General features: G+C 37.8%; 3 protein-coding genes across 4 annotated transcripts in view; 2 read left to right on the forward strand and 1 right to left on the reverse strand.

Annotated features, from left to right (window-relative positions):
* The window catches only part of LOC121314930 (V-type proton ATPase subunit C 1-A), a 31,437-nt gene extending 31,341 nt beyond the window's left edge, over positions 1-96 (reverse strand). The window contains exon 1 of the mRNA XM_041248699.1: positions 1-96. This exon is cut by the window's left edge and continues 72 nt beyond it. The gene's annotated coding sequence lies outside the window, so the exon portion shown is untranslated.
* Positions 97-14,367: 14,271 nt separating this feature from the next.
* Positions 14,368-26,599, forward strand: LOC121314931 (antizyme inhibitor 1-like). Its single transcript, XM_041248700.1, has 12 exons — positions 14,368-14,556; positions 17,166-17,300; positions 19,734-19,928; positions 20,271-20,444; positions 21,315-21,487; positions 22,446-22,580; positions 23,115-23,196; positions 23,563-23,637; positions 23,921-24,077; positions 24,166-24,284; positions 24,394-24,608; positions 24,996-26,599. Exons 3-12 carry the CDS (start codon positions 19,827-19,829, stop codon positions 25,105-25,107), a joined length of 1,344 nt encoding a protein of 447 aa, XP_041104634.1. The 5' UTR covers positions 14,368-14,556; positions 17,166-17,300; positions 19,734-19,826; the 3' UTR covers positions 25,108-26,599.
* Positions 26,600-32,080: 5,481 nt separating this feature from the next.
* LOC121314932 (Krueppel-like factor 10) lies at positions 32,081-36,730 on the forward strand. 2 transcript variants are annotated; one of them, XM_041248702.1, is made up of 4 exons: positions 32,081-32,267; positions 33,681-33,924; positions 34,100-35,012; positions 35,774-36,730. In XM_041248702.1, the coding sequence occupies exons 2-4, from the start codon at positions 33,697-33,699 to the stop codon at positions 36,025-36,027; spliced, it is 1,395 nt and encodes a 464-aa protein (XP_041104636.1). In that variant the 5' UTR covers positions 32,081-32,267; positions 33,681-33,696; the 3' UTR covers positions 36,028-36,730. The 2 variants fall into 2 exon arrangements, with proteins under 2 accessions (XP_041104636.1, XP_041104635.1); XM_041248701.1 differs by having other exon boundaries at positions 32,082-32,267; positions 33,688-33,924.
* Positions 36,731-59,825: the final 23,095 nt, after the last annotated feature.

Raw genomic sequence — 59,825 nt, forward strand, 5'->3', positions numbered from 1 at the left:
CATTTCTTTATCAGATTTTCATTTCGGAGATCTATCGAGACAGCATCACAGTCAGTCAGCTGAGCAACTCAGAAGAACCAGTCCTGCGCACAACCGACTGCGCACAGACAGGGGAATAATATGGAGGGTAAAGGAGGCTGTCATCTGACGTTTTACTAGCGACACCGCACGGAGTGGAGGAGGGCTAGCGTCTCGTATGCGACACGCATTGGCTTACTCCACTATCCTGTACAAAAAGTTAAATACTGCACCAGCATGGCCCGTCGACCAGATGCATTATATGATACAGCCCTTATATTCCGAGGATACCTATTAATGTCGTATCCCACTCAATATTGAGTTATACACTAAAATATAAACATTTTTGGTGTGAGTTTAATATTAGCTTTATTTATTAGTTGGAACACTAGTTTCTGCCCCATTTAAACCAACTTGTTCCCATGTTGTCAAGATTCAGTATTTACTCAAAATATTATATAACAGGAAAAACAAATATGTGTATTTATTTAGTTTCCAACATCAGCAGTTGGAAACAAAGCATAAAATGCACATTGTTTTATTATTAAGAACGTTATCCTTGACGTGTGCCGTGTTTGCAACCAAAAGGACACAAAAGATAACTTTTTAAAAGATTATAATGACGGTTAAATGGAACATGAGACTCTTATGTTCCATATATTATATTATATGAATAAAGAATGAGGAGATTTCACCTACACTCATCCCACCAACAGGGGACAGAATCCTCAGTGGTTGTATGTCACACAGCACTGCCCCTTATATATATATATATATATATATATATATATATATATATATATATATATATATATATATATATATACATATTCTCCATTTTTTCCTCATTATCATGCTGGTCAATGACTCTAAATCAATCACAGAGCTGCAACTAATTTTAAAGGGTATTTTTTAAACCAGGGTCTGGCAATGTCACTGCTCCACATGGACAGTGTGTACGCAGACAGTAAGGCCCCCACCAGCAGAAGATTTAGTAGGTTTCCTGCTGATTTCTAATTTTGGTATTGTGACCTGCTTCTTGACTTGGGCCATCTATAGATTTGAGTTGTAGGCAAATGCCACAGAAAGAACATATTTTCAAAGATCAATGTGTCTGGAACTCATTGTTTAGAACACAATGCTGGGACACACTGGAGCCAGCCCAGGTCAGACACAAGGGTGGACAACCCACAACTGGCCCCTGTCCAGTGCCGGACGCACACTTGGGCACATGCTTGCAAATAATGAGTTGTGAGTGATCATCCAAAGGCAACCATGTAAACAACATTATGGAAGTTCAGATAAACATGTATACTGATTTCCTCCATATCACAGTTATAAAAACACAAATACACATTTCACATTCAGCAATTTTTTTTTGTTTGTTTGTTTGTTTGTTTGTTTTTTTAATGGGTCATTTTATCTCATAGTCTGTGCAATATTCAATAAAATGGTATGAAGCTGCTCTATGCACTGCTTATTACTGAAAATATATTTAAAAAGTAATTCACTGCAAGGCAATAATACCTGGGAAGTTGATAAAGTGGGTAATATGTTTCAAGAACTACATTCATTATAGAGTCACTGGGCTATTCTGGCATGGAAAGTGTAAGGCTTTTAAAGACACTGAAGATGGCATTAGTGGACTAACAAGGTAACAACCAAGTCTTTTAAAATCTGTTTCTTAACTATAATTATCAAAACAAGTTTCTTGCCAGTCCGTTGTCACTCTTCTGAAGTTAATGTAGTTTTGTGGACTTTCTTTAACCCTGGTGAAATTCATCTAACCTGCCACTGTACGTGTATTTGGATCCTATCTGAAACTTGAAAACAGAAGAATAGTAAGGGACTTGGAAGAAAGTGAGATGATGTTTTCTGATACCTAGATCTGTAGCCCTTTAGCTCAAGAAGAAAATGGAGTGATGAATAGAATTTGCAAGGAATCATTTTTAGGATCTAAGCAAAAGATTCTGTTTTTTTTTTTTGTTTGTTTTTTTTTTGTTTTGTTTTGTTTTTTTTTATGTTACTGTATTGATAATATCGGAGATCAAATTTTAACCAGTCCTGAAAATTGCTTGAATTTTTCACCTAATGCTAAAATTAACTGACTAATCTTGAATTAACATTCTTGTAACCTTAACTGTCAAATGCTTTACAATTACTCTACACTGTGTGTAATCAAAGATGACAGCCATCTCCTAGTCACTGGGTGTGTCACAGGAGTCAGATAACTGAGACATGCTTTGCCCTTGTTTGAATATTTATTTTATTCTGGACACTAGCACAGCACCCATCAATGTCCACAGCTCTGTCAACCACTCAGGATTCAAACCTTGATTCACCAACAACACCGCAAAATGGTGGCGGGCCAGCTTTTATAACCTTAGATTCTTATGCAAATCAAGGGCTAGAGCTCAGGAGCATCCCATTGGTCCTCAGCCGCACACTAGGACCAATGGGAACAGACAAACAACAGCCAATGAGGTCAGACTGACAACAACAAATAGCTACAATACTTGTGACCTCCTTTAGGGTTATTTGTTATTGTTTCGGCCGTTTTGTTGTGATTTAAATGTATTTTATTTGTGCTATTGGTTTGGCAGGGAAGGTTTAATTGCCTCCCCTGCCAAAGAAATACACGTGTAGAATGCATCTGAGCTAGACTGAATGAAGGGTTAAAGGGAGAAGTCAATGTTGGTGATAGTGATATTGATAGTGATAGTATGTGGGGTAGGGTTATTGAAGACGGTAAATGTTAATGGGAGTACTATTGTGCCATGTTTCTGAAACCGCGCTGTGTCTAACCTGTTTCACTACACCACTGCTGTTTCACTAGACCGGGAGCTGACGCTCACAGCCAGCACCACACCCGCACCGCAGCTCAGTACATGTCTGTACTTTACCCAAGTATGTGCACCGTGATAGTGTACGTATTTGTCCTGCCCTGTTTTTATGTTTGTTTGGCTATCGCGCCTTTTTGTTTTTTCCAGTGTTTCCCGTCTTTAGCGTGTTTTGTTTAGCCGACATGTTACACATTGCTGTGTACAGGGAGGACAATGTTGATGTTATTGTACTGTATAGTTATAAATAAACCAGCGCTTCTCTGCCTCCGAGTCTCTTCCTGATTACAACAACCTTGCCAGTGACGTCATTAAATGCGTATTAGTCCAGTGTAATTTACGCATAATTAGTTAAGCATGAAAACACCTTTTAATTTTACAAGTGAGTATTCTAATTGAAGGTCTCCTAAGCGGACCAAGTTGTTTCTTTCACAGTTTTGTTTAAGGTATGGGAAAGATTAAGCCTGAAGTTGGAGGTCAAGGTGTCACATGTTGCGCCTATGCATGTAAAGCGATTATCAAACATCGGTACTTTTTATACCTAAGTTGTCAACTGTTGTTGCTGCCTTAATTATATAGAGTAGTGTTGTGTTTTGATAACATGGTCAATGTCATATCTGCTGTAAAACATCATCACAGGGAGTAAACATTAACTGTAAATTCAGCATCTGTTTATAACTGTGATTCAGTCATGTGAGCCACAATGAATGTGTTGCTGCTTAATACAGGTGACTGCTTATCCAAGGTGACTCTCTAACTTCCTTTATTTAAAAAGAAAACATAAATAAATAACACCTGGATTTTACAGGCTGGTAACAACCAGTGACATCTTTATTTAGGTGGCTGTAGAGACAGGTTTTGCTATATGTTGCTATTATAACTAATGGATGTCCTAGTACAGGTTAATAAGGATAACTCAAAACAGTAAGCCAGTCTGATATACTGTACTAACGTGTATCTATGTCAGTTGTATTGATTCTTCAGTAAGACACATACACTTTGTGGTGATCCTAGGGTCGCTTTTCTATAAAGTTACCAAGTGCTGAAAGACTTAAAGCTGTGCTTAGTAGCATATTTTATATGATATAGTAGTCAATGGTCTGTTATCTGACAAACATTGACATCATCAGGTTTTAAACATACTCTGTTGAGCCAATTTTTTTATATGTTTTAAAGAATATGTTAATAGGTATTTATATAATTTACACAATTTATTACTGAACATATTGAAGATTTTACTTGAATTGTAATCCATTCAAAACCATGTTTTGAACCAATGCCATACAATTACACCATATTATAAAATACTGAGAAATCTAAGTTCACTGTGAAATTAATATTAAATATGACAGTCTACCTTAAACAGTAATATTGTATATTATAGTCTGCAGTCAAGAAGTAGGGACAGCATTGATGGGCTGACACTGGATATATTTACTATTGTGTCTTCCAGGAATATTTAATACTGCGAAGTATCTGCAAAGGCATGAACTTTCTTTGAAAGCAGGGTCAGTTCGTAGCCCTCTATTTACTCTTTTTCTATTTACTGTTTACAAATGTTTCATATGATTGCAAATTTCTCATTGCTGAAAATCGAGAAGGTTGTTGTAATTTTATTAAGCCAGTACTATTCAGCACTATCATAATGCATACTTTCTGCAACATCTCTGACGTGCGCCCTCCTCCTGCCAATCAGAGTAGTGCTTACATCTCACCAGAACGGTTAGGTAAGGCAGCGATCGTGATTCATTGTAGCTGTTTAAAAAAAAAAAAAAGCAAAGCCAAGCCAAAAACATGTAGAAACCATAACTCTGTTTGAACGTGACTATAGAACTGGGAAATATCATTTGGGTCAAGATGGGTCCAGTTTTTATTAATTTGATCCCCAAGCACATATTGTGCATTATCAAATTGCTTTACCTGAAAGACAACTAACATTGCATCATATTCTTTAAAAGGAGCTTTGAATTACATGTTATGTGTGTTTCTTTTTACACACACGCGGTGTCTATAGAAAGCCTACACCCCCTTGAACTTTTTTTCACATTTTGTTGCATCAGTGCCTCAGAGTTTCATGCATTTAAATGAGGATTTTTTTCCACTCATCTACACACTATACTCCACACTGTTAACGGGAAAAATGTTTTTATTGAGAAAAAAATTATATATTAAAAATATAAAACAGAAAGTTCATAATTGGATAAGTCTCGACCCCCCTGAGTTAATATTTGGTGGAAGCACCTTTGGCAACAATTATAACTGTGAGTCTGTTGTGATAGGTCTCCACCAACTTTGCCCACCTAGATCTGGCAATATTTGACCATTCTTTACAAAACTGTTCAAGCTCTGTCAAGTTCCTTGGGAAGCGTTAATGGACAGCAATCTTCAAGTGATGCCACAAATTTTCGAATGTATTTAGGTCGGGGCTGTGACTGGGCCACTCAAGGACATTTACCTTTTTGTATCTTAGCCACTCCAGTGTAGATTTGGCTGTGTGCTTTGGGTCGTTGTCATGCTGAAAGGTGAACTTCCGTCCCAGTTTCAGCTTTCTTGTAGAGGGCAGCAGGTTTTCCTCAAGGACTTCTCTGTACTTTGGGCCATTCATTTTACATTATATCCTGACAAGTGCCCCAGTCCTTGCCGATGAGAAACATCCCCATAACATGATGCTGCCGCCACCATGCTTCACAGTAGGGATGGTGTTCTTTGGGTGATGCGCTGTGTTGGGTTTGCACCAAACATAACAGTTTGCATTCAGGCCAAAAAGTTCAATTTTAGTTTCGTCAGACCACAAAAATTTTTGCCACATGGCTACAGAATCTCTTTTTTTATTTTTTTTTGCATACTTCAAACGAAATTCAAGGTGGGCTTTGCAGTTATTGAGTAATAACTTCGTTCTTGCCACCCTACCATACAGGCCAGATTTGTGGAGTGCTTGGGATATTGTTGTCACATGCACACTTTGACCTATTGGAACTAAAAGCTGTAGCTCTTGTATCATGTGAATCAGTCTCCTTCTTGCTCGGTCATCCAGTTTGGAGGGACGGCCTGATCTAGGCAGGGTCTTGGTGGTGCCATACACCTTCCACTTCTTAATAATCGTCTTGACCGTGCTCCACAAGGCCTATTTGGTGCTCATGGTTGAGTCTTTGCTTTGAAATGCACTACCCAGGAGGGGAACTGCTGAATTTATCATGTGAATCACTACAGTTTAACATAGGTGGAGTCCACTTAACTTGGTGTGTGATTTTGAAGGTGAATTGTTACACCTGAGCTAATTTATGATTGTTATTACAAGTTGGATTGGCACTTATCCAACTAAGCTATTTCAGTTTTTATTTTTAATTAATTTTCTACAAATTTCTAGAATATATTTTTCACTTGGAAGTTGTGGGGTACGATGTGTAGATAAATTTTAATAAAAATTTTAATGCATTTTAATTCCAGGCTATAGCAACAAAAGGTGAACATTTTGAAAGGGGTTGTAAACTTTCTATAGGCAGTGTATATAAATGTTATTTTATTTATTTATTTACATACCAATATAACTGAGGTACTGTTCTTAAGTTACATCTGCCTGCCATACACATTTGTAGCTAAATGGCACAGCAGGCAAAAAAAGTGGTGAACACACTCCACCAGAGTGTAGTAAATGTACCCCTAAATTACATAAGTACAGTATAACATACACAGTATTATGATTTCCAAATATTTCTGATCACAAGGTTGGTGATCCTTTTTGGCAAGAAGTCCTGTTAAGAATTTCAATAATGACTTATGCTGGTTTATTGTGGTCTCAAATCTAGTACTGGTATTGGTTTTCAAATGGTCAGGCTGGTTCATGAGAACCGAATGGTGGACGAAGAGCTGACTATGTGAGTTCAAATAAAGTCCTTTACTTTAAACTTTGTCAAATGGCTCTTACATGAATCCAATTGCTGTAAACATGTGCTAATATCCAAAAAGAAGAAAACAAAATAAAATAAATGTGTTTTTAAAATTCTTAACCAGTAAAAACATTTTAGAGAACGTCTTGTCAGTATCCTATATTAGCTCATTTAGCACTGAGCAACAGTTGTTCCTGGGTAGTGCTGACATTAGTTTGTGTGTTTATATTCTGTAGCAGCAGTTGTTCCTGGGTAGTGCTGACATTAGTTTGTATGTTTATATTCTGTAATTGGTGTAAATTTGATGAAGGGGATTTTACACTTATAATCCTGCATCGTTTTTAAAGAGTGCTGTGAATAAAGTTTTATAAAGAAGAAGAAAAAAAAAAAACACTGTCCATTTCCATTGGTTAATGCAGAGCAGAAAATCGGGAATGCTAAATTTGGTTCCTAAAACATAGGACTCAAAAAAAACATAAACCAGATAAAACAAATTAACAAAATTGTCCCACTGTGTCTTTATTGAAGAACCTCTTAGTGGGAGTCTCCCCCACCCCAGCACACAACAAACCTTACATAACCAGCCAGAGCTGTAACAACAGATTGCACAACCATACTTCAATACAGTCAACACAGAAAGAGAAATATCAACACATTTCCATCTAATAATGGATTTTCCTTAAAAAAAAAAAAAAAAAAGCCTACCATAAAAGTGAGTATGGCTTTAAACAAACAATTGCCTTATTTGATGACTTGCCAATAGAATGATGTAACTGGTAATACTGTCAGTTAAAAAGAAGATAGTAATATGATAGGGCAAGTATCATCAAAAGCATGCTTTCAGTTAACAACTTGCAATTCACAAACATTTCATTAAAGTCTACATGTGCAAATAATCACTTATTTTTTATTTTATTTTGTTTTCCCTGTGTTTCTGTTGAAGAAGCAAAATGCTGTAAATGAAGACAAATTTTAATGACTTTAGTATAAGGATCAGTTTACATTTTAAGGTGTTACAAATATGTTATAACGTTTGTTTCAAACATTGTAAAATGTTGTGTCCCTCTTACAGCACTTGTATATTTATTTCATAAGTAATGCAGCATACCCCTCCTTTATACAGGTTGGCCAAGGTTATCAGTGTACTATTTAACTGTTTCAATTAATAAAAGTATTAGTAGAATGCAAGGACAGGCTCATAATAATATGCACACCAGTGTAGCTAGCACTTAGTGTCATTGGTTTAGTTCAGTGCCCTTTGCTCATCTGACATTGTGTAGGTATTTTTGTGACTGCTTATCTCAAAACATAAAAAGCATAGACAGATTAAGGCATGACTGTTCCTGTGGTATCAGAATTACTTTGTTTTAAACAAAGTCCTACAGCTGTGTGCAGAGTTAAATGGGACAGTCAGTTCTTTTTTGTTTGTTTGTTTTTTGTATAAAAGTTAATCTATTTTTTGTGAAATATTGAAAACCAACATTGTGCCACCATGGTCAGCTTTTATTATCCTTACAACAGCAAAAAGTCTAAAAATTGCAATGTGTTTGTGGTAGGGTTAAAGGATCCCACAGATCGTTCGGCATTGACTTTCACCTGTGGCTGCAGCAGGTCTGAATAAGCATGCAAACAAGCAAATTGACAAATGAGATAGAGTGAGAGAGCCTCAAAGCCCTAATAAAAGGTTGAGAAAGAAAAGAATGAGAGGAAATCTCCCAGCCCTGATAAATAAAAAAGGCTGAGACAGGTGATTGGAACCAGCAACTAAGGTCATTGCTTGTGTGGTGTCAGCAAAAATTTGTGTTAAAAAAAAAATTATATATATCTCTGGACAATCTCTACTCTGCTGCCCAGTGCAGACCCAGACAATCGTGATTGTTATCTGAAGCTGTGTCTTCTCCATTTTCCTGCCAGACCCGAGTTTTTGTGCATCATGGCTGTTACATTTCACATCCGTAAACCACACATTTCTCCCAGGTTCCTTTCTGACCTTCCCATCCCTCTTGATCAGTGAGACTCAGAATCAGGAAGTCTGAGGAAAATAAAAGACTTTAATTAAACAAAATACACAAAACAAAAGGCATGATGGCCAAATAAAAAAAGAACAAACACAAAACACTTAACAAGTTCTTACCTACACACACACACACACACACTCACTCACACTCACACTCACACTCACACACACACACACACACACTCACACACACACTCACACACACACTCACACACACACACACACACACACACACTCACACTCACACACTCACTCACTCTCTCTCTCTCTCTCTCTCTCTCTCTCTCTCTCTCTCTCTCTCTCTCTCTCTGTCTTTCTCTCTCTCTCTAAACCACTCCCTTTTCTACAGGTGCTGCAGCTAATTGGGCAATTCTCACCTCACGAGCTGCAGCACCTTTCACACATTCCTCACACAAACTCATTCACTCACATCCACACAGCAGACTCACATCCACTCTAAACACCACAAAACACAAAGACAGGCTGCACCCTGTCACACCAGTTACAGTCTTGTTCTTGCACTTGCACTGTTGTATTCAATGAATAGTTCTTCCTGTCTGTCAGTTACAGTCTCTCAATTTAATGAGTGGTTCTATGTTCCATGTTGGATTTCTGCCAATGTGAGGTGTTACTATGCAGCTACTTGTTGCTGTCCAATATAGTTTATTCCCTATTATTATGTCAAACTAAAACGATTCTATACACAGGACCAACATTAAGTTAACTATGATTTGCTGAAATTCGTTTGTTTTTATATTTCTAAATAGATCTAGGCCTATATATTACATGCCAAAAATATTTGAACATTTTAGATTTTTTTTAATGAAATATTGAATGCTTGTAGGGATTGTATATTCTGTTCATATTTTCATCATTAGTTGTCAATGTAAATGATGCATAAAACAAAACTTCTCAGTTTAAACTCGGGTGCAGCACATTGCATTTTAGATGTGTTAAGATCCCCCAACTTAACCAGTATTTTTTTAAATTAAAGAGTCACAAAAAGGTAAACAAACTAGGGATCCGCAGAATATTTTTTCATAGACTTTTCACAAATTTTTGGAAATTATGAAACAAAGTTTCAGAAAAAAATGTTCCTCAGAAGATAGATTTACGGGACAGATTAAATCTAAAGGTTACAATTTGTAGCAGTTTGTACTGCGTCCTAACAAACTGAAAACATCCAGCTGTGCTAAAGGGTAAGAAACAAATAAAACATCCCCTTAATTGTTTTGCAACTACTGTATCTGGAAACCATCCACCTCCATCACCACTGTGGTCTAGAAAAAAAAAATACTAGCATTACTGTAATCCATTAGATTTGGTACAAATATGAATGTGAAGGCCATTTTTTTGTAAAGCAGTAATATTGTATCTGGCTCTTAGAGTTTCCCACTGGGTGAAGTATTGAGTCAGGATGGTGCCATGTTCAGTAAGCAATCCCTGCTGGAGAGAGGCGTGGGACTCAGGGGATGTAGCTGAAAAAAATGACAACAATGAAATATCTGACCAAAACACAAGCATAGCCAAGTTATAAAGGAAAATGGATCAGCAATATAGCATGTGATCTTCAGAACAGGCCGAGTTACATAAAAGGGTCAGTCCTATAAAACTGTTATATAAAAATGACCAATTAAACAAGAAACAATTGGGCTAAAATATAAGACCTATCTCATAATTCCATGCTACAGCTATCTTGTGATTCCATGCTACCCTTTTCACTGAAATGTACTTACATGCTTTTATGACATTTGCAATCAGTGCTTTGTTGCTGTAAAGTAAGAGTTGTATCATCTTTATTGCTCTAACTACCAGTGATGTTGCTCATGTGCAGTTTTTCTCTGTTCTTTTTTTTTGTTTCCTGAAATGAAGTAATCCTATTATATTGTGACATTTCCAGTCTGTTGATGTTACCTGCTTCTATAAGTTACACTGTATCACATGAAGTCCAGGAAGCCAGTTAGATTGAGCAAAAGAGAACATGAGAAAAACGTCAACCAGGCAGAATGATTGCAAAAATTATAAAAATATAAGAGATGAGGAAAATAAAAAAAATGGAAATAGTATTTGTAGCTAGGCCTATATGCCCTATAAGTATGCAGTTAAATGCTTAATATGTTATTTAAATAAACTTATGGAATCATGTAACTGTAAACCTATATTAAAATGTGATTATGCAATTCTAAATTATTTCTAATGTAATAAAGGCAAAGAAGAGTCAGTGTCTTTGAAATGTTTTCTCCAGCAATACCATACAACTGCACATTTCAGACCTATACAGTTAATGGCAGGTAAGATTTATAGAATTATTTTGTTACAATCACTTAAAGCTATGTTATGACTTATATATATATATATAATGTGAGCAGGGAGAGGGTTAATTTCCTCCCTGCACATTTGTTTGTTTTTATTGTTTAATTATCACCCGCACCTTTGGATCATTTCAAATTAGGACCAGGTGCAGGGTTTAAATAGTCAGCAGCCAATATACTCAGGGCTGCTGAGTAGAAGGAGGCAGAAAGTGTGCTCTGCTTCCGCGCAGTCAAAGTAAAGTAAAGTAAAGTAAAGTAAGTGTGTGTGTGTGTGCATGCATGCTATGTTAAACCGGTGTGGTTTGTTTGCTGCTGTTTTATGTCAGGTAAATGGCTTAGCCATCCTGCGTGCTAGTCAGGGACCTGTTAGTGTATAGTCAGAGCTCCAAAACGAAGTTGATCAAAAGGATCAACAGGAATACCGCTGCTCAATGTGAGCAAACAGAGGTGGAGACGGGAGCTAGGTCTGCCGGAACGGGAGCCGAACGAGCTGGAGCTGCTGCTCCAGACATGGAAGCTGGTGAGAGAAGCCCCGCTGTCTCCAGCGCCTGAGGGAGAAGCCCCGCTGTCTCCAGCGCCTGAGGGAGAAGCCCCGCTGTCTCCAGCGCCTGAGGGAGAAGCCCCGCTGTCTCCAGCGCCTGAGGGAGAAGCCCCGCTGTCTCCAGCGCCTGAGGGAGAAGCCCCGCTGTCTCCAGCGCCTGAGGGAGAAGCCCCGCTGTCTCCAGCGCCTGAGGAAGAAGCCCCGCTGTCTCCAGCGACAGAGGGAAACGCAACAAGTAAGGGGGAGGAGGTGAGGAGCCCACCTCCACCACAGCCCCGACCACCACTCCAGCGACCCAGTCCGGCGCAGCCAGGTACGGTCCCGTGCCCCTTGCTCGTGGACACCCTGTCGGTATGGCTGGACTAGACCTGGAGCTCAGGAGTCTGCACCACCAGCAACAGTTCCGCCACTGGTCCCCGAGCTCTCCCCAAGCACCAAGACATCGCTAAGCTGCTCCCAGACGTCGCTTGTGCTCCCCCTGGTCACTGCTTCGCTCCCCCTGGGTGATTTGGAGTCGCTGCGCCAGTCCCCAGTGGTGGACCTCTGTCCGCTGCTGCAACCGCCTGTGCCCCGGTCATCACTGCAGTCGCCCCAGTCATCCTGTGGCCTGTTTCGCGGTCCCTCCCAGGAAGCGCCAGAGGGACCAGCCCACCATCAAGACCGCCCATGGAAGAGGGCGAAAATTGACATTTATGGACTTTTGGGTGGGTGGTCTTTTAAGGGTGGAGGGAGGTGTCCGTTAAATTGTTTGGTGCTGTTTTATGTCAGGTAAACGGCTTAGCCGTCCTGTGTGTTAGTCGGGGACTTGTTAATGTATAGTCAGAACTCCAAAACGGAGTTAGGTTTTGTTTCGGTTTTGTATGTTTATTTGTGTTTTATTAAAAAGTGCGCCTAAGCGCTGCAAAATTCAATTTCCGTGTCTGGGTCTACATTTTTAAAGGGGCAACGAAGTGGTGGTTGGGTGCAATTGTATCGCTATATATATATATATATATATATATATATATATATATATATATATATATATATATATACCACAGCTTATATTTTCAACGTTGTAGAGTCTTTGAAGTCAGAAAGTTAGTCAAAAGAACATTAGATAATTTACGAACCAGAAAGAGCTAGACCCTCAAATGTTTATTGCCACCTTGATAAAATCACAACAAAGTAAACTTCAGTAAAAGCATAGTGAATGTATAATAAAGAACAGACAAACCTAGTGAATCACTGACCATTCCTAAAGATACACCTGTTCAGACAGTATCTGTAAACCTCACAACTCCCGACGATACTGGACTATATACCGCCTAATTGTATCAGTACATGCATCATCTTGTACTTGCACTGAACTGCTCCAGTGTTTGCTGTATTCTACTACCGCTCTCAATTATAATTATATTTTCTGTATTTTGTACTTGATTGTACTCCTAAAGGTAATCGTATTCGCGTTGTTTGTAATTTGTTCTTATCCATTTATTGCACTTATTGCTCTGAATGTAATTTATTCTTATAAGCAAATATTTTACTATACATTTAACTGCTTAGTCGAAATCGTTCTCAAACGTAATTATTTACTGTATTTATATTCTCATTGGATTTTACTCTTATTTACTACTGACTATTGTATTGTGTAACTGCTATTATCTATAATGTGATATTTTGTAATGTGATACTTTGTAACAATTGTAAGTTGCTCTGGATAAGGGTGTCTGCTAAGAAAAAAGAATAACACAAAATAAATAGTATAGTAAATATATAGTACAGCTATGGGATACTGTAAAATGGCTGTGGTAAAGTGTCGCTGTTTACTTCTGCTTACTCACAGCTCAATGTCTCGAAGTGGGTCTCCTTTTTTTGCTCAGAGGGCCGTGATGAAAGTACAATTTGTGACTGCAAGTCTTTCGGGTGAGTGAGATGTTGTAAGTGACTCTGCAACTGATGCATAGTTCACACACCCTAGTGTCGTATCTTGTAAAGCGCTTTCTGATGGTGGTCCACTATGAAAGGCGCTATATAAAATAAAGTATTATTATTATTATTATTATTATTATTAGTAGTAGTAGTAGTAGTAGTAGTAGTAGTAGTATTTATTGTCTTACAATATGTATTTGTGAAGTTTATCTCTTGTTTCTAAAAACCAAATAACTGTATTTGGAGTTAAGAGCTAAATTATTATTGTGAGCGTTGTATTTCTGCTTTTACAATATGAAGTCTGTTTAATCCCATTAAATGAATTCAATTTTGGACCAAGATGATACACTTCTACACACCTGCATTATGTCTTCACATAACAAGTAATAATAATCTTTATTTTTATATCGCACCTTTCATAGTGGACCACCATCATAAAGGGTTTTACAAGATACGAGTATGTGTATAAATCAAGAATTAATTTACATTTAATAGCAATACTTAATTACAAAAAGTAGGGCCTTTAGTGTAGTTTAAAGGTCAAGTAGTGTTCAGCTTTTTTACAATGACAGAAATCTGAAATAGACATCTCTAATTATTCTAACCACAGTAAATATTTATATTACAAATATCTTTTTTTTCTGATTTTTTTCTAATGTAGCAAAGTTTGATAATCGATAAGCGGATACAACTATCTGTAAAGAAATTGCATAACCCCAACGCTCATTACAGCAACTTCTCAAACTAAAGCTACACAATATACGTCATTGTGTATTGCAGATTACTCCGCCCCTGAAGCTTGTTCTTCCCCTATCTTGAACCCTAGTACTAGCTGCATAAATACCGCCCCGGCTGCTTCTCTCCTCTTTACACAAGAGTATTCGCACGACTCCATTTGCTCGTTCGTCACCTCTAAGCATATGGCAAAAATAGCCTTTTTTATTTCTACTATTGGTACCCCTTTTACTCTTTAAAAATTCCGCCAAAAAAGAGAAGACGGTTTACCAAAACCTTAGCGCCGTTATTTCACGTAAGTAAACCATGTATGTTTTAAATGTAGAGTAGAGGGACAGTGGCAAGAGAAACATGTTACAACATGGCGGTCGCAACTCACAGTGTAGGTGGGTACGAGTACACAAGCGGTATCTGATTGTTGTTTTCTAGACGATTATGTTTGTTTTTTTTGTTTTTTTAAATGGGGAAAAATAGAGTTCTGGATATTGCGTTGATTATTTTAATAGAATCTAATTGGACATTGCCAACCGCTTTTAAAACTACCATTTAAACCACATTTATCCCTCGCCTTGCTAGCTGGCGATACCGGTTGCAATCCGGGTTCTGTCATTTGAAACAGCTCATGCTAATTTGACAGTATGTTGGGTGTTTTTAGTATATTTGAGGTTATATAGCTATTCAAATTAAATAAGAAATGTACAGATGATATGGATTTTTACCATTCCCCAATTTAAAAAGTGTGAAATTATATATTATCTCCATTATCTCTCGTCTGTGTCGTGTTGTGGGATATGTCAATCCGGGTCCTGTCGCTTGTTTAAAAACCGACGTAGATTTTAATACTCTTACATTGATGTGAATACATTTAAACGTGTTATCTCGTGAAAATCGACACAATTACAATCCTTTCTTAGAAATCGTCGTTTCCTTACTAATACGAGTATAAATTACAGCGGAGCCCTGAAGTGAACTGTCTGAAACCAAATGCTTGTGGTTATCACTGTTGAATAATTTAGCTCATTGGCTGTGTGGTTTTCATAACGCTTTATATGATTTGCTTGGTTCTGTAAGCGGAATGTAAAGAAGTTACTTAAAACACAAATGTTTTTAGTTAACACAACACTCTTTGTAATGTTTATATTGAAATATAACACTAAACATTTTTTAAATATTGTTTATTTTCTGAATGTTAACAGTACGTCACAATTAACATCTGTGTATCTATTGACCTGTCCTTACCACCGGTGACATAAGAAATTCTGTGTAGCAAATCAGCAAACAGCCTCGGCTAAAGCGAGCAAATTGCAAAGTTGAAAAATCCTAGGCCCGCCTCTAAATCCTGGTGTCTGTTAAACGGGTTCTGTCGTCTGCCACTTGCTCGTGATTTGACAACAACCGTGTCTATTGATTCATAAATTGCCCATGACTGTATTGTACCCGGTGTTTTTGTGTTGGTTTTTTTTTTTTTTTTTTGTGGTTTTTTTTTGCCGCTTGTCGGAACAAAACAATGTTAAGCTAATCGTTTCCATTGCTCGAGACCCCGTGTCAGAAATCGAAGACCATAAATAAGAAATTGTTTAGATATCACACAAAACACTATAAAAAAAAAACTATAATCTATAAACTAATTCCATAGGTGCGATTGCCCAGCCTTTCATTTTTCATGTCGCAGAGCTATGGAGTGCTGTGTCAACGAAAACTTTCTGTAGCGTCTCACAAACTAAAGCCGCACCTGTTCAACGAGCGTCCAACAAAGGAAACAGTGACTATTATTAAGTTAAAATTAGTATTTTGCTGTACATATCTTTTAAACTCTATTTTATTTACAACGAACAAAGCAGTCAGTATAGCTCGAACCTTATGTGGTATTTGACCCCAAAAAACCCCCCAAAGTAGTGTATTTATTTTTTTCGTGGTTCAAGTCGGGACGCACTTTGAAAAAGGTATAATGGCTTATTTGACTAAACAAGCACTGAAGTACCCAAGTGTGGCATTTTAATAGGAAAAAAGCTTAATCTTAAAATAAGCTTACCTTTCTTTATTTTCATGATGTAAATCAATTTGTATGCAAGATTAAACCACTTTTTTGGTCCTCTGCAGTTTGTTGCATATTTAAGGGCCCCAATAAGGCTCGGCGACCCCTGTATTTGGCAACTTGGTTTATGATTGTCGGCTTTGCGGAATACGGCTGAGATGAAAGGATTTGTTGATGAACCAAACTACACTATTGACCTTTTGGAAGAATAAATGTTTAAATGTGTAAATGGGTAAATGTTTTTAGATGTATATGAGACTGATTTAAGTGGTGCTTTTTATTTATTATTTTGTTAAATTAAATTTTCAATGGCTACTGGCATCACTCATTTTAACTTGACAAACGAACACTGTCTAAACGAAACCAAGGAAGCCTGTTTTTTGTTTGAGAACATTTCAATTGGTTAAACCTTTAATTAGTTTTTCTTCTTTGTAACACCCTCTGAAAACAGAGTTGCTATTCATTCCCTTATAATCAAGGTTTTCACCCTTTCATTGTTCAAATTATGCTCTTTCCATTGGACATGCATTTGTTATGAGAGTGCTGTTACCATACTTCCCGTTTTGTGATAGTATATGAATCTGATCAGTCATTATGGGCTTTGCTAAGATGTTACCTTGATTCTGTTAAGTGACCCATGAGCTATCTGTCCCTGTGCTGTGGAGCTGTGAGCATTCATATTGCTAAGCAGCACACAATTGTGTACAGGATGGATGTAAGAGTTTGGAACCTGTCACACATTTGTTCTGTGAGTACTGTGATTCACATTCCTAATGTGGGAATTTTTCATCAGTTTCAATAAGGCTACACTTTACATTGCCCACTATTGGTCTACAATGAATTTCTCTTGTTGGTTGATGTTTCTACAGGGCAGACTCCAAGTGTACAACAGGTATCCAGAGGGCTTAGGAGCAGCACTCTACAGAGAACAGTTCGACTTCAACGCTGAGCCACCTTGGGAGCCCAGCTGATAGTGGGAGACCTCCATCTCCTGACTTGTCCATGTAAGCCCATTTTGATCTCTGTATCATAACATCTGAAGGTGAAAGTGGGCGTAAGATATTAGTTGTAGACCAAATTCAGTACTTTTTAAAATGAAAACATTTCTGAACGCAACATTTATTTTATTAAACAATACAAAAAATCTCCTTTTCTTTCTTAAGGTTTCAGATTGCCTTGTGAATGTAGAACTGAGAGTTATATCCAATAAAATGTCGCATTTCTACTTTAGGTGATTATATTTGTGGAGCAAGGATCAATTTGGTCAGTCAAATTTAAATGGTTAGTCTTTGTTTTTTTTTTGTTTTTTTAATAAAGTAGGGGAAGATTATTTCAAAACCTAAATCAATCAGGGGGGAAGAGATGGTATTTTATATAGATTTCATTCTGAAGGGTCGAAGTCAGTTTTAGGCAAAACTATAACCCAAGATGATCTTGTATGAAATTAACTAAATTTTTACGTGATTTTAAATGTTTTGGGCATTTTGATTTTGGGTGTTTAAGTAAAAATTTTATTTTAGATTTTGTTTGAAATCAAATTACGTTGGACCACCCTACTAAAACTATGAATGAAGTTACTGGATTCTGGTGTAATTCTTCCAACCTTACACAGTGTCATTTGGTAGCTTTAGAAAAAGATTTTATATTCATCGTGACTTGTAGTTTTTAAATAAATAAACTAAGCCTGTACACTTCGTTGTAACATTTGAGTAGCTTGCATTTGAGATGCTGCCTGCATTTGTTTTTACAATTGTAACGGCCACTGTGCACAACTAAGAAACAGTTGCACTGTCCTCCCTAAGGAGATACTACTGGCCCTATTCCTTAACTAAATAAGTTGGCAAGAGTGACATAGAGCAAAAGCAGGGATGTAAGAGGTGTACATTAAGAATAGCCGGTTTATTGTTTTGAACAATGTCAACAATGAAATATGAACAAAATACAAGTGGGATAGAACCAATAAAGAAATAACAAAAATAAAGATTGGAAACAATAAGAAAGGAAAACAAATAATTGCAGGGAGCATGCAAGACTGCATCTGTACAGATAAGTAGGAAAGGTTGACAAAACAGGCAAGTATAAAAGATGGTACATGCAAACTGAAAACAAAGGCCTAACAAAGGAGAAATGGGTGGAGTGTCCGATGGGCCTCAAACCCACAAACACAAAACAATGCACAGACCAAGAAGGATACAGGTGAATTAAATGATCACAGATGGTAACAACAACAATAGTCTGGGTGGCGCATGAAAGTTTTTCCTAAACAAGTCTATCAGAGCTTGGTAATTGAAAACCAAACAAAGTAACAAAAGAACAAAAAAACTAAAATACAGGAAACAAAGTATTAATGTAGAAAAATTCCAAACAAAGGAATGCTCTCCAACAGAAAGTCCAGTAATGATGGGGATTACAGATTAAAAAAATTGAGTACATTGAAATTGAATCAGTCCAGTTGTGCAGAGTAGAATGGTGAACAGTGGGGGTGGGGGGGGGGTCAGGAGGCTCGGAAGAAAATGGAGACTGTCACACAAAACACACACTAAACATACCTTAACAGCTACACTTAAACAAGTAACAGTGAAACAAAAAGTAGAGTTTAGGCAAAGTGCTGGATACAACCAAAGACTGCCCCCTGAAATTATCTAAAGTAGTTTAGAGTCACTGAATTAAGTTTGTAATGCTGTAGGTTGTGATGGATTCCTCAGAAAGGGAGTCCCCCTCCAGGCCTAAGCAGCCAGCTTTAGTACAGGTGCAGGCTTCTTAGGAGCTCTGAGATTTGAGGAGTGGATATTTGAATGAGCCAATGGGGAGAGAGTGTGAACAGAGGGTGGTTGCAAGGAACTGTGGGAAATGAAGTTTTAACCTGGCCAGGCTACTGACCCTAATTTAAAGGGACAGGTGGCTGAGACTTACACCCACATTATGTAGCATGGGAATTGCTACATAAGTGACATTTTCACTCATTACATTAACCAGTAATGTGGCAAGGTTTAGTAGTTTAATAGGTTAATTCCCACAAGGGGATATAGTCTGCTGCATGTCTGAAGCATTTATCTAGTTCAACAACAAAATGTGCTGTGGAGACCTATCAGATTGGTCCCATAGCTTCAGTTGTGAAGCTTGTGCTGGCTGGGGTTGAGGCCTGTCGAGACAGCATGCTAAATATGGCTGAGCCCCTGTGCCATAGAGCAGCAAGGGAACGATTGCAGAGACAGACAGTAGCCATTGATCTGGAGAGCAACATTGTGTTCATACAGTACCTGTAAATGTTTAACAAAACATTAATTGTGCATTTTGACTAAACAAGCACTGAAGTACCCAAGTGTGGCATTTTAATAGGAAAAAAGCTTAATCTTAAAATAAGCTTACCTTTCTTTATTTTCATGATGTAAATCAATTTGTATGCAAGATTAAACCACTTTTTTGGTCCTCTGCAGTTTGTTGCATATTTAAGGGCCCCAATAAGGCTCGGCGACCCCTGTATTTGGCAACTTGGTTTATGATTGTCGGCTTTGCGGAATACGGCTGAGATGAAAGGATTTGTTGATGAACCAAACTACACTATTGACCTTTTGGAAGAAGGAACAACTCTTAGTGATGTCATTGATAACCATATTTATGAGCAGGCTCTGGTAAGTCGCTCATGGAATCTGCTGTCATAATGGAGTGGTTGTCCATCCACCTTTTCTTTAAACAAATGTTCTACTGAATATTTAAATGATACTAAAGATTTTTTATTATTTTTTTTTTTTAATGACTTGTAATTGCATTACATTGAAGTTTTTCTGTGCAAAGCAATAGTGACCCAGCCATGTCTCCAAGAAGGATTCAATGGCAAGCCGTTAATTGTTGCTATATTTAAAGTAGTAATAGAAAGGTTCATTTTGAATTGTACAATTGCCATATAAAATAAATACATGCAGTACCTTGCAATACTTTTCTAATATCTATGTTTTCCCACTTTTTAACCCCAGGCTGAAAAGAATGCCTTTTTTGTGGCAGACCTTGGGAATGTAGTAAAGAAGCACATCCAGTGGCAAAATGTGATGGCCCAAATAAAACCCTTCTACACTATGAAGTGTAATACCAGCACTGCTCTTATTGAGATTCTTGCAGCTCTGGGGATTGGTTTTGCTTGTGCCAGCAAGGTAAGTCTTTGTATGCTTATGTGTATACAGAATTAATTAGTTTAAGCTTTTGTGTTATGTTTTGATTATCAACAGTTATCCAACTTTTGCTGTTAGGTTATTGGGTTTTGCTGAGTATGTGGGGTTGGGTATTTCTAGATTTACTGGAGAATTAGTGTATGTATCATATGATCAACTGAATTTTGCCAGTTCAGTCAAAAGTTTAGTTTTGAGAGTCTGATTTAAAATGAGAATTTGTGTTTTTATAAAGATTTAATAATGCATGTCTTCGAATAAAATAGACAAACCAATACACAATTAACTTGTAAAGATTTGAAATAGATATTCTAGTGCATAACATGATATGCAATATGGATCTTTTTATTTTGAATGCTGTAAATCACTGTAAACTGGTACATTTGCTTGCCCTGTGGTCTAAACAAGACAGTCTGACTTGTCTTAAATTGGCTTTTGATTTGTGCTTAATGTGTGTGAACAGTGGCGGGCTGGATCAGCTTGTTCATTTCCGTCACCTGTGTGAAGTCCTGCCACCAGTAAAGATGGTGTATCTATGAAAGCAGGAATATGTACAGTAAGGACTTTGGGGAAATTGGCATTAGAATAGCAAGAGGATTTCCCAGCATTCATATTTTCGCAATAAAGAATATAATTTTTAAAAATGTACATGAATATAAAATCAGAAAACCCAGTAAGCATAAACCTAATTTGTTAGATACAGGTATCCATGGAGGAAAACAGTTTGCCCAGTTGAGTTACCAAGGGTTCCTAATTTTACCAACCCAGTGTTTACACACTGAGATTTGAGTCCAGTGGAAGAAAGGCTTTTTTTTTTTTTTTTTTTTTAAATTTAGTTTTTCTTCCCATGTTCAGAATGAGATTGCACTGGTGCAGAGCTTCGGTGTTGCACCTGAAAACATCATCTACACCAGCATGTGTAAGCAACTTTCCCAGATCAAGTATGCTGCGAAAAATGGCATTGACATCCTGGTCTGCGACAATGAAACGGAACTGATGAAGATTGCTCGCAATCATCCTAGTGTCAAGTGAGTAGGGCTGCCACTGAACATCTGTTACTACAGCCCCCTAACTGCTGAACACCATGTCCATTTTCATCACTGACACCAACTGTGCCATTCTTTACTTTTTACAATAGTTACTATAGGTAAATTAACTTTTTTTGGGGGGGGGGGGGGTTGGGGTTTGGGTAAATTTAGAAAACAGCTGTTGCCAGTTTTCATTTATATCCTGCGTAACATGAAACACAGCTTCTAACTGTAGTTATGTCAGATTTGTTTGTTTCACAACGTTCGGTTTACATATAAACTTGGATATGCAAACTTGATTGACGAAACATTTAAATATATTTTAAGGTGAACTATCCATTTTTGTCAGTTTTTGTTTAGGTGTCTTGTGTTGGATAGGGTATATGGTGGTTACATTTGTTTTTGTGTTTTTTGATCCAACTGATTGGTGCCTTGTTATAGCAGTGAAAGATGACCAGGGTTTTTTTAAATCCATTCCTTTAATCCATTCCAGTTCTTCCAAAGGAATTAATTTGAAGGAGTCGGATTTGATTAAAAAAGGAATGGGATTGAAATTGAATAAAGGGAATTGACCCGAATCCTGCTTTGAAGTTACAATTTTTTTGTGTGTGTGTTCTTAATGTGCAGTTGACAATAGCATTGTTGCATTTGAATTTGAGAGAAAACAATGTCAATCAATTTGTAATTTTATTTTAAGAATTGTGAAAAAACCTCATAAGGCAACTAATTAATTTTATATTCCAGCACCCGGCCGACTCGGCTTGCTGCAGCCACAGTGTGATGTCTTGATAGCTAGGTCCTAATTGCTAGTTTTCTCTCCTGTACAGGACATTTGCTCTTAGGTTCTCGAGACTCCTCCGCACTGGGGCAGCAGGGTTGCGACCTAACCGACCTACTTCTGACAGTCTCCAGGCTTTGATGTAAACCAACTGCCCCAATCATCTTGTCCTTCTCTTAGGCTCTTGCTGCACATCGCAACTGAGGCCCGCAGCGAAGGGGAGGAGATGAGTATGGATTTTGGCTCCACACTGAAGAATTGCCGACACCTTTTGGAATGTGCAAAGGAGTTGGGAGTTGAAGTAGTGGGGGTCAAGTGAGTGCTACATGTGTTTTGATAGAGAAGTAATGCGGGGGAAAAAAACCTTTCAGAAGATTCGTCAGACATTTTGATAGACTATTTGTTGAAACATTGGTCGTGCATTTACTTTTTTAGTATTGCTACACATTCTACCATAAAATAGTATAATTAACGTAGCTCTAATTGTTAAATGCACGTAAAACAAGCTTCCCAAAGAAATGAAAAATGTTCGAACGTGGAAGGTTGTTTGAGAAATAACTAAATGTAAGTGGTTTAGAAAGGCTGTTCAGCTGTGCCAGTTATCAACTTTTACAGATGTCATTAAATTGAAAATTTTGTTTTCTTTAATTCACTAGTTTTGTAGACACCAAGTATATATTGTGAACAGGTGTTTTTTTTTTTTTTTTTTAATCTTTTATATTGACACAATGTACATTTTTTGAACAGGTACTTTCTATTTCCAGCCAGGTTGTTAGGGCCTGCAACTTTCATTTTTATTTGCTTTGTTTAAATCTGTCACTGAATTAAAGCTGTCCTTTGTTCTTTCAGATTTCATATTTCAGGCTCCTGCAAGGATCTGCAGGCTTATACTCATGCGGTCTCTGATGCTCGCTGTGTTTTTGAAATGGGGGTAAGTTGGTTGGCACCGTTTGGTAAAACTAACCAATAGATTGTGAGATCTGCAAATACTATTTAATATACTGAGTGGTGCTCTGTAAATGATACTATGCAGTTGACTGCTAAATTACCTTCAATAAAACTGAAGTCAGAAAGAACATACTACATTTGCAGTGGGCATGGCTATATATTAATTGACATTTCTTTCCCACAAGAGGGCACTGTTTCCAAATGAGTGGGGGGAAAAATAATGATACGGTTTTTAACGCTACAGATTTAAAATTGATTTTGCCAGTTGTATTTATTTCTCTGATTTTGTAGGTTGTAACTACAGTTGTGAATAAGATACTAAAGCTTTGTATCAACATTTTGATTCCAGGCAGAGTTTGGTTTTAACATGAGCATTTTGGATATCGGTGGAGGATTCTCTGGAGCAGAGTTTCAGCTGGAAGAGGTGTGTAAATGTAAATTCATGTTTCCATATGATTCACTTGTAAAATGTAATCCCTGCAACCTTTAGCCAAAAGCTCACAATGAAGCGGTCAAATAGAAATTAAACAGTTCGATCATCACTAAACGTTTGACTGCTGGTAACATGAATACCCTGGGACCTTATTTTCCACTGCAGACAAATTTTCCCACTTCAGTCAAGTTGCCCATAATGTAAAGTGTTATTTTTTGGTTTTATAAAGCATTTCTTCTGTTTTTGTAATATCAGGTGTGTTTTCTCCCCACAGATTTACAGTGCCATCAGTCCACTACTGGATGTCTATTTCCCACCAGAATCTGGTGTGTCTGTTATTGCTGAACCTGGAAGTTACTATGTGGCTTCTTCATTTACTCTTGCAGTGAACATAATTGCCAAGAAGGTGGTTGCTAGGGATCAGAATAAGGGTAAACAAAATACATTTTCATTTGTTTACTGCATTTACACAACTTTTAAATGCAGTAAACAATAAATACATTAAATTTGTTTTTTCAGAATTTGAACCATCTCCAAATGACGAACCAGCTTATATGTATTACATGAACGATGGTGTTTATGGGTCTTTTGCTAGCAAGCTGACTGACAACACAGTTGCTGTTCCTTCAGTGCATAAGGTTGGTTTCATGTTCATCTTGTATCTGTGCAAGCATGTTGAGGGTTTGAGCAATATGGTGTATAAAAAGCTGTAGTTGGATGAAGTAAACACTGTTTTAATCTTCCTAGAAATACAGCAAGGAAGAAACGGTGTTTGCAAGCAGTTTGTGGGGCCCGTCCTCTGATGGTCTTGATCAAGTTGTCGAGCACTGTCTGCTGCCTGAGCTGAATGTTGGAGATTGGGTGATTTTTGACAACATGGGAGCAAACACCTTGGGAGAGAAGTCTGCTTTCAACGATTTTCAGAAGCCACCAGTTTACTATCTGATTTCAGCATTTGATTGGTAAGGGATTTACAGCAGAACTTGTTGGCAATTGGTGCATTGAACAAAACTATACCATCAAGAACAAGGTGGTTTGTCTAAATACTGTAAGATTTGTGTGAGATGGTCAGTTGCGAAAAGTAACTATGTTGACATTAGGGGTGGGGATTGTGATTGTTTTAGGTAATGGAGGTTATATCTGCTGCCTCCAAAAGTAGTTTTTCAAAATACCATGTCTGTAGGTCTTGCTATGTGTGTCATTATGCTTTTAGCCACCTGGTAGAATATTAAGAGCTGCATTAAAGTTGCAGAGAGAAAGTACAAGAACATCTGTGTGAGAGGAGGGGTGAGGCGGTAAATATCTGGAACTGCAAATACAATGTAGGGTTATTTTGTTTTTGTCTTTAGGTACGAGATGCAGGATGCTGGAATAACTTTGGACACCACAATGAAGAACTTCTTCTTTGTGCCTTCTTGCTTTCATATTCGTCAAGAAGACCGGATTTCTGCTCCTGCTTAACCTGGCATTGGCAATTAAATAATTTAAGCCTTCGCGTTTTGATCCTGTAGCTTGTCCAGTCCACATTCCAAGGTGGAAGGAAGCAATGAAACAATCTTGAGTAGAGCTGTGGAGAAACGGAAGACTTGGGGCAGGGCTAACTGGGACCAGACAGAATTGGTTTAAATGTTTTAATTGCATTATCAAAAAAAAAATGTAAATGTCAAAGTTGAATTTGCAAGTTAAAGTATCAAATAATCCCTGTACCCCCTCACCCATGTACAATGTTAAGATATGCAACAAAATGGATGACTTAGTAGAGATGGGATCCAAACACTGGGTTCTCTGCTCAATGTTTACATACATGTTCAATTTTATTTTTTTGTTTGTCTGCCCAAGATGTAACAGTTGTCCTGTAGAAAACAAGAGTGACTTCATTTTAAAATGTTATGTACATGTAGAATATGTAAATTTGGCCTTTTTAATCTGTAGTGTAGTAAGTGTGAAATTTCATCATTACTTTGTGGTCTGACCTATCTTTATATAATTGCAATAAACCTCTTGTGTAGTTTTTTGTCATCAGTTGAAGTGTTAGGGTTGTACAGTCTTGGGCTGGTAAAACTAACTGTTATTGTTCTGTATGTAAATTGTCTACCTATACAGTATCGCTGTAGTCCAATTTGCAGTGTTACAAAAGCATATTGTTTTAAAGTAATTTAAAATTGGCTAGATGTGATTTTTAATTCTCATACTCGATATATAATTAAACTTATACCATGATTGCTCCGACACTGGTAGAGCTTTTGAATGCTTATTTTACACTGCACTTTTAAGCACCCTGCAGTTGTATAGGAGCATTTCTTTTTAGATGTCCAAAATACAGCGGACACTGGGTCATGCAATGTGATAACAGGGTTGATGGCAAACTCACTTGCCCTTCCTCCCAACCCCCAATGAACTTGCAGCAGCCTGCTGTTTGTAGAAAGTCTTGTGTAAGGGAACACGAGATTAGGCGAAAAACATGCAAAACCTTTTAGTTCATGGTTGGATTTTTGTCATCAATGTGCATGCTTATTTTACAGCACACCACTACAAATAGCCATGTGAAATACTCTTGTGTGTGTGAAAGTGGTGTAATGCACAGTTCTGTCCACCAGGTAAAATATAGTGTCAGCTCAAAATCTATTAATATTACTTGGATGTTTCTCAAAGTTGTTTGGAAATGATTTAACAATAACCTGAAACATGGAATGTAAGAACTGGTAAAATGTACATCCTGTGGCCAGAATTATAGTAGCATATTTCGTGTTGGAGTACGAGTTCAAGATTAATTGGTAACTTTTTTTTTTTTTTTTTTAATTCTCTTCCAGAATAAAGACAATTGTATTATAGCTCACAAATCTGATCCTATATTTTCTACAAAGCACTAATGGACCATAGCCCACTTCTTTAACTGTAAAAATGTGTACTTGTCAAGGGAATGAAATTAATTTAATACACTTCTTTGACTGAATAACAGACTTGTTTTATTTGTTTGTTCTTCTCTTAAATGTTACGCTGCATGTTGCAAAAGATACATGAACATGCAAACGTTTCTGCTGTCTTAGGCATGCTAAAGACACTGGATTCTAATAAAATAGATTTTTCCCTGATTCATTTTGTGAGTGGGGAAATCTCTGATAATTAAGTTTCTGGGATGTAATGGGGAAATGTTGTTTAGCCCCCTGGTCTATAAACACAATAGTAGCTGGTGCCAGTCACTGTCATTTGATGTGTCAAATACAGGAATTGGTCATTTTTGTATATTGCTGTTGGTAGGGGCAATAGTGATACTTTCTATAGCTTGAAGTAAGTTGATCTGTCATAAATTCAACAGCCAAAAAATGCACAGCAGCATTAATCAGTGTATCATCGTTTGTTTAATGGCATGGAATGGTACTTATTGCTGCTACTAATGGACTTCTACTCTGGCCCATCAATTAGTATCCTTTTATTGTTATTTTTTATTACGCTATGTAACACAATTTTTGTTCCTGGGTAGTAAGTGTTATTTCTTAATTGCTTATGCCTTAAAAGTATAGAAAATGGCTATTATTCCCCACAAACTTTGCTTTTGTGACCAGGACAGTGATATTTTGAAATGTACCTATTTCCAATGAGAAAACTGTCTTTTTGTTCCCATAGTCAGAAATAAACAACATATGAAGCCAAATTAACATGTATTTATACTAAAGTAATACAACAATGACTACAAAAGATTTAGAAGGGAGTAGTTTTTCGAGATTTACGATTATACTGTAAATCACTTTCACGAATCAGCCCCCAAATGTAGTCTCCCATCATGTTCTCGTTATACTGTCCTTGGTAGCAGCGTTCAAAGTCCAGTATATCCTGGTGGAAGCGCTCGCCTTGCTCCTCCGAGTACGCTGCCATGTTCTCCTTGAATTTATCAAGATGAGCATCAAGGACATGGACTTTGAGGGACATCCTACAGCCCATTGTGCCATAGTTCTTCACCAGAGTCTCAACCAGCTCCACATAGTTTTTAGCCTTGTGATTAACCAGGAAGCCCCGAACCACTGCTACAAAGCTGTTCCAAGCCACTTTCTCCTTACTAGTGAGCTTCTTGGGGAACTCGTTGCACTCCAGGATCTTCTTTATCTGTGGTCCGACGAAGACACTGGCTTTGACCTTTGCCTCAGACAGCTTAGGGAAGAAGTCTTGAAGGTACTTGAAGGCTGCCGACTGCTTATCTAGAGCTCTGACAAATTGTTTCATAAGGCCCAATTTGATGTGCAGTGGTGGCATCAGCACCTTCCGGGGGTCCACCAGTGGCTCCCACTTGACGTTGTTCCTCCCCACAGAGAACTCGGTCCACTGTAGCCAGTCCCGCATGTGGTAGTGCGCCTTGGTGTCCCTGCTGTCCCAAAGGCAAAGATAGCAGGGAAACTTGGTAAAACCGCCTTGGAGACGCATCAGGAATGCCACCATTGTAGCCTCTTGATGCCATCTCAGAAAAATGCAGATATGTATCCACTTAGGCAGCTGGAACTAAACTGAACTGGTGGGCTTAAGGCCCCTGTATTTATACTACTATTTATATTACTGGAAAGTTCTAGAAGTTACTTCAAGTTTACTCAGCACTGAATCTATCTGGAATGTTCTGGAAAATAGGTAAATTTCAAAATATCACTGTCCTGGTCACAGAAGCAAAGTTTGTGGGGAATAATAGCCATTTTCTATACTTTTGAGGCATAAGCAATTAGGAAATAACACTTACTACCCAGGAACCAAAAAATAGTAATTTGTTACATTGTGTTATTGTATTACAGCTATGAAATCCAGCAGCAAATATGTAGTCCCACACTAACTTGAAGGGGCAAAGCACAAATAGTGACAGTAAGTTGATTTGGCAACATAAGCAATAAACCCAGAACTGGCAGTATTGCAGTACAAATAATATGTTTTAATTGATATAAAGCCAAATTCCTCCTCAGCAATCTCAGACACAGTAACCATTGAGGAAAAGAAGAAGAAATAAGGGAGCAAGTGCATTTATTTCGCAAGCATTTGTGTGCTGCAAGCGATAGCATTGGTCTGATGGGTCTTTGAATGTAACCAATAGAAAGGGGGGAGTATGAGCCAACACCCATGAAACTGTAGCACTCATTTCAGAGTAATTCTCAGTACTACCAACACACGAGGAACGCAATTCAGCCAGGTTTGATTTCAGTGGCTTGTAAGACTATCAAATAGCCCATAACTTTTATTTTAAGATCTTTTGCAACAGGAGAATTAATTATAGACTAATGTGCACCAGAACTCCCTTTGAGAACAAGGAGGTTTTGCCCTTGGTTGGATCTTGCCTGTCTGTGGTAGCATTTCTTATCATGCTCTGTATTACCATGTATTACTAATGTAAGCATGGCATACCCTAGTCCCTGTAGGAATTAACAACTACATTAAATTTTATTACATGTCATTACCAGGTTTAATAATTGTAGAAGTGAATTGGTGTAAACACAGACACTACCTCCTCATGACTGATAACAACATTAAGTCAATGTATCCAATCTGCAGCTTATACAAGCAGCATCTCCATTTTGCAAGAGTTTGAGGCCTGACAGATAATAGTAGGCACTCCTTGGCAGGTGCTTCTGTATTCAGCTCAGCAACTCATTTCACATGTAACTCTCCTAGGTAGTGACTCAATGCAGATGCCCACCCTTGAACCATATACATATTGTTCATACTGCAGATTCAGATAGATTGCACTAGTACAGATTGTTGCAGCTTCATGGTACCAGATACCTTTCTGTGTTGCAGTTCAGCTTCACTCCATTGGTCTTGCTGTCATCATATCCTGTGGCCCACAGCCCAGGACTTGGTAACAAATTATTGGTAAGCACTCAAGGAAACCTTTAAAAAGTAAGCAGCGGAGTTCCGAAAAATATAACACTGCACGTCCTCATGTGTTGCTACAAATGTTTAAATAATGTGTCTGGCATTTTTCTTTTCATTGTTAACATTCTGACAACTTTTTACACTTCTAACTTTAAAGTCTGTTCATCTTATACTAGTATAAATGTATCTTACCATATTGAATTTGCAAACTACTCCACATGCATTCCAGTATTACACAAAACCCATTTTTGTATTTATTTGCATTTCATTTCAGATTTGTTTTTCAAAAAATCAGTGATTTATATTTACAATAGAATTGTTGTTAACACAAAGATGAGTTTCTAAGTGGATCAAAATTGAATTACTCAGATATTGTTTTTCTTATTTTTGTATAGTCTGTGCTAAGGTACTTTGGCTGCTCTTCACTTCTGGTTGCCAGCCATGCATGTATGTTGCAAAGGCTAGATCTGTCAATGTGTGTTATTTGTAGTAAGCATCCGCACCAAATAGTGAACACCTACCCTGTGTTACCAGCCAAACAAAAGGAAACTTGATCTAAAGTAAGTGGTCAATAGATGGAGCAGGCACTAACTAACATAAACACTTTGACTGAACTAGCCTGTGTCACATGATAAAAAGGTTAAAGGGAATGAAAACATACTTCTCTGCTTCCTGTTTGCCATTCAGTGCTTCACCGTCAACTTTTTTGATCAAACTTTACAACACTTTGCTGAGCTTTAGTTATTTTATACCACTGTACATTTGTACATACTGGCTTTCTAGAGTAATACACAAGGTTTCGATCTTGTGAATTGTGGGTCTATTTGTCTTACGGTGTCTTGTTTAACAAAAAAATAAATAAAAATACCTTCACGTATTAATGTGACCGTTCTATAACTGAAAACCTAGTTTAGACGGGAAAGGTTTGCTTATTTACAGAATTTAATAAGCAAACAATGGGATCAGTGCTAAGTCAAGGTCAAATTACAGGGAGCCTTTTTTATATTCTATTTTTAACCTCACCAGGAGTCATTCATTCACTGTCCATGTGTTTTCATTGTTTAGGCAGAGAGAGCAGCATGTGAAACGGAATCCATACTGATACTGTGCTTGATCCCAGTGACAGTTCAATACAAAGTTCAATTGTTTAACAGGTTGTGCCTGCTGCTTTCACTATTATAATTGCTATGAACTGTTTTGTGTATTTTTTGAAGTTTCCAGATCTATTAGATCAGTTGCCATCAGATGTATCTTTTATATGACACAATACATTTCAGGGCTCATGGGTACCATTTGCATTCAAATCAATAACTCATGTACCAGACAGCCTATTTACATAAAAGCAGATGTATTTCTAGTGGCAAAATCACCTGGGCAGCCAAGACGCCAACACCAGCGCAGGCCCCCATGTCGTTTTTGGGACTTTGTTGGTCCCCTCAGGCACGAGGGAGTTTAAAGGGGGAGCTGGGTAACAACCCTGGGTCTGCTGTAACCGTCTTCGTGAAGATTCTGTTACCCAGAGTCAACGGTTCAGCTGCAGCAGGTGCTCAGGGAATGTCAGAGAGGGAGAACACCACCAATCAGAAGCTCGGCTTGCCGCGCGAGTGGGACCAAGTTGCAACATTGTTGTCCCAAATCAAGGGATCAGTATCGGGAAGCCGTGAATGCTTTGGGTTGGTGAATGGTGCACCGGAAGCGTGGCCCGGGGGGCGGGGAGGGAGGAGAAGTAGTGGGCTGTTGTGACGTGAGACAAAAGAGAGCTGAAGAACAGTGAGAATTGGAGAAGAAACAGTAAAGCAGAGCCAGAGAGAAGTGGGACCAAGAAAAACAAGAAAGAAACCAGAAACCGGACCTAGTTGGCTGTAGCACATGACCAAAACAGTGTGCTTTGGACTTTCTTTTCTTTTCTTTTATTATTTTGTCACAGTCGGAGTAGCACTATGCTGCTCAGCTGTAGCTGTCAGCCCAGGGTAGCATCCTGGCTTGATAAACCGGCTGCATTCCACAATGGAGACCTGTGTGAGTCTGCGTTCATTTCCAGGCAACGCTACAATACATCTAATTTTAAAGACAGAGAATAACTGTTGAGAATGAGGACAACAGTGTTTTCATTTTTGTCAACAAAAATTAATACCTTTGGAAATGCTTGTTCTGTGACTGTGACACGTGATTGTGAGGGTTTCTTATTTAAAATAATGCCTTAGTAATTTTGCATTCACACCCACAATAACAGTTTAGTAAATATTGATATCTGTCTGGAGCTTTGATAAACAACATTATGTAACCATGACATTACGTTCTGAAATCAGTGTTTGTTCCTTAAGTTCTATACCTTTAACTTGTTAACCGTCTGATTAGATGAGTCACTAAAAGTAATACGTGCCATGATTCAGGCGGGGAATTTACCAGCAAAGGCAATGAGCTCACACATGCAGTGCTGTTTGTGTACCACGCTCTGTTTAGAAGGTTTTCACGCCGCCGATCAGCTCCTGATCACGCGTCCCTTCCCACTCGATTGGTCAGAGTCTTACACACCTTTCCATGTGATTGGCTAGAGCGTGATGCTTGCCTCGCCGGGTAAAACGCAATCTGAATGGAGCTGCAGCGAGAAAATGCAACATATACCAGTTTCATTTAGTTTAAGACGTAAACGGATACAGATAACTTCGTGGTTAATTATATATTGGAAAACTATACGTTCATGCGACGTCTGATCACAAAAAAGACCGAAGATGCTTAATTTCATGGCTTCGCCTTTCCAGCAGTCAGTTGACATAGTAAGTAATGTTTATGATTCAGGTGTGTGCAAAATAACAATCTCACATACATATGTATGGAAATGTCTAGCCTTTCCTTATCAATATAAAAACTGACACTGTTGAACATGACAACATTTGAAGTGTATTATTATTATTATTATTGTTGTTGTTGTTGTTGTTGTTGTTGTTGTTGTGTGTTGTTGTTGTTGTTGTTATTATCATTCTAAGAAATTGTATTTATAAAAAAAACACATATTTTGTAAATTCGACAGAAAGGTAGGGTAATATTATTACAACCGAATTATAAGTCTGGTAGCATTGTTCTGTATAATGAAGTACTGAATTTTGACATTTTTCAAATTTTATTGCATTATATATCTTTATAGTAAGAATTGTTAATTTAATGTTGTGTTGTCGAAAAGGGAATATATTTACAGAAACTTGTAAACACGTTGGCTTAATACTATACACTGTAAATCATTTTTTGTGAGACAGAGTAACATGTATTCCTAGGCGGTCTGCATGCGTACTTGGATTCAGCCAGTGTTTTTTGGAGAAGTAGGTGAAAGGCTACAAGGCTTCAGTTCCCTTAGTTCACGTTTCCTCAGCGTTGAAGAACAGCAGCTGAACACGCATTGCTCACATGCTCACCCACTATTAGGGTGACCAGTCTGGGGAGGGCGAGGTGATCTCGAGCTGGTTAGTGTGATTGGCGCGGGGATTAGAAGCGCCCTAGCAGGGGTTCCCCCCGCCCCGGGGGATCAGCCCCCGTTTGCCCCCCGCCCCCGCCCCCTAGTCGCTCCGCAAACGTCAAGTCATAGACTTTCACTTAGGCGGACAACTCCGTATCCGTATCCAGGTCCTTACTACACGGTCTATCCTACTCTGTGGCAGGGAAAAATTTTCTCTGGCAAAATAAAGTTTATTTAACATTAAACCACATGACGATGTTAAATTTAGTTACAGGTTACAGTGTTCCGGAAGGAGACATTTCGCAAAACACTACCACCATGCATACTTTCCGCGAAATATTTTATTATTTCTAATATTAAATAATAATGTAATTATTATTATTATTATTATTATTATTATTATTATTGTGTAAGCACTAGTTTCACTGAATTTGGACTTCATGGAGAAAAATAAAACAAGTACAAAAAAGGGAGTGGCTTTCTTTAAGAGGGCACTTGGCACTTTGTCAGGTTCCTTTTTGGACACAGCTGCAAAAGACAGTCCTGGTTTTGAGCTTTCCCTCCAGCCCCACCATGCTCTTAAAGCCTTTAACTCAAGAATGCCTCACCACTTCTAACTTTATGTTGTATCTCGACACAAGTGGTCCCACTTTAGACCAGCTGAACAGCTGGACGGTTTGAGTGGGAGAGCGTGGTCTGAAAGTGAATGCACAGTAATCATTATCATACTTTCCCTGAGTACACAGGAAGAAGCAATGGAGCGTGTCACTAGGACTCGGCACAACAGCGAGTGCTCCTGGAGCAGCACCACAGAGAAGGGGGACATTGAGGCGGTCGAGGCCCTGATGTCCATGAGCTGCAGGTGGAAAGCAGGCCCGAAGAGGTACTCGGAGCTCAGGCCCCTCACACCCTCCTCTGACATGTCAGAGGAGATGGAGGACTCTCTGATGCCTGGCCCTGGCGATTTTCATGCTTCGCCATTTGTAAGTAACTGCAACAAATGCTTTTCTTAACTGCTTTTTATTAGGACCTATGTTGTACTGAATCATTCTGAGCATTGGTAAGCAGGTATCAAACAGGGTGGGGCTTGGTTTTGTAAAAGGTTCTTACAGTGGATTGTAAAAAGATAAACTAATAATGTGTTTTATTTGTTTTCAGTGCATGACACCACCCTACAGTCCTCCGAACTTCGAGGTATCTCAGAAGTGTGCGCAGACAACACCAGTGTCACAGACAGTCCCATTTAGAATGCCTGAATTAGGAAAGCCCATGGCAGTCAATGTGAATTCTTCCCAAGGTGAAAGGCATTCAGTGGAGACATCATCTGTGCCGGTTAAACAACAGAAGGCTCAGGCAACAAGTGTCATTCGTCACACTGCAGACGCCTTTCCCTGCAGCCGCAGTTCCCTTCCAGTAAAGATAGAGAGCACTCTTGTAGAACAGACAGATGCGTGCTGGGGTCCATCTCCAAAGAGCAGCAGCAAAGAGAAAAAGAGACTGCCTTGTGCATCAGTGCTTCCAATCAGAACATTGCCAGCACCTGTCAGTCAAGATCTGGTATTACGGCAGTTTGTATGTTCTTCTCCTCCAGTTATTACACCATCTGCAATGGCTGGGCCCCTATCTGCAGCTGTCAGCATGCCACAGGGCTCTGTAATAGTACCCTCATCCTCAGTGAACCCTGTTGGAGTCTCACCAATGCCTGTCATTTGCCAGATGCTCCCTGTCCCCTCTACAGCCAACCCCTCGGTCACAGCCATCGTGGCTAATACTCCAGCCAAACAGCAGGCAGCCATGTGCCAGCCCTTGATGTTTATAGGAACCGCGGTCCCAAAGGGCTCCCTCATGTTTGTTGTCCCTCATTCGGTGATCCCCAAGCAGCTAACAACGACCCCCAACGGCACCAAGCTGTCCCCAATCGCTCCTGCCCCAGGGTTCAGCATCCCGGTGCAGAAGATGACCCCCCAGACTGACCAGTCAAGGATCCGCAGTCACATCTGCAGCCACCCTGGTTGTGAAAAGACCTACTTCAAGAGCTCTCACCTCAAGGCCCACATGAGAACACACACAGGTACTGGCATCTCTTTTTTTTAACTTTATCTCGTTAAGAGAGTAAACTGAGTGTACCCTGGAAATATGGAACATAAGGCAAATAAGCAGGTTCAGGCCCATACTTTAAGTTAAATTGATAAGAGGCATAAAAAGGCACCAAGAACAGAAAAATAGAAATGGATACATAAGCGGTATATAGATTGAGTCAGTCTATGTTTGAATGTATATGTATACATAAACATAGGTGTAATTTATGTCTCCAGAGATAATTTGTAATTTCTTTAAGAAATCCTAGCCCATAGCCTTTTTATTAATTAATTAATTTATTAATTTATTTTTTTTAGAGTGAACAATTGTTATTTTTATTTATGTTCCCCCAATTTGGAATGGGCAATTATGTTTTTTCTCCTCACCGCAGCGAGTCCTCACACAGCACAGACAGGGCGTGTGAGCATCCTCCGATCTCACAAGCCTAAAGCCAGAATCGCTTTTACGCCGAGCAATCCAGAGCAGAGGTGGGCGGGCTACCGATCCTGGAGAACAGAGATCAGCCCTGCTTTTTGTCCACTCTGAATGTGCTCTGTATCTGGCCAGTAGGGTTCGCTATTGTGTGATGAGGAGATGGAAGCCCTGCTGATTTCCCATCCCCCACCCCGGGAGCATCAGAGCTAATGTGACGCCCCCTTGGGGTCCCCAAGCTCTGGGACCCAATCCTGTAGTCTTTTTGATACCTGGATTGTTTTCATATTTGTATTAATAGTTTTTTTTGTTTTTTATCAGGTGAAAAGCCCTTCAGCTGCAGCTGGGAGGGATGCGACAGGAAGTTTGCCCGTTCAGATGAACTGTCCCGGCACCGGCGGACTCACACAGGTGAGAAAAGGTTTGCCTGCCCAATGTGCGACCGGTGCTTCATGAGGAGTGACCACCTCACCAAGCACACACGTCGCCACTTATCTGCCAAGAAACTACCCAGCTGGCAAATGGAAGTGAGCCGACTACGTGACTTCATTATGTCCCCTGCATCAGCACAGTGAAAGACTGAATTATGTGCCATCGGCTTGGCTCTGCCACGAAACATCATTGGAGGAAAAAGAAAGACTACGTTTAAAGAGTTATTGGCACTCTGAATTGGCAATGTCTTATATTTGCACTCAGTGTGAGAAGAGAAATGCCCTGAAAATTACTTTATTCCTCTAAGATCTATAAGCAGTCATATAAAATTGTACAGTTACAATGTTTTGTAATTTTTCTTTTCTTTTTGTTATTTATTTGTTATTGAATTATTACAAATCTTTGGTAGAAATTAAAGTTTGCAAAGGGGAAGAGAACTATAGCTGCATACACTGATTTTTGTAAATTTTGACCAAAATGTATTTAAACTGCTTGACATAAACGTAATAGAATGCACTTTCGTTTTTAATTGTGAATCTGCTGCTGCAGAATTAGTGCCATCATCCTTAGCTCCTTACTCAGTTGTGAAATATTGCACAGCCCTGTTTCTTTGCTGCTGTGTTTGCCTTTCAGGAATGTAGTGTGGCTTAAAGTCCAATTGTAACATGTGTAGATTTTGATTCTAAAAGGTAGCAAACTGTTTAAACCTTGGTGAATACACATATGTATCAGTAGCAATATTTCTCGTTGTACCTTTAACTGTAACCCAAACAGTGCTTGCAATAAGTCCAGTGATACACTTATCAGGATAATGCGATTGTAAAATAAATTGCACCCTTTTTGCAATTTTGCACAAGTTTCTCTTTTCAAACTTTGTATTTCTTGTTTACAAAATGAATAAAAAAGTGAAGAATTTTATATGAAAATCATCAGAATTAATTTTTCTTTTTTTAACATAATCATTGTGGTGAATAGGTCTGTTTTAAATGGAAATTCTGTGAATACACAGAAGCTAGCAGCGAAAAGTTAAATGTTTTAGTACATAATTTAAAATGGCAAAAAAAAAAAAAAAAAAAAAACTGAAACCACTTATTCTGTTTTTTGGTATTGTGTTGTGTTGTGTTGGTAGCCTAAGTTATGATGGTGTTGCATCTTCTAGTGGATAAGGTTTTTTCATCAGTAGTGTTATAAAACTTGCCACCGTCACCTTTTAAGAGCTGAATATATCAGAGACTATTTGAGTTTATTTTTTCCTATGGGCAATAGTAGGGTGAAATATGCACTACATGCAAGTGACCTTGAATTTACCATAATATGGCTGCTGTATTGAAGTTGTGTGGCAAACCTCGATTTTAATCTTGAAAAACAATTACCAATACATAACTTGCATCTTTTTGCACTTTCTAATAACTAGTCATGTTTTAACATATCTGTTACAAACCATTCGAATATGCAATTTCACTGCATGTCCCAGTGAAAGCTTTGTTTTTGTTCACAGAAATAAGTTTGCAATCATGCATTTTACCCCCATTTTTTCTCCCTGCTCTGTCAGACTATTTGAGGTAGAGATGCTTAATCTGCTGGTGACTTTGACATTGCTGCCATATTGTGGGTTTTCTATTTTAAGGTTTCTGCTCTCAAGAGACATTAGGATTTGAGTTGTTTTCTAAATATTTGGCACATGGCTGTATTCTATGATTTTTTTTAGTTAATTTCCATTACCAATGTTGTCCAGTAAAACTGAACTGTTTCATTAACTATGGCCACATTGTTCTTAATCTTAGGATTATGGATTTCACAGGTGAATTATTTTACTGTTTCCAAAGTTAAGATGCCTGCAGCTTGGGTCTCATTATCGGTCACATTTCGTTTGGCCACCTTTGCAATTAACTTTAGAAATAGCGCATGGAATTAAAACAAATACCATGATACACTAAAGATAATTCTGGAAAAAAAGCTGCACTTCGTTCTGTGTTGATAACTACCCAATCACTATAAAAATGATTCTGACATCTCTTCACAACATTCTCGTGAACAAAACGGTACGCAGTAGGAAAACCTCAGATCATGGGTACATTTGTTGAAAGGTTTTATCAGTGACTAATGTTAAAACCAGTACGTTTAAAATTGTTTATGCAAAAGGTTGTGTTGTGTTTGAAGCTAATGGGCCCTATTCACAAAACTGTTTTTTAAGGGAATGATGTTGGCTACATTTGAAAAAGGTTGCATAAACTACAGATTTGATTAATAAATCAAACTGTTTAAAAAAACAGTCCCTAACAAAACATTCCTTAAAATAGTCTTTAATAAATTAATATTTCATTACTCACTTTCTAAATCTGCTTTTTAGTAAAAAAAACATTAAGGGGGTAAATGGATACATTGAGTTTTTCTAATGAAATATGCATTTAGAGAAACAGTCCTATTCACTGCACTGCAGGATTGGTTTGTTTGTTCTTTTGCCCTGCACAAAGATGGGACATTTATCTGTGACTGTATAGAGGGAACACAGGAGGCATTTATCTGTGACTGCATAGAGGGAACACAGGAGGTACAGCTAGCACATATACTGTTAACATGGCATCTGCTCGAGTAAGATGAACACTGTTGCACTTAAAAACGAATAAATAAAAAAACCTAATATTTTAATAGGTCAATATTGCAAAAAATATATTTTTTAAAAATCAGTTAATAACAAAAAAAATATCTGTGTATATGAGAAAATCATGGATACTAATTTTGACCACTGGCTATATGGCAGAGCCAGCTTTGACACAGATACTGCATAGCTGAATTCCATGATTCTTAATCCCCTTTCAGATGTTGGCCAGTAAAAAGGAACCATTTAGCTGCCACAGTTTTAACACTTGCTTATATAGTGTATGATACAGATCATATACTATTAGCTATAATATAGGTTTAAATTAAATTAAATTAAAGTAAATCTGTGCCTTTTATTCTATGTTTTAAACAAGGTATCCCAGAGATCTATATAGCTGTAGAAGAAGGATCTTTTTAAACTGGCTTCCACTGAAGGGAGAAAAACGATTTGGGAAAGCCGATGCTGCGTATGTGCCTAGGGTTGGGACTGCATTGCTGGAGTCATGCCAGCAGAGCTTAAAATGGGTGCGCTGTCAGCCTGTAAATAGCTCTGTTAGTGCAGAGCCTTAGCCATGAAGCATCAACCTTTATTGGCACTGAAGTCCTTGAATGCTGCAGATTACGGATTATACAGAATATATATACAGTGCCTTGCAAAAGTATTCAGACCCCTGACCAATTCTCTCATATTACTGAATTACAAATGGTACATTGAAATTTCGTTCTGTTCGATATTTTATTTTAAAACACTTAAACTCAAAATCAATTATTGTAAGGTGACATTGGTTTTATGTTGGGAAATATTTTTAAGAAAAATTAAAATCTGAAATATCTTGCTTGCATAAGTATTCAACCCCCACACATTAATATTTGGTAGAGCCACCTTTCGCTACAATAACAGCTTTAAGTCGTTTGGGGTAAGTATGTACCAGCTTTGCACACAGTGTCGGAGTGATTATGGCCCATTCTTCTTGGCAGATTTGCTCCAGGTTGTTCAGGTTTGTTGGACAACGCTTGTGGACTGCAATTTTCAAATAGTGCCACAGATTCCGAATGGGATTGAGATCAGGACTTTGACTGGGCCACTGTAGGACATTCACCTTTTTAATCTTGAGCCACTCCAATGTTGCTTTGGCCTTGTGCTTGGGATCATTGTCCTGCTGAAAGGTGAATTGCCTCCCAAGCTTCAGTTTTTTAGCAGACTAAAGCAGATTCTCTTGCAGCATTTTCCTGTATTTTGCTCCATCCATTCTTCTTTCAATTGTAGCAAGATGCCCAGTCCCTGCTGTTGAGAAGCATCCCCACAGCATGATGCTGCCACCACCATACTTCACTGTAGGGATGGTGTTTCTTGAGACATGGGCAGTGTTAGGTTTGTACCACACATAGCGCTTTGTGTTTTGGCCAAAAAGCTCTATCTTGGTCTCATCTGACCACAAAACCTTTTCCCACATCGCAGCTGGGTCACTCTCATGCTTTCTGGCAAACTCCAGACACGCTTTCAGATGGTACTTTTTGAGTAATGGCTTCTTTCTTGCCACCCTCCCATACAGGCCAGTGTTATGCAGAGCTCTTGATATGGTTGACTGGTGCACCATTACCCCACTCCCAGCCACTGAACTCTGTAGCTCCTTGAAAGTGATTGTTGGCCTATCTGTGGCTTCTCTCACAAGTCTCCTTCTTGTTTGAGAGCTGAGTTTTGAGGGAAGGCCTTTTCTTGGCAGTGCCTTCATGGTGTGATGCAGCTTCCACTTCCTGATTATTGATCCAACTGTGCTCACTGGGATATCCAAACACTTGGATATTATTTTCTACCCATTCCCTAATCTATACATTTGTATTACTTTATCAATAACTTCTGTAGAATGCTCTTTGGTCTTCATTTTCCTTCAGATTCACAGCCTTACTAATGATCCTTCAACAGTGGGGTTTTTATCCAGAAAATGTGACAGCAACTTTAATGGTTCACAGGTGGAGGCCAATGGTAAGGTAATTGTGTCCTCGTTAGGGCAATTTCTTTCATCAGTGCAAACTGGGAGCTTCCACAGCACAGGGGTTGAATACTTATGCAAGCAAGATATTTCAGTTTTTTATTTTTCTTAAAAATATTTCCCAACATAAAACCAATGTCACCTTGCAATAATTGATTCTGAGTTTCAGTGTTTAAAAATAAAATATCAAACAGAACGAAATTTCAATGTACCATTTGTAATTCGGTAATATGAGAGAATTGGTCAGGGGTCTGAATACTTTTGCAAGCCACTGTATTTCAATTCGACGTCTGCATCTTTTGATTAAATGGCTCAAGATTAGAAGCATTAAAGCAAATCTTCAAAGAGCAAATGTTCCTGTCTGGCATGGGTACCAAAGTTTACCACAAGCTGGAGAGTGAAATCTATTAGAAACTCAGCATGTGATTCTTTCAGTATATCAGTTAGCAGTATAGGTCATGAGGGTCAGATTAATAAGTGGGTGCCACAAAGCTTGCTGTGACTCATTATTCTTCTGATCTGGGCAAGTCACATGGTCATCTCTTCGGGTAAAAAGAGAACTCTGGGGATGTAATGTCTTTGTCTGCCAATTACAATCCCCTAATGTCATTTATTATTGCAGACTGAGTATGTGGCTAGTCATAGGTTAGATTAGTGAATAACACCTCATTGTGATTAGTTACCATCATCATCAGTTAGCACCACTGACATTTAAAGAGCAACTTGGTACGGGTATGAAATAACTAATGTATTGTTTTGATAACTGATATTAAGCACACATGTGGCAGGACTATATGGTTGAATGTGTATTTTGTTTATTTTTCTTTCATGTTTTGTATGAATAATTTTAGATCTAGACTGAGGCATGCATTCAGCTAAGTCTGTTTACGGCTGGTGGATGTGTCCAGCCAGAGTGTCTTGCAATAAAAGCAATCTAGTCTATCACTCTATTGTGGGTTTCTATAGAGTGAATTAGTTCTGCATTTGTTCTTAATTCAAGCATGATTGCTTTCCACTGGGGGTACTGAGCTGAAGGCTGAATATTTTTATTATATTTCTACTGGTTTTTATATAATTATTTCCCAGTACCCCTTTTTTTCAACAGCAGTGTTGACAGCGGGTACCCAAGACAAAATTATTTGGAGCCCATGTCAATTCCTTCAGACATCCCACCTATCAATGCACCAGAATACAAAATGGAGGATTGTGCACCTAAGTGGAAAGAAGTAAAGCAAGCTGTGAAAAAGGCATGGGTGTCTGTGACAAAGTTCCCACCCCTGTGTATATTATCTGTTATGTGTTGCGTGTGGTGTGTTTAAATGTTGGTGTATAGACATTGGTACACGGGATATAAACGGGTCTGTGTAACACGAGTGTTTAAAAATGTATATGTGTATTTAGGCACGAGGATTGCACAGCACTTCACTTGCAAGTAAAATGTAGTAATATGTGAGCACGGGGAATTGCACTTTATTAATTCACGTGCTGGGATTCAAGTGAATAATTAATTGGTAATTGAATCCCAGCACAATAGTATATATAGATGCACGTTGTCACATACTCGGGGGTTGGGTGTTTGAGAGTGGAGAACAGGAGAGATAGAGATAGAGATAGAGATAGAGATAGAGATAGAGATAGAGATAGGTAAGTGTAAATATAGATTTCAATTGTTTGTGTAGCGTTCGTCCACTCTGTGTTTTGTCCGTGTCTTTTCGTTTTGTTTGTCTGTTTATTTTGGCGCGAAGTGCCGTGTCCTGTCTTTTGTTTGTTAAACCCTTTTATTTTACAATAAACCGGTGCCAGCCAGCGCCATCATCATTTCATTTCATCCGTCCTGTGTTTTGTGTATTTCATTCCTTTTCCTGGTTCTGACGCCGCCCACTTCGGCCGTCTCTGTGACAGTGTCTAATAGAGTTCTGTACAGAGTATACAAGAGTGCTTCTGGAGTGCTACGAACCCTGTGGAAATGAATTAAAGTGGCATGGGAAAAACAGGTTGTACCAAGAGCATGGCGCTATTGGTTATACCAAAAAAAAAAAAGCATCAGTCAGTTTCACCTTATTTCCCTATTAAACTTAGAAGATTTTCTTCAGCATTATTGCTCAGAGATTGTCAACTTACCTATTAAAGAACTGCTTCATTGACACTTCAATACAAAAAGCGGGCATTCCAGGTTTCCCAGGATGCTTAGAACACATCAGCGTAATCTGGCAACAAATTCAATCAGCTAAAAAGGAGAGGAAGGAGCTGGATTTGGCTAATACATATGGTTCAATGCCACATGAACTTCTTTGGGCAGCATTTGATTTTTTCAGCGTACCGATGACAATAATGAAAAGCCTACTTTGGAAATTTGCAATTTTGTTTTTCAACTTCAGAATTCTGCACTACATGGCAATGTCTAGAAGCTGGAATAATGGCAGGATGCACAATTTCTCCACTGGCTTTTACCATGGCAATAGAAGTAATTAATAGGGCATCAAAACTGGTAGTGGGAGGAGAGGGCTTGGCTTCCAGAATGCTACCACCAGTTTGAGCATACATGTTTAACATGGCAACCATGACGATGACAGTAGCCTGCACTAATCAGTTATTGGGCAAATTAACCAATAACATTGAATGGGCACAAATGCAATTCAAGCCCAATAAATCAAGGAGCATCTCTATAATTAAAGGTAAAGTAGTAGATAAAAGGTTATACATTAATGGTGAGGCAATACCAACAGTGTCTGAGAAGCCAGTGAAAAGTCTTGGGAGATGGTAGGATGAGGATCTAAGGGACACAGTTTGTGTGGGAGAAGTTAGACAACAAGCAGTGGAAGGGTTGAAGAGCATAGACAGCAGCGCTTTACCAGGCAAACTGAGACACTGGTGCTTTCAGTTTGGTCTATTGCCAAGGCTGCTGTGGCCACTGACTGTGTACGATGTTTCTTTGATAACAGTTGAGAATCTGGAAGCTTTAATCAGTTCACACGTCAGGAAATGGTTGGGAGTTCCATGGTGGGACTTTATGGTAAAGGAATACTGCAGCTACCAGTCTTTGCTCTAACCAAGGAGTTTAAGTGTGCCAAGATCTGACAGGAAATGACATTAGTAGATTCACACGAAAAATGCGTAAGGCAGGCAGAACCTGTGATTAAAACTGGAAGTGGGCGGCAAAGAAGGATGTAGAAGATGCAAGGCTGCCCTTCGAATCAGTGATATTATGGGTTCAGCATGAAAGAGGGGGTCTTGGTCTCAGTTTAGCTCCTCCTACATTGCACAAGGCAACCCCAGCCCAACGGAGGAAGCTGGTAGTCAACAAGGTGCAAAAGCAGGAGGAGAGGATGAGGTGTGTAAAGGCTGTTTCCCAGGCCAAGCAGAGAGAATGGATGAGATGGGAAAGTGTGGAATAATGCAAGATTGGCTGGCAAGACCTATGGACAATGGAACAGAGCAGGATCAGTTTCCTCATCCGATGAACATATGATGTTCTCCCATCACCACATAACTTAAACCTGCTGGGGATCTCAAGCACAATAGAAAGAAAGCAACGCTGATGTAAGGGTAAGTAAGCTGGGTTGAGTTGAGTGGGGGATGGAGGGGGGGTGATGCTGGAACACCAGAATCACTGTCGAGCCCACTTGAGGTGTGGGCTTGTTGACGAAACACAGAGGATGGAAGGTGCCCACTTGAAGACCCCAGAGGTGTACTCTGCTTAGTTCAATCCAGATGGTTGTCACGCTGATGTGCTGTGGAGACCGCACTGTGGTTGATCCCCGGGGCCAGCATCACAGCTGTTGTATGTGCTGATGTGCTGGGGAGGCAAAATAAGCTGATCCCAGGAGCTAGCATTACACTTCAGCCATCAACACCAGGCAGAAGGATATCTACATCATCAGATGGAAAACAACGCAAATGGATGGAGATGCAGATGGATCACATTAGTTTACTGTAAAGCTACGTCTTAGTTGGTGCTTATCTTGGCGAGAGCTGAGTTCAATTCAGCATGAAGTTTTAACATCTACTCATGTAATGGAAATCATGTTTTTTTTTTGTGTTCATTTCTGACAGGGAAACAAAAAATACGAATTTGCTTGAATAAATGTTAAATTATTTTTATACCAAATAATCATAAACTTAATGAAAATAAAAAGCAACCAACAAAGGCTTCTAAATGAATAATCTAAGCAAGAGAGGCTTTCATTTAATACATTTTTACAAACCGTATGTGCTGTATAAGCACCTACCCAGTGGATGCTGAAGCATATCTGTTTTGTTCTGTACTTCTGTTCTCAGTGTTCTATCTCAACACTGGCATTACAGAAAACAAGAAGAATGAAGACATTGTGAACATTCCCCCTGTCTTACATAACATGCAACAGTTCCTTGATTGTAATCAATCCTAACTGATAACAATGTACAATATCTAGCCTAAAACCACGGAAACTACACTGCAGCTGCATTCCTTCCTTAAGCGTATATTGACTTCAGTCAGTTGTGACGTGTGTAGACATCAAATTGTATACAACACAGTACTGTTCAATGCATTTCCCTGAGGCATAGTTTAGACTGTTCATTTGTTTTACAATACCAAGGTTGTTATTTCTGCATCATTCGTTTCTGTTTAAGACAACATTAACTGTATTTGCCTCATTTATAACTTCAAACACTATTCTAATGTTACAGTTATAAAAAACCCAAAACCCCAACTCTGGAACTCTCTCCCAGCTTTAGTGCGTGAAGCTCCCACCCTCGCTCGCTTCAAATCAACTCTCAAGATCCACTTGTTCTCTCTTGCTTTCAGTGCTCTTTAAGCCTGATATCTGTTATTAGTTGCTGTCTAAATTGCTATCTCAGGGTTTTCACTCCCTCTTATTCGTATGATTCTGTACGACACACGCATCCACAATGTTTAGAATTCACACCCTAGCCTTGTATGTGATGTGTTATCTCTGTAGTTAATGTATTTGCATTGTAATATGCCTGTATTTAATGTATTTGCATTGTTTTTTAATGTTTCTATTTAATATACTATGCTCTGTATTTCACTGTATTTAATGTATTATTCATTGTTCCTCACTATCTTGTAAAGCGCTTTGTGATGGTGGTCCACTATGAAAGGCGCTATATAAAATAAATATTAATTGGCTGATTGATAAAAAAAATGAATTATGGCCTTGCTATAGGCACCTAATTATAGTGGTGTCTATTTTAATGATCTAAACAGTAGTGGATCTTAATACTGCAACCTTCCATTTTTTGTGGTGTGCTTTTAATAAGTGGGTGAATAAGTCACCTCTGGGAGAAAACCTTAGTTGGATTAATTCATAGGCGAAGAGCATTGTTATTTCAATCCAACACTGTTTAAGATACATCCCAGCATTTCAAAATGCACAAAATCACAAAACAAACAACCGTGATAAAGGAAACTAAACGCGTGACCATTTTATGCAATGCTAGAATTTTTTTTTTATTTCAGTTATTAAACTTTTGTTACCTGTATTTGGTCATTTTTCAAAGCCATATTCAAAATTGAGTCCATTTAATTCTAGTGTCTATTAAGTGAAGTAGGCAAATGTTTAGTGTAATGCTGAAATGTTTAGTTTGACAACATTTAAATGATGTGAAAGTTAGTTGTTGTTGACTCACAGGGTGACATACTGGCAAGCATATTTTAAGGATGGAGGAATCATAATTCAACAGGGCATGTAGTAAACGAGAGTTTAGAAATAAAACATGACAATGAAACTGTGCAAACTCATTAAGCTAGGCATAGCCTCTCTAAATTATGTTATTGTGAAATTATTATTAACAGCAGCAAAATAACACAATAGATAATGCTTAACAAAAGTATTATAATATAAATAAAATCTAATTGAAATAGTTTTTTAAAAATGTCCATACAACCTACCTTTGTTTAAGAAAAAAAAGACCACTGTGTGCGTTGGAAAACACTGTAGGGCAGTCCACCTGTACTGCTGACTCTACATATAAGGGGTTACTAACCCTGTAGACAGTGGATTGGTGCAGACCAATGACTTTTTTGTCTTGTTTGCACTGTATAGGGGAATGTTTTGTGTGTCATCCCCCCTCTGCAATAAAGCAACATGGTTCAGTATACAAGAATAACTTATCAAATAGAGATGGTCTAGTGATACATAAGTAATGAAGTAAAAGATTGTTATACTATAAAAACAGTTATCATGTTCAAGGCAGTTGTAATGTTTGCCATGTAGAGTGTGACAGATGAACGGACAGACATGATCAGTACATGAGGGCTGCATTTTTTTGAGAACCCTGACTTTTTTAAAAGCCTATTTGATATTTATGTCTGTTCTTGACTGCTCTAGGCTTCTTAACGACAACATTTCTGACAGGAGCAAAACATTCTAAGTGTACAGCTAGAAAGAAAATGCACTGTTGCAAAAAGGATCAGGAAAACAAAATTGTTCTGACTAGTTTTTTGTGTTTTATACTTTTATACTCCAAACAGGACCCAATTTACTACCACCCAATTTTACTCCAATCTACTTCTGGACTAACAGAAGTAGATTGGAGTAAAATAGAGAAAACACCCACAGAAGAAGGATGGTTGTTCTTCAAAAATGTAGTACTAGAGGCGCAAAACAATTATATCCCTAAAGTAGACAAATCTAAATGTAAAACTAAATTGCCAAAATGGTTTAATAGATCAATTAAAAAAAATATTCAGCGCAAAAAGGTACTTTACAGAGCATTAAAAAAGGACCAAAAAGAAAGTACGCAGAAAGAATACACAGAACTGCAAACGCAAGTCAAAAAGGAAGTTAGAAAGGCCAAGAGAGAAATAGAAATAAACATTGCTAAGGGAGCTAAAACCAATTCCAAAATGTTTTTCCAATATTACAACAGCAAGAGAACATTCAAAGAGGAGATTAAATGTTTAAGAGATACAAATGGCAAAATCGTAGATGAAGAAAAAAAAATAGCAAATATGTTAAATGATTACTTTTCACAAGTTTTTACAAAGGAAGATACTGACAACATGCCCCACATGTCATCCAGTTCCTGTCTAGTTTTAAATAACTTTAGCATAACTGAGGCAGAAGTGTTAAAGGGACTAGGAGCTCTTAAAATAAACAAATCCCCTGGGCCGGATGAGATCCTCCCAGTAGTACTCAAAGAAATGAAAGAAGTAATTTACAAACCGCTAACCAAGATCATGCAGCAGTCTCTTGACACAGGGGTGGTACCGACAGACTGGAAAATTGCAAACGTAATACCGATCCACAAAAAGGGAAACAAAACTGAACCAGGTAACTACAGACCAGTAAGCCTGACTTCTATTACATGCAAACTTATGGAAACTATAATAAGATCCAAAATGGAAAATTACCTATATGGTAACAGGGTACTGGGAGACAGTCAACATGGTTTTAGGAAAGGGAGATCGTGCCTAACTAACTTGCTTGATTTTTTTGAGGATGCAACATCGATAATGGATAATTGCAAAGCATATGACATGGTTTATTTAGATTTCCAAAAAGCTTTTGACAAAGTCCCGCACAAAAGATTAATTCTCAAACTGAACGCAGTTGGGATTCAAGGAAACACATGTACATGGATTAGGGAGTGGTTAACATGTAGAAAACAGAAAGTACTGATTAGAGGAAAAACCTCAGAATGGAGTGTGGTAACCAGCGGTGTACCACAGGGATCAGTATTAGGTCCTCTGCTATTCCTAATCTACATTAATGATTTAGATTCTGGTATAGTAAGCAAACTTGTTAAATTTGCAGACGACACAAAAGTAGGAGGAGTGGCAAACACTGTTGCAGCAGCAAAGGTCATTCAAAATGATCTAGACAAGATTCAGAACTGGGCAGACACATGGCAAATGACATTTAATAGAGAAAAGTGTAAGGTACTGCACGCAGGAAATAAAAATGTACATTATAAATATCATATGGGAGATATTGAAATTGGAGAAGGAATCTATGAAAAAGACCTAGGAGTTTTTGTTGACTCAGAAATGTCTTCATCTAGACAATGTGGGGAAGCTATAAAAAAGGCTAACATGATGCTCGGATACATTGTGAAAAGTGTTGAATTTAAATCAAGGGAAGTAATGTTAAAACTGTACAATGCACTAGTAAGACCTCATCTTGAATATTGTGTTCAGTTCTGGTCACCTCGCTATAAAAAAGATATTGCTGCTCTAGAAAGAGTGCAAAGAAGAGCGACCAGAATTATTCCGGGCTTAAAAGGCATGTCATATGCAGACAGGCTAAAAGAATCGAATCTGTTCAGTCTTGAACAAAGAAGACTATGTGGCGACCTAATTCAAGCATTCAAAATTCTAAAAGGTATTGACAGTGTCGACCCAAGGGACTTTTTCAGCCTGAAAAAAGAAACAAGGACCAGGGGTCACAAATGGAGTTTAGAAAAAGGGGCATTCAGAACAGAAAATAGGAGACACTTTTTTACACAGAGAATTGTGAGGGTCTGGAATCAACTCCCCAGTAATGTTGTTGAAGCTGACACCCTGGGATCCTTCAAGAAGCTGCTTGATGAGATTTTGGGATCAATAAGCTACTAACAACCAAACGAGCAAGATGGGCCGAATGGCCTCCTCTCGTTTGTAAACTTTCTTATGTTCTTATGTTCTTATGTTCTAATTTCTTCATCTTTAAAATGTTAATTCGCTTTTCTGCACACATGAATGCTTTAGGCCAAGCATGGTGAAGATTAAAACAGAGTAATTTGCCACCTTATTCTAATGAGTATAAACACTTACTTGTCAAAAGTATTTTTTTTAATAACTGAAACACCATGAAATAGTCACATTGCACCTATAGCCACCTCTATTGTGGATATTTGGTACAATTCTAGGTATTTCCTGGGTCATTTCCCTTGGAGGGTGAAATTGTCCTCACCCCTTCACTGATATGCTTTCTGTCAATAAATGTGTTAACAAGGTTCAAAATGAACCAGTTGATCTCAAATATCAAGCGACTAAAATAAACCATTCATTTGACTTCAGAATGATGAAGTAGGGCAGCTCACTGGTTAAATCTGAGAACTGACAGCCAGCCAGGATTTAATTTCCAACTTAGCTATTTCATACACTCTGTGACTTCAGACATTTAAGTAGGACACATGCAGTGCCAGCATTCTACAGCAGTACTAACTCTGGGTAAATTAACCAGGCCAGTGAAACACTGAACGACACTCACTCCTGGCTCATATCTTTTGTGTGGCCAAAAATCAGTGTTTAACTGGCCTGATGGTGACATTCCTGGCATGGCAGGTGAACACAAGCTAATGGCAAATCCCCAAAAGGGCGGGGGGAGTCCCACTGCTTTAGGTCACTGTGCAGCAAAGATTAGGTCAGCTAGAAACTGTAACACGTGTAACAGTCTGCCATCTTCTGGGTGATTAAATGAACAGCATTATGCCTTTCTTTTATTGTTTTACACAGAATACTGTTAATAAATTCAATGTGTAAGTGTGTACATTCAGTGTCTTTATTCTATCACAAAAGGTGAGATGGTTAGTTTAATAAACAGCAATGGAACCATATAGTTTGACTTTTATTGTTGATATGGGGTTTTTCTGTGGCCTTAAGTAAGTGTTAATTTAACCAATAAACACTAAATTGTGTCTAGATCCCCTCCACTAGGCAAGCATGTAAGAATGTAGCTGGACAGGTTAGTCTGATTTGATTGGAGGGGAACTTAAACACTTGGGTGAGAAAGTGTTCAAGCTAAATTGGGTAATCAATTGCCATGCTTCAGCGCTCGGGAGATCGTGCCTCCGCTCATTTCCGTTCTACAGCCAGAGCAGCAGGGTGGGCTATGATAACACTGCCAGGGTGATTTTGTTCTGTATTTTGTTAAACTGATTTTTGTGATGAAAGAAAGAATGCTACCAAGTTCATAGAGCCATTATTCTATGACGCAGAAAATATTTGTCTTCTTAATGAAACAAGTGTTTGCTCTGTGGCTCAGGAAAACAAAGACAGATGTAGCAAAACACATCATGAACAACAGCAGGGGATGCTGTAAAAGTCTAATGAATCATCAACAACAGACAGAAAGGGAAGTTACAGTGTATTCAATAGAGGTGTTGAAATAGTTGGCCTGTGGGCCACAAAAAACATGCTGTAAAATGCTTCCCTTAATACAGAAAGTAACAGCTTGAGAGAGGTAATTGTTTTCACAGGACGTGATTAAGTACCAGGAAGCAGCAGCTTAAAGGGGCTATTATGGGCTTTGAAATAGTTCCATAAGTCTTGCCTGTCATGTTCTTCCATTCACTATCTACCTCTCACATGTTTACATGACAATGATATCTGGTACTATATTAGATTAGTGATTGTAGCTCACAATGTGAGCTACAATCACTAATCTACTCTCTATATAAGTCTCAAATGTTTTGAAAGTAATCTCTGTTACTCTGGTAATATACTTAAATATATATTTTATTTTTGCAGGCCTCGCTTCTTCATGGTTATTTCACCTGGAGGGTGAAATTGTCTCCACCCCTTCAGGGCCTACTTTCCTTTTTTTAACCAACTAGCTGCTTCCCCTAATGACTGGCAAGCTTTGTAGCCAGTAAGGTTGCTTGACACGAAGAAAACAGTGACCAAGGATCTTTCCTGGAAGACAAAGAAAGTGTAGTACCAGATATATTGTTTTAAGATGAAGAAATATGTTTGCAATGTCTGATTTTTTTTTTGTTTGAAACTGCACATTTCAGGCCTTTACAGTGCATGGTAGTGCATTTTAAATAAGACTTTTGTTAACTACAACCACTTAAGATTTGGGGAATAATGTCATTAATCAAATGTTCTTAGTCTATATGGTGGAATATGAGAGAAACGGCATATGCTCAAACAAAGTAATACAAAAAAATGTATAATAATAATAATAATAATAATAATAATAATAATAATAATAATACATTTAAAAAAAAACAAGCAAAGAAAAAAATATATTATTCTGCTTCAGCCAAATGATAAGGAATGAAAAAAAGATTTTAAAACCTCAGTTATCAAAGTTTTTTAAACTCCTTAGTGTATAGTGATCTATTTAACTTCAATCATTACAAATGGTTGGAGATTTTAAACATATTCCATTTTTAAGGGCAGGTATTCAAAACACCAGAAACATAACAAGGAGAGAAGGGCTTTGATGCCAAATCCTTTAATCCCTTGTGAACTAATCAGCCTCAAGTCTGGATAATTCCCATGGGTCCTGCAGACTTCACTCACAATTACTCTGTATTTGAAGATAAAGGACAAAGAACAGGAGAAAATGAGATTGAACTAAACCAAGAAAATTCAAGCTTACCAAAGATGTACAGCAGTTCAGTCTTTTTATTAACCAAACCTAAGAAATTGGGACTCAGTTACTAAAGCTGTAGTTCAAATTTGATATATATTGGCCAAATAAAAGATATTAGCCATATCCTGGTCTATTATATATTTTTTTCTGGATAATTTGGAAATATACTATTTGTAGATTGGCACACTAGCTTCATGGACCCAATGACTAATGCAGAATTCACATGAACCAATTATCTTTTATAGATTCATAAAATAAATATAACTGGGCTTTTTTTCTTAAAGCATTGTTGTGCCAGTAAATTCACAGCACTACCATTATTCACTGGCCCTGTGTTCTTTATTCCCAATGAAAGTGTATCGCATGATCTTAGGTACTGCGCTCTGAGCTTTTCTTAGGTTGGTTTTATTTCTTTGTTGCAATTTCCCTTGTGACTTATTAAAAACGGAGTGTTTAATGAATGGCAAAGGGTGGTAAAAGGAGGAATAGAAGGGAAATATTTACTGAAAGTGCCTGACCGTAATTTCCTTTGGTTATTTTTTTTATAACTTTTTTGACCTGAAACCTTTCTCAGCTGTTGCAAAGAGGGTGTGGAGTTTAATCTAGCAAATATCCTTATTATTCAAAACAATCTGTAATCAGTGTACCAGCACAAAGGTAAAACCTGTTTGTGCTCTCACCTAAATGAAGCAGACTCCTTAATCTTACCAACCAGTACCCCAGAAAGGAGTTTAGTTTTTTGGTTTCAATCCAAGTGACAGAGGCACATGGAATGAGCAGACCTATGTTGAAGGTATTGTGTATAGGGCCCACTATGTTATGAATTTGTGTGAAAAGCAATGTAATGTTTTGGGGAAAAAAAATGTTTTGCTGTATTTCCTGATTGGAGTGCAGTGTTTTTCTGTACAGAGACAGCTAATTAGTAGTCAGGAGACCTGAAAAATAAAATGCTTTTGTGTTTCAACAAGCTATTCAGCAGTCAAACAGTTGATAATTAGATAGAAAAAATGTCGTGTTAATGCTTATTTAAAAAACAATTAAAAAACGATCTTATATTAATGAAAAAATAGTGCATAGTTTATTGAGTTTAGCCACAAAAAATATATATAGCAGTTATTTTATTAATGGTAGCCAGAATTTATTAGTGAACGCTTCATAATGTCAAATCCAATTACTGTCACCAATTTCTGTCCATTGCAGTCATATTAAACAAGTGTGGCTGTAACACAAATTCTTCGATAAGAAGAGAAAGGGTTATCCTTGCCAGTTATGACAGGCAGCGTTAAATGACCACCGGATGCCGTATTATATAACAGCAACTGTCCCCTTTTAGTTACGGGATGGTAGTCATTTCCTCATAGGTATACAGTGGAAATATGTCCTTTAAATAAAGGGTTACCAAATTATTTTGAATGGCAATCCAATATTGTTTCCGAATTCAATATTGCATCACAATGCCTGCCGATAACAACATTACAATCTTGTTTTTTGTGGTTACCTTTTTTGGGTAGGGGACTTGATAGTGCCTAACAGTACACAGGTAATATGCTGGCATGTAAAGTCTAAACCATTAAAGCCAGTAATCCATTTCAGTGTCATTGTACCCTATTATTGTGACACTATATCAGAAATATTTATTTAAATATTTATATAAAATACATTGTTGAGCCTTTGCTTGCAGTTTGCAGTCTTCAAACGGTTTGTTGTTTTTTTCTGTGTTATAAGAGAACCTCACCCCGAAAAAAGGGTTTTTCTTTTGGGTAGGCTAGATCCCATTCCTGCTTTCGTGAATTAGGTTACGAGTCTTGATGCCTGATAAGAGGGTTGCATTATTACATGCCGCTGCAGTGCTACTATCCATTAAGTATTACCATAATTAAGTATTGTAGCTAGCTGGTTCTAATCCCCAAAACACATATAGTATAATATTGTCAAATATTATGTTAGCTAATATAGACACATGTCTTTGTGTAGATAATACAATAAAAGGATTGTAACAGACCTACACACCAAAGGGATATACTATTTATAGTCAGGATTTATAATTTTATATATATATATATATATATATATATATATATATATATATATATATATATATATATATATATATATATATATATATACATATATATTACATATTGTGTTTGTCAGTGAAAATTTTTATATATATTTATATAAATATGTAAATTTGACAGAAGGTTCATGGCCAGTGCTGTTTCTGTTTGTGTTTTTCTTGACGTAAAGCCATATTCTAAGCATGTCTGTATAGTATAGTAAATTAGGGTTGCAAACATCAAGCAAAATCTTCATCAAATTACTTCAAAACTCTTGCCACAACAATGTCAGAGAGATTCGTAGTTATTTTAAGTTTTACTTTACCTCAATCCCTGGGGTTTGTCACAAACCAACCACACCTTACCTATGATAGGCCCTGGGGTGAATATCAGGACTGGTTTAGACTAAGGTGCTTTATTGGAAAGCCTGCATAGCACCAGCCTTACACTGTGCAATGTGGTAGATAATGTTATTAGCCCTATGCCAGTGGTGTAGTGGTAACTAAAAAAGTGGGTAAACTCCTTTGTTTGGTGCTCCAGGCCATTGTTTCCGGTTTTATTTATTGGGTTTGGAGGATATCAGGAGCAAAAATGAAAGAAATTAAAATGCATTTCTGGCACTCAGTTCCACAGGGACAGTGACAACACTGTTTTAAAAATGATTTTGGTTTGGTAAATAGCACAAACTAAAGAAAAGTCTCCAAGGCAAACAAAATGCACACATTATAAATGTCAGAACTCTGGAAAACCTTGTTTTAAAAAAATAGTTGAAGCTGCTCGCGACACAGTTATGAATGAGAGCTCTCAGCTGTCAGTCATGCTGCAGCAACACAGTTACAATATCTTTAACCCAGGATTTACATATCACAGGAGAGTAGAAATAAATAAACTCTGTATCCCTTATATGAGAAGTGGGTAAATTATATTTTGCCCAAATTAAAAGTGGGTAAATGTCATTTACCTGTGTATACCCTCGACTTCACCACAGCCCCACACCTTTAATGAGAACTACATTCACAAACAACACATTTTAACCTTTAAGTCCTCACATGGGATTAAGTAACATGGATACAATCGCACCGTTCTTACTTAATGTTGTGGGCTTTTCTGTAATTTAAAACCGACAATATAAAATGGGACAAAGACAATTCATTTATTTTGCTCCACTGACCTAGAAGTCTTATTTTCAGTACAACACCCATTACACTATGTAATCTAAATCCAGATTGAGCCCTGTGTTTACTTCAGATCATTTAAAATAAAGGATTTTTCTCAGATTCCTGTGAAGGAAGGACAGCTCCTGAAAATATTGCAAGCTTAATTCGATTTCTCCATGTCATTTTTTTCAAATTTAAAATCCAGGTACATTGACTACATGCTGTTACACTGTAGTTCAGATTTACTGGTAGGGTCGAGCTGGTGGAATCACACGATTATCCTAGCAGTGATACTGGGCAAGAACACACAAACACAGTGGAAACAAAACTACAAAATACACAAATGCAAAACAAAACAAAGTAGAAAAATAGTGCTATAAAATAAAAGGTCACTGTCACAAAGACGGCTGCAGTGGGTGACGTCAGACCAGAAACAGGAACTAACACAGAACACGGAAATGGTGCAGGCGCTGATGCGTTGTTTAATAATTAAACAGACAGAAAATAAAAAAGGTTTGTAACAAAAACACTGACACCAAAACAGGACACGGCACTTTAGCCAAAATAAATATACAAACAAAACGTACTAACACTAAACAGACAGTGGACGAACAGAACACAAGTACCATGCTGGCACTTTCAGCACTCAATAGCAATTGTAATCTGAATAAATATCCTCTCTCTCACCCGTTCTCCACACACCGAACACTCAACCCCGAGTGAGTGAAAACATGCTGCTTTTATGCAGCTGTACCGAGACTCGATTGCTAATCAATCATTCAATTGGAGTCTCGGTACAACTGCACGTGAATTTATAAAGTGCAATTCCCTCTGCTCTCATATTATTACATTTTACCTGCACGTAAAGTGCTGTGCAATCCTTGTGCCTAAATACAAATATACACTCGTGTTACACAGACCCATTTATATCCCGTGTCCAAATGACTATACACCAACATTAACACACAACACGTAACATACAACACAAATAACTAGCCCAAGGGCAGGGCACTTTGCCACAGTCACATATTTGGCTCACCCTGGTTAAACACGCAGTGGTTCCACAGAAACTTGTGACTTTTACCTTCTGGATTCTATAGAATAAAGAAACTAGCTCTCTTTTAAATCATGTGGCCAGGCCTAAATGACAATCAATCTTCCAATATATATATATATATATATATATATATATATATATATATATATATATATATATATATATATATATATATATATATATATATATATATATATATATATAAATAAATAAAAACAATTCAAAACAAAATAACTATGCACTTTGTAAAGGACAGAATGACATTGTTTCATCCTTCACACTTGTTATTTTTGTGCTTGGTCATCAGATAGCTGACTGCTTACGCTTAGACTTTTCTGTCCCTTAGCAATAAGATGAAAAAAAACCCGAATTTGTTCAAAAAGATAAATACGGGGCTTAACATCAGCTTGCTGCAAGACTTACATAACGAAGATCCAGAAAGTTACAAAAATTGGAAGGCAGACAGAAACATTTACAGTGACAGACAAAAGTATTGGCTTATTATACCATAATTCAAAGTAACAGATTAAGGACAAGCATTAAGTAAACTTTAACCACTTTTTAATAAAACAAAAAAGCAAAATACACAATCTCTAGTAATGTAACAAATAATAGTTATCAACAAACAAACAAACAAACAAACTTATTTCATTTAAAGTATTAGTTCAGGACAAAAGTATTGGCACTCCTTGCTTTAGTATTTTGTGTGTCCTCCTTTTGCTTTTTTATGGCTCTCAGGCATTTATGATCATTCTTAACCAGTATATTACATCTTGTTGGTGAAATCTGGGCCCATTCTGTCTTCCATATTCAGTCCTTACTTCCTTCAGTTTTCAGACATTAACACACAATGTTTGGCTACAGCTTTTTTTCAGATCAGTTCAAAGCATTTATGTTGGATTGATATCTGACGATTGTGAAGGCTATTCCACAATTTTTATCTTTGTTTTCTTCAAGAATTCCAGAGTTGATTTATCTATATGCTTTTGGTCGTTGTCAGGTAGGAAGGTAAACTGTCTGCCAATCAACCTATGAGCAGATGGTATCATTGTACTTTGTAGAATGTTTTGATACATGGCTGCATTCATTCGATCTTTATGAATGTCTCCATCATGACTGAACCACCTACCACCATGCTGATATGTAGCTACAATGTTTTCTTCATTTCGGCGTTCCCATTTTTTCTCCAAACATACAGTAGTCCATTTTTGGGAAAAAGTCATATTTTAGTCTCATTGGACCAAATAATTTTGTTGAAGAATGCTTCAGATTCCTGTTCATATTTCTTTGCAAATTTAATGCAGCTTATTTGAATAATGTTCTTTTAAAAGAGGTTTGCAGAGGTCTACGTGCGTGCAGCTCTTTCATGTTCAGGTGCCTTTGTACACTTTTTTTGTGCAGTGTTATGCCTGATGCTTCTAAATCTTTGTTTAATCCTTGGCTGTTAATCTTGGATTTTTTAGCTGCTTGTATGATTCTTCTACCCATTGTACCCAGAATTTTCTTTGGACATACACCTCTTTCAAGCGTGTCAGGTGAATTTGTTCTGTGGTACTTCTGATTATTGCTCTGATTGTGGACTTTGGTATTCCATGTTTCTTTGATAATGTTCTGTAACCATTTCCTTTGTTATAGTTTGCTATGAGTTCTTTCTTCAAACGTGAATCCAACTCCTTTGCCTCGACCATCATCTGCTGTGTTGCCAAAATGTTCTTCTTCTACAGATGTTGGAAATAATTATCTTTTTCTGGCTATTGACTTTATATTGTAGGTTAGTTACTGTAAACTTCCAGAAATTGTGCATTTGGTCATATTAATTAGTGGCTAATGTCCACTAAATGCTTGTATTTAACATGCTTTCTTGAATTATCAGATATTAAGTGTAGGGTGCCAATACTTTAGTCTCTACTGTAACCCTCCCATATTTGAACATTAATTAGGTTGTTAGCATTTGGAAAGAGAATTTCTCTCTCTAATAGAAAACTACATGGAAACCCAATTACCCAAAAGGTACTACCAAAATAACATGAGTAAAAGGTAAGATTTATTTATATTTTTCCATGAAAACCCCACCAATCAGGGGTGCAAATCATTTTGAAAAACTGGTGCTAAACTGTTTTGAAAGTATAGCACCAAAAAGCCTATTGGTGCTAAGTTATCACGACCCCCCGTTTTTCAGTGAGTTTTTAGTGTTTTGTGGATGAGTGTGGGTGGGTCACGTGAGTAGCTCAGACCCAACGAGACACTATCATAATAATAGTTAAAAAAATTATTTAACATGTCTACTGGCACCAGAGTGTAATGTTGCTGGCCTGATATGAGGTACCCTAGCACTAGAATCTAGTGTTATAGCACCAAAGTTGCAGCTAGGGCCTTCATCAATGTGCCAATACTGTGATGAAGGAATAAGCCAAAAATAGTGTCTTGTTTCTTACTTAATAAGCAGCTTAATAAGTCTGCATAAAGCTTTTTAGTTCCCATTAGCCACAAGGGTGTTATTACTGTCAACAGAAACTGGCAAGTCTATCAGAAAAATATTGTAATAGGGTATTAAGCTGCATCCTAATTTGAGGTTTTTAGAAACATACAAGACTGATTCTCAGCATTAGTGTTACCAAGAGTCTTAACAACCAGATCTCACTTGCAAAACATTATTATAGCAATGCCTATTAGATTGTTAATGTTTTATGAATGTATAAGCTAAAAACATTTTGTGACTTTATCAGCAAAAGTCTCTTCTCCACCAAAGACATTAGCGAATTTACTAACTACCCCCATATTGTCATTCATGACTGAGGAGCTGATTGTCCTTAAGCAGGGGACCTTTCTTCTCATACAAGTTTTTAGCTAGTAAGTACTAAAACATTACCACAGAATACAGTACCAGTAATGTCTGTACATACATACTTGTCATGCCCCAAGCTTTTACCAGAGCTAAGCTGGGAATGTTGCTCTGAATCTGTCGCAACTCATGTTCACATTAATTAGGCAAGCAAAAATAATCCAGGCTTCATCAACAAAACCTTCAGTCAAATTTTTTTCATTTGATTTAAAAATGTTCAAAATGACACAGCACAACTTTTTCCCCCACTGAATGCCTGAAACCCTCCTGCATGCTGATTATAATAACTATCATTATCACAAGACAAACAAATTCTCAATTCTCAACAATTCTCAGAGCCCTTAGGTCGTGGTTACTAAATCGTGTCATTTGTTGTCTGTCTCTACCCACAACCCCTTTTTACAACATCAATAAATCACAACACTTATCACACACTTGGTATGTTAGGGGTTGTTGACTAGCTTTTGATCTCAGACTTGTAAATGTATTTACTATTAAACTACTGCTTCTAAAAAGAGGCGAGTGGGGCTTTAAAGTGGTTGTAGCTATTAACAAAATACCTTCATAAATCTTACCTTTTAATGCCTTCTGTTCACCACATAGTTCTCACTGAGCACATTCCAAAGAAAAATCTGATATTGCAAACACGTATTTTAATATTAAAACACGACATTTATTACTACTATAAGTAAAAGAAAGTTCTCAATTTGCATGCCTTGCCCTCCAGGAAAAGTGCTAGACTTGCACTTCCAAGGTTATTTCATCTTAGCAGTGGATTCGGGATCAAGCATATTACATATTACATTAGCAAAAAGCTGGTTGGTTAGACAGGATCGAAGTCCCTAAAGGGGCGGAGACAATTTCACACTCAAGGTGAAATGACCGTGAAAGTGCAAACAAAACAAAAAATCTGAAGGCAAGGCCTTC

This window comes from Polyodon spathula, chromosome 4 (assembly GCF_017654505.1).
Source record: "Polyodon spathula isolate WHYD16114869_AA chromosome 4, ASM1765450v1, whole genome shotgun sequence".
Taxonomy (NCBI): Eukaryota; Metazoa; Chordata; class Actinopteri; order Acipenseriformes; family Polyodontidae; genus Polyodon; species Polyodon spathula.

What these genes read in the sequence shown, in the direction of transcription:
- LOC121314932 (XM_041248701.1), top strand. Translation starts at nt 32,223, where the DNA reads ATGCTTAATTTCATGGCTTCGCCTTTCCAGCAGTCAGTTGACATA. An exon ending in TCCAGCAGTCAGTTGACATA is followed by an intron (nt 32,268 to 33,687) that starts GTAAGTAATGTT and finishes CTGAGTACACAG; the next exon opens with GAAGAAGCAATGGAGCGTGT. An exon ending in ATTTTCATGCTTCGCCATTT is followed by an intron (nt 33,925 to 34,099) that starts GTAAGTAACTGC and finishes ATTTGTTTTCAG; the next exon opens with TGCATGACACCACCCTACAG.
- LOC121314931 (XM_041248700.1), top strand. Translation starts at nt 19,827, where the DNA reads ATGAAAGGATTTGTTGATGAACCAAACTACACTATTGACCTTTTGGAA. An exon ending in ATATTTATGAGCAGGCTCTG is followed by an intron (nt 19,929 to 20,270) that starts GTAAGTCGCTCA and finishes TTTTAACCCCAG; the next exon opens with GCTGAAAAGAATGCCTTTTT. An exon ending in TGCTAGGGATCAGAATAAGG is followed by an intron (nt 24,078 to 24,165) that starts GTAAACAAAATA and finishes TTGTTTTTTCAG; the next exon opens with AATTTGAACCATCTCCAAAT.